The following is a 59947-nucleotide window of genomic DNA, read 5'->3' as shown; positions in this document are numbered from 1 at the left end:
CGGTGGGGGCTGAGGAACAGAGAAAGGAGAGGAGATTCACGGGCCGGCCCGGCACGAAAACCGGCCCATAGGGCTGTGCCTGGGCCAAAGGCCAAGCACGAAGCCCGCATCGGCAGGGCCCAAAAGTGGTCGGGCCGACACAGGCCGACGGACCTTGCCGGGCCGAACTGGGCTGGCCCGTTGGCCATCTATAATTACATCTAGTGGCAATAGCCACCAGCTGATACAGTAGATCTGTCGTTGCCGGCCGGCGACCCCAACCATGCTGCCCCGACCCAACCTGACGTGAGCATCGTGCCGATGTAATGCAGCACACCAACCCCAACCTTCAATGCCAAACCCGCCCAACCGCCCGCTTGATGAGCGGCCGGACCCGCTCTATATCTCTGCCGTGTGCCCGTGTCTCAACGTCGCAAACCGTGTGCGCCACCAGCAGCTAGCGACCCGACGAGCAAAAACCACGCCCGCCTCCGGCCCGCCGCCATGGCCTTCTGCGCGGACGCTCAGTCCCAGCCCGCGTGGGCGCTGGCGCTGGCGGCGCTGGGGCTCCTCGCGTCCGCGCGCGCCGCGGCGCGCCTCGCGCTGTGGCTGTACGCCGCGTTCCTCCGCCCCGCGCGGCCGCTGCGCCGCCGCTACGGCGCGTGGGCCGTCGTCACGGGCGCCACGGACGGCATCGGCCGCGCGCTCGCCTTCCGCCTCGCCGCGGCCGGCCTCGGGGTCGTCCTCGTCGGCCGGAGCCCGGACAAGCTCACCGCCGTCGCGGCCGAGCTCGAGGCCAAGCGCCCGGGGGCCGGGGTCCGCACCTTCGTCGTCGACTTCGCTGCCGACGACCTCGCCGCGAGGGTGGGCGCGCTCGGGGAGTTCCTCCGGGGCCTCGACGTCGGCGTGCTCGTCAACAACGTCGGCGCGTCCTACCCGTACGCGCGCTACTTCCACGAGGTGGACGAGGCGCTGGCGCAGAGGCTGATCCGGCTCAACGTCGAGGCCGTCACGCGGGTCACGCACGCCGTGCTCCCCGGCATGCTGGAGCGCGGGCGGGGAGCCATCATGAACATGGGCTCCGGCGCCTCCGCCATCATGCCGTCCGACCCGCTGTACACCGTCTACGTCGCCACCAAGGCGTGAGTAGTACATGTGCCCTGTCTTCTTCAGTAGCTGCTTCATGAGTTCATTTCTTTAGATACTTGCATACTAAACCGTAGTGGCAAAAACCTTAGCTTAAAACTTGATTGGAACTTCTCGTTCCCTGCTTCTCTACATGTTTATAAGCGAACATAAAAGTGGCACTCTGTTGGCATGTTTCAGTTCTTGTGATATCTCTGTTTTGGTATGAACTGCAGAGCACATAGTGCTGAAACAATAGCATGTCTAAGAATTATTTAAACATTATGTCAGTTGTGCTCAGTGTGTTGATGTTTATGCTCAATACCTAAAGTTAAATCATTCTAGCACATCTAGAGCAGATATTCTGCCACATTTACGAGCTACTCGGCAAGTTGTTACCATTGTACAAATGTTCTATGAGCACAGGTGATACAGCTACTCGTTTTTCTTTTCTTTTTTGCCAGCTATGTCGATCAATTCTCGAGATGCCTGTATGTCGAGTACAAGAGCAAAGGCATCGACGTGCAATGCCAGGTGTGGTCTAGTCCCTTTCCACGATGAATTTCAGTTTACCTAACTGCTAAAGAAGTCATTTTATCCATCGATTCCGTCTAGTTTGCTTTATGCCAAGCAATAACTTTTGCATTTCATTAGCACCCTTACTATGGAATGCGCTTGAGTTAGCATGATCTCCGATATTTACGGCCATTCATTTTTATTAGACGAACTTCAGCTATAATTTTATTATAATACTCTGTTAATAGCTGTAAAATCAAAATCCTTACCAGCTGGTTTTGAGTACCAATTAACAGTATCAATTCTTTGGCACATAAATTTCAAAGAGTGAACTTGGATAATTACAATAAGCGCTACTGCAAAAATGAATGGAGAGTACAAGTTATTGTTCAGAGCATCCATGCCAAAAGTTAGGGAGTAGGGAAGACCTTCATAAGGATACAATCTTCTTCTTTAGAGAAATAAAAAGAATACGATCTTCAATTGGCAAAAAAAGAAAAGAAAAACGTGATACTGGTTGTACGTTCACAATCCGATGAGACACTCTGTTCATGCGGTCCCAATCAGCTCAGGTGTGCATAATGCATACTTATTGCATGGTAGTAAAAACTCTGGCACATCGGTCCCTCTGAAGCATCCAACTGCAGCAAATGGACACAGAACTGTTACCTTCTGCAACATCAACAAGACTTCAAAGCATTCCCAACCACCTTACCATTATAGCTACTCACTCTGTTCGCTGCAACTGTTTTTCTTTCGCACCAAACCATCCAACAGCCAGTCAACAATACTTTTCTCTCGTAACAAATCAGCACCAACAACCAACCATAGCCCAATCTTGAATCAGTTCCTCCGAAGCATTGTAATTTGCAGGGAGACTCTTTTCTCAGTGACGTGCTGTTCTCTCTTGTCAGGTGCCCATTCAGGTGGCGACGAAGCTGGCGTCCATCCGGAAGCCCACCCTCCTGGCGCCGTCGCCGGAGGCGTACGCCCGCGCCGCCGTCCGCAGCATCGGGTACGAGCCGCGGTGCACGCCGTACTGGGTGCACGCGGTGGTGGGGTTCCTCATCTCCCTCGTGCCGGAGCCCATCGCCGACAGGATGTTCCTCAACAGGTCCCTCGGCATCCGCGCCAGGGGCCGCGCCAAGGAGGCCAAGAAGAAGGCGCAGTGATCGGCGAGGGTCCGGGCCTCCGCCGTTGGTCGTCGCTGGATTTGGAATTGCAGACGGTTTAAAGTCCCTAGCGATGGCCATTTTAAACCGTATTTGCATCTAATAACACACGGGCTGATGACTGCTACATACGAGTTGTGTCATGGAACAAATTAAAGTTGAGTTTAGTTTGATGAGCTACAAGACTACGGACTATTTGGTGAAGTAGATGTGTCTGTGTGCCCAATCGCGATGCATCGGCTTGTTTGGTTGGTGCTAGATTTCTAGCACCAATGAATAGTAAATAAGTTTGACCGTTAATTATGGTGTCAAACAAAGTCAGTTTACAAAACCAACTTCAGACCCGTGCTAGTGGCTTTGAAGAATCTAATGAGGCCTTTGACCACGTGATTAGAGGATGGTTACTGTATTATTACTGTAGCAAATCATTGATTAATTACCGTCATTAGATTCGTCGCGAAAAGTTACACCCGTACCTAAAAAAGTTTTACAATTTGGCTTCATTTAGTGCTTCATACATGCCTGATTTTTTTTTCAGAAAATGTGCGTGCTAGAAAACTAGCATTGCCAAACAAGGCCATCATCGTGGATTGGATGCGAGCTGTGGCATGACGAGCATCCATCCATGGAGACATGCAGTAGCGCAGTACGTCCCGCTGCCTCCGGCTAGTGGTTCGGTTAGTTGCCCGTTGATCCTGCATCAAGAGGCCGCGCTACCAGCAAGCTGGGCCGAGCCAGCAGCAGCAGCGAGCCACATGATGACATGAAACACCCACGTTTTAATTTTGTTCTTCCCTTTTTCTCATTTTTCCATTTTTGCTGTGACTTCCCTCCATTTTCTCCCACATATCCCAACGCATAATTCTTTTCTTTTACTTGCGAGTTTGTTTTCCCAGCATTGGTTAGGAGAAGGCTAGAAAATTATGAGTAGATTGAAACTTGGAGTATCGTAATATTATTAATTGGAGGCTTGCTGTAAACATAATGAGACACGTTAGAAAAAAGAAATATGAAAGGAAAAAATCTAAATTACTCCCTTGAACTAACCAAAGTCCAATAACCCCTTAGACTATCGTTAGGTTCATTTTTCTCCCTAAAATATACCTTTTGGTTCAAATTACTCCCTAGTACAATTTGTCTTTTTCATTTCTCCATGCATGGGTGGATTTTGAAGTTGAATTTTTACAAAATGATGATATACAATACATCATATTTTTTATTATTATTTTGATAGGTTAGGATTTTTTATAATAAACTACTCATTAGAGTTCAAACTTATATGAAAAATAATGATGAAAAAATATAACAAAATCTTTTAATATGAATTGTGATGTCCACTACTATCCTACAAAATTTGAAATTAAAATTCAACTTGTGTATGAAGAAACAAAAAAACAAATTGTATTATGGAGTAAAATGAACTAAATTGAATAGTTTAGAGGGTAAATTAAACCAAGTTATAGTTTAGGGGTTATTCATACTTTTGCTATACTTGAAGGGAGTAAATTGAACTTTTGCCAATATAAAAATTCATATAAAATCAGGGACACCTAGATATTAATCTGGTAGACTATAACCATCATTGATAATATTAAGGATTTAGTTAAACAGACGGCAAAGGTATATTGACATTCAATGTAAAATGAAAAAACTCTGAGCAAATTAAAAAGTGCACAAGTACTCCGGCCATCCAGAAATATAAGGCATATTTGGTTTTGTCAGAAAAAAGATATTTAAAAGTGAATGTAATAGTATTGATTTTGTATCCAAAACTTAGCTACTCATGGAGTAATCATCGATCAAAGGCTCGTCCTAGCGAAACAAAATATTTCTTATATTTTTGGACGAAAGGAGTAATTGCTAACTAAAGTTTACCACAACTGGATAAAGACAAGTAATACATATGCATATGAATTTTTGTGTTAGGGCATTTAACAAAGGACGTGGCTAATGTACGGCCGGCCGTAAATTAGGCCGGCCGTACGGCCTCTTTGTTTTTGGAAAGAATCGGATTGCAGCTTTCCTCATCTGGTAAAATAGTTGGCAGACTGACCAAGACTAAATTTTGCACCAAAACCAGTCACAACCGCAAAGACATTTCTACCATCTTGATACCGATAATTGAACTCAACAATTGTAATTAAAAGCAACTTTAGAAATCTCACAACTCAGCACTTGTAACTAAAAGCAACTTTAGAAATCTCATAGGCAAATCTAAGGAAAAATTGTAAGCAAATTAGAGCATATACAAAATCATTGTACCCATCTAAATTCTAAACATCCACAGTTTCGAACCTGCAATCATACATGTCATAATTGCCTCCACAGTCATATGGCTATAGTAGCTGCTACAAAGCTGTGCATGAATCCAATCGACGTTTAGCGCTCCACTTCTGCAGGGCGACTATTTGATTGACCAAAAATTGCTGACAGGATCATGGCGCTGTTGATGCTGCTGTCCATCCTTTTTTATCTTCACCAAGCCACATCGTACTGCAAGCTATTGCCTCAACATAGTGCGCCACCAGGCCCCAACCTCAACTATTTAACAGGGAACAATATATTTGACTAATTTAAAAGTGAAAAATAGAATTATTGAGAAGGTATAACTTCCTTATTGGAACCAGTTATTTATCAAATAAAAAAAAGTAGAAATAGCCTAACTGAAATAGTAGATTAGCCTAAATGGGAACAATATGCTTACCGGATTCAAGAAAGTTTGTGCGCCATAACTAGAAACACTTAGGAAAAGTGCCTAGTTGCTCATATGAACAGAACTGGTGCAAATGGATGAAATCAATTGTCAGAATTCCCTATAAGAAACATGCTTTAAATGTATACACTAAAAGAGTATTTTTGTTGCAAATATGAGTTGTGGCACCAAAGTAAAAATAAATACTCACAGCTTCATAAAGCTTTCTTTAATTATTAACATAATCAACATATGTAGCAAATGATTCTATATCAGGAAATGATACTTTTCATACTAATTAATACTTTGCCGAACTAAAACATTATGTTGCCTAAATAGTAATACTGATTTGCATATCAAAGAATGATACTTTCCTAATTGAGTTTTTTTTCCTAATTCATGAATGTAGGTTGCTTATCAGTAACTAGAAAAAATAGAAGAAAAAACTATATTTGTAATAACCATAGTTTTGAAAATCGTCGATTAGGACACGCCTAGTCGCACCTAGTCACTAGTCTATGGCCTGGCGCTTGGACTAGGGGGGTAGTCGGGCCTCAAGTCGAGCTACAGTGTTGCTGTCTGTCGCTAGTCTATGGCCTGTTGTCCCTTCATGTTTGTGTTTACAAAAGGCTATTATATTGGCTACTGAAATGCTGATAATGGAGGGGAGAAGGCTCAGATAAGTACCTAACTTGCTATTCCCTATTTTTGTATCACTTGTATTGATGCCCAATTGTATCTAAAAGTGATGTACACTTTTCTATTGTTGTTGGAGCATTGCTGCATGAGTAGGAACATCACTTTTGTATCAAACTTCAACTATGGACTAAGGACCAAAGGTATGTCTATCTAAATTATTCATGATTTTTGCTATATATGTATATATTATACTAAATTGGCAAAACGCCTAGAAAAATGCCTAGCATCGCCTAGGCTAGCTTAGGCTGGACTAGTCGCTAGGCTAAGGGTCATCGCCTAGATTTCGCCTAGCGCCTAGCAAAACTTTGGTAATAACTAGAAAAAATAACGGAATAACAAATCCTCCTAGAGCCTGCTCAACCGAGTAATTTCCAGAACAGTTTGCCCCAAATCCACAAGCTCCGAGTTCCGATGCCACCGACCAATTCCGCATTAGGTAAAAGAAAAGCAGCTCACCTTAAAGCTGAAGAGACAAAGCATCCCTGCTGTGCAGTCGGGGACAACCCCATGATGAATGAACAGAACATTTTGCTCAACTATATATTTTGATGATACTTTACTCATACAACAATAAGTATTTTTTATAGAAGTTGTAGGCGTATTATAATGAACTTAGGAGCAACTTAAAACAAGTGGCAGGCAAAAAAATAATTATTCAATGAAGTTGCCTAATGTAATACATGAATTTGCCTTTTGTTGTAACAATTATTGCCTTTCAGATTCAGGAACCACATAATAGCATGATAGGGTAAATGCTTTAGATGTAAAAAAATCATTAAAGTTGCCTAATCTGATGCATGAATTTGCGTCTGCCAAGAAGTATTGTTGCCTAATGAAATACATGAATTTGCCTTCAGCTAAAAAAAACCAACATGAAAATGCATGAACATATTGGGGATGATAGGGGGAACAGATTTGGTTTTCAGGACATACTGTGTTGGATGATGCTAGCTGAGCAGGACATGCTAGCTGGATCACAACCTGATTGCCTCCAACACCTTGTCCTCCCGGTCGTTGCTGTCATCAAAAGATCACCAAATGCAGCCTCTTGACTGCAACAATCACCAACCATAAAACAGGTGGCAACGTCAACAACAAATGCTAGAATCACACGATCCTCATTCATCTCTACAGAAACAGAATCAACCAAATCAAGTGGAGGGTGCGCTTCCCCACATTCTTCCTGCACAGACACCCAAACACCACGGAGCAAACCCATCAAAATTACCAAATAACTCCCCCCAAATTTATCTCCGAGCGCGTGGGTACAAACCAACAAGCAAGAGAGCGAAGCAACACAGCATACCCGAGCCCGAGGGGCGGACGACGGCTGCTGAGGGGGCGTCGGTTGAACGATGACTTGAAGCGGACGTAGCGCAGGTCGTTGTCGTCGTAGAAGTCCTAATCCACGGCCCCGTCCATCTTGGCGAGATACTTCTTGACCTAGCATGTGCCCGAGCCTCGAGTTCCTCTCTGCTTTGGTGATTCGATCACCAAATCATCCACCAGTTGCATTATCAGGCAACATCTGCACAAAAGAATCTCATTGCACAACCTACCAGTATTTTTTCCTCTACAATTTTCATTTCTGCAAAGTAAATATATTGGACTAAAAAATAAGATCAAGCTAAATAACTAGGCAATTATGAACTCATAGGATTACTAAAAGCGCATTAGGTCCCTCCTACTTAGCACTTGATTTTTTCTTTGCTGCACATGAAAAGCAATGCATAGAAAACTAGACCACCATAGTTGAAATAAATAAACTACATGGTGACTCAATATAGAATTTCTCATAGTTTAAATATAGAAATGATTGCCATGCATACACTAAAGTAGACTATCCTAGTTGCATAACCAAAACTGCCTAGTAGCTCATATAAGAATTGCTTCTAAATTAGATGATAAATGCTTGGTAGACATACACTAAATTGCCTAGATTTAGAGAAGGGTTTCAAAATACAATGGCATGCATGAAATTAAAACAAACATATCTAGTTGTGCTTTTTCTGTCCCAATGAGCTAAACTTTACATGCCAATAATGCAGTATATCATTTCATTCTTCCTCACTATGTCTTAGGGAAATCAGTTTTGATAATAATTTTGTAAGGGACAAAGTGAACAAAAGAAGAAGAAAAAACAGTGGCTAGAGATGTCAAGCAGCAACACTTTTCATAGCTATTCAACTACTATGCAAATAATGAGCATGAAAATATTCACTCTGTGTCTTCTATGTCACTATCACACTTGCAATTCAGTACTAGGAAATTCCCTTTTCGCATCATATATAAATATGGCTATTGCACATTTTGATGTAAACATAAAACCAATGCTCAATTGTGCAATTATTAGCATTTTTCTGTCCTAAAACATTTAAAGAACTAAAAATCAATCAAATATTGAAACAAATGTCAGATCAAGAAAGAACAATGTTGACATAATTTCACATACTATGTTCACAATTATATAGGTGATCATTTTTGTGATTAGGAAATTCTACCAGGCTATGACTGTTTTCTTCCTATAAACATCGCAACGTCTATGTGATAGCTGTCAGTTAATTGTTTTTTCCTTGAACTTGTTGTCAAGTCAAAATGAGAAAGTTATACCTCTACTGGAAAGCTATGCGGCAAGGGCAGGTAGTCACCTGTATCAACAAAATAAGTGTCAAACATTTTAGGGGAAATTTCTTGTTGGATTAGTTCAACACTTAATGCAAGGTTGGTTATTCGGACTGGTACTTCTAATGAAAATATGAAGACAAAAGCAAACCAATGTAGATTAGGCATTGTTACTATAACTAGCGTTATTCTTATGCAATGTGCTAGTTTGCAACTGATCCTTTAACTCTAATTTCCCATGTCAATGTCCATCCATACACTCCAATGCCAAATTATTTCATTACCTATTTCATAGAAAACCACACTAGAAGATTAAGCAAAGGGACAGACCTTTCAGCACCTTTGGCACCTCTTGATACACAGGCTCATTTTCAGGCAGCGGGTGCAGCTCATGGCTGCCCATGATCAAGGCCGCCAGGCCGAGGCGCTCAGCCTCAAGGCAGAGGCACTCCTTCACTTCGTGGTCCTTGATGTGGATCATGAAAGGGGATCTGCGCGACGACGAGGGGCTGCGCGAGGTCATGCGCCTTGGTGGAGGTAAAGGCGTTGAAGTCCTCCTCCTGCTTCTTCTTGGCCTCCTCGGGCTCCTCCTCGGAGGCCGCGGCTTGCGCCGCGCCCTCGGCGATGTCGGGGTTGGGGTCTTTGTCGACAAAGACCGGAATGGAGCCCCAATCGGCACCGTAGAGCACGGAGGTGGGGCGGACGTGCAGCAGCATGACGGCATCCCCCGGCAGAGGTAGTTCTAGACGGCCCACTTGATGGCAAAGGCGGACTCGTCGGAGAGGTCGACGGCGATGCTGATGCTGCGGAGTGGAGAGGACTCCGCGGTGGAGGCCGCGGCCAGGGAAGATCCCAGCCACTAGCCCTACCTCGATTCGCACATCGATCGCTCGGATCCCAGCACCGCCGAGGTCTCCATCCACGTCCGCCGCCGCATGAGGTCTCCACCCCGCCCGCCCACCGTGGGGAGCCGCACACTCTCGCGCTAAGCCGCTGCTCCCGCTGGCCTGCGTTGTGCCGGGGATGAGATCCTCCCCATGGAGCTTCGCCTACCATCTTGATCCGCGACGATGCGTACGTCTCGATCCGCCGCCGCAACCCATAAGCCTCTGCCGTCGCGCTCACGGCGGCGCATCGCGTCGTCCGGCGGAGCCCGAGCTGCATCCCTGCATCGTTGCTCTGAATCAGGAAGAGAAGAGTTTTTTTTTTGAACAGGAAACAAAATGGGGAACGAGATAGACGTGGGATAGAATCGGGTTAGGGGAAGAGACGACCACTGAATAGCGTTTGTGGGAGCTGAAGGCAGAATCGCATGTGATGGGTAAGCAATTTGCATTATTACAACTCCTTATTTTTCCTGTGAATTTCTAAATACTTACGTCCCTCATTCCCTCAAAATTGCTAGTCCGTGCAGAGGTATGGATTGAAGAACTAGTGAATACAAACTCTAACTATGTACAATGTTAGTTGAACGTTTGAAGTTACAATCGTACGATTACGTGTTCTCAATATCAGCTATTCTTCCTTATTGGCTTGTTTCCATTCGAATCGTTCATTTCCAACATGTGGAATTGGAGTGGTCAGGGCCTCCCAATGTACTGAATCGTCTTCATCCCCACGCCGCAAGTTTCCAAAATCTCAAATCCTCGCCGATGGTGTTCAGTAGCCAGTGCTACCTTTTGCACATGGACCCAAATCCCTGGTGCGTTTTCAGGGCATCGAAAGAAGGCGCGAAATTTAGTCGTGCACAAGCAATTCCAGGACGCCGCGCCGATGGCAATGCGCATCCTGCCGGCGGCACGCCAACCGCCAACGCACACCGCGCCACCGCCAACGCCAAGCAAGAAAGGAGCAGGCTCCCTCCTGCATGCGCTAGTATATCTTGGCAACAGCCTCCCTCCAACCCCGATCGCACACCGTGCGCGCGTCAGCCGCAGCCGCCCTTCCAATGGCCGCCGGGGCAGCGTGCGCGCACGCGCGTCCCGAGTGGGCACTGGCGGCGCTCGCGGCGTTGGGGCTCCTCCTCGCCGCGCGCGCCGCGGCGCGGCTCGCGCTGTGGCTGTACGCGGCGTTCCTCCGCCCCGCGAGGCAGCTGCGCCGCCGCTACGGAGCGTGGGCCGTCGTCACGGGCGCCACGGACGGCATCGGCCGCGCGCTCGCCTTCCGCCTCGCCGCGGCCGGCCTCGGGCTCGTCCTCGTGGGCCGCAGCCCCGAGAGGCTCGCCGCCGTCTCGGCCGAGGTCGAGGATAGGCACCCGGGCGCCGAGGTCCGCACCTTCGTGCTGGACCTCGCGGCCGACGGCCTCGCCGCCAGGGTGGGCGCGCTCGAGGAGCTCGTCCGGGGGCTCGACGTCGGCGTGCTCGTGAACAACGCCGGCGCGTGCTACCCGTACGCGCGCTACTTCCATGAGGTGGACGAGGCGCTCCTGCGCAACCTGGTGCGGCTCAACGTCGAGGCCGTCACGCGGGTGACGCACGCCGTGCTCCCGGGCATGGTGGAGCGCGGGCGGGGCGCCGTCGTGAACATGGGCTCCGGCGCCTCCGCCATCCTGCCATGCGACCCGCTTTACACCGTCTATGCTGCCACCAAGGCGTGAGTGCTCCTCACTTATTTGTGCCCTTCAACCTGATCAATTACTTGATGACTGCAGATAGTCTGTTTTTCAGATACTTTGTGCGCCCTTCAAAATTACCTAAGGCCATATTTAGTTCTGAAATTTTTTTCTACATTATCCGTCACAATGAATTTTTTTACACATGCATGGAGCATTAAATGTAATTAAAAATAATAACTAGTTACACAGTATAATTGTTTCATATGAGATGAATATTTTAAGCATAATTAGTCCATGATTAAATATTAATTATCAAATAACAATGAAATGTGCTACGGTACCAAAACCCCAAACTTTTTGGCGAACTAAACATGGCCTAAACTGCAAAATATCGGCATCAGGAAACACTATTTTTGATGCACCGCTCTTCCTTCCTCGTGAAAGTGACTGTTGCCAAAATGCATGACACTAGAAAGTACAATCATGGGTTGATCAAATATGCGAGCACTAATTTGTTTAGTTATTTGCAGTAAATTTCACCCGTTTTGTATTAATCGTTAGTCGTTACTTTTACTTCAGTGTTGAATTTAATCGTGAGAGTGCAACAATAAACATAGAAAACTTAGCGGCTTGTTCCAAAAACAGAGTAAGGTAACATGGACAATTGCTTTCAACAGTTGTCGATCTGTCATTCTTTCCGTGGATATTTGCTATAGGGCGTGTTTGTTTCCGCGTATGCGACGCGTTTAAGCCAAAAACGCGAAATAAACCCGCTAAACAGCCGGCGTCCGACGCATGTTCGAGAACCACGCATCGCAGAATAAGCGGCAGTTTCAACATGCGGCCGCAAAATCGATAGAAGCGGGCTTCGAGCCAGTGGCGGAGGACAACCAAAAATTTAGGTGTGGCGGTGCATTTCTAGACTACATTCATATATTGTACGGAAATAAAAGTTCACAACAAGACCATCGTTTAGAAGTACCTTAAATGAAGAAAAACATGTAGATTACACATCAAATCAACAACGGGACCAAAATAAGCTGTTAAACAAAGAGAAAACATAAATTAGTAGTGAAACATTAGAGTTAAAATATTAAATGTAATACGAGATATACAATTACAGTATAGAGTTATACCGATAAATTTATTAGTTGCGTTTAGTCCGGTTGCGTTTAGGATGTTTCGGCAATTTCATATTCCTATCTTTCTTCACTTGAAATGCTTTTTTGATAGATTGAAGATCAATTTCTTTAAATATCTCCCTCTCAATATACACAACCATTAAGTCATTAAGCCAACCATCAGACATCTTGTTCCGCAACTCAGTTTTAATTATCTTCATGGTTGAAAAAGCCATTTCAACCGATGCGGTCGCTACTGGTAGTAGCAATGCCAACTCAATTAGGCGATAAACCAATGGGAACATCATATGTCTGTTGAGCTCAACCATTTTTAGTGCTAGGCTTGCAAAATCTTGACAAACCATGAACTCCTCAATTCTCCTTACATAGATAAGAAAGGTTTGTAATTGATCTTTTATTTTTTTTCGATCATCAAAAGAGAAGTCATCTAAATATATCTCCGTGAGGCGAGCAAGCTTATTCACATCAAACTTAGAAAATGATTCCCATGGATCAAGACATGCAAAGCAAGTAAGCAATTCCGAAGATACCTCATTGAATCGATGATCAAACTCTGTTGTAATAGCATCTATTGTAGCATAGAAGGTATCAACACGGAAGTAATGATCTTGAGTGATATTGTTTCTCCCTCCTTTTCTTGATCGGCCAAATCTTGGTACATTATCTTCCATATTTGGTATTGGGATATCATTCTCACACGGAAGTAATAGCTCTCTACTTGAGTTCACACCACCACCGGCTTGACCTTCAACATCTTCAACTGGCATTGGTACTGCTACAACATCAGTGCTCTCTACTTGAGTTTGCAGCACCACCTCCTCCCTCTCCAATGCCTCAAGACCAACTCCACTTCCATGAGTACTTGGAGTGCTGCTAGACCCTTGGCTAAAGTAGCTCTTCAGATCTGCAAAACAAAATATTGCATTGAAGTAAATTAGCACCTTTACCTCAAGTTCTACATCTATTTGAATTTGAGACTTTGAATACTTCTATTAATCTATTTGGTACCTCTTCCATATCCTATTGCTTTTCTTTTTCCCTTTCTGTTGCTGCCGCTGCCGGAGTCCATTGAGGATTGAGGGAGGCGGCGAGCCGGCGAGCCACCGAGTGACCGAGGGCCGAGGCCGAGGTGCGGGGTCGACAGTCCTGGCCTTCTGGGGGTCGACGAGGGGCCGGCCGGCCGCAGGCGCACCGGCGCAGCCTGCGCGCGGGGTCGCCGACGCGGCAACGCCGAGGCCCAAGGCGGCAAGGTCGACGAGGGGGCGCCGGCCGCCGGGGCGAGGTCGACGAGAGTCGAGAGGGCGCCGGGGCCAGGGAGGAGTGGCGGAGGCAGACGACGGGCGCGGGCATGCGGCTAGGGTTCGGAGGGGACAGGGGAGCTCGGGGCAGTCCTGGCTCGCGGAGTCGCTAGGACGCCAGCCGCTGGCTTCTTGGCCTCTTGGATACATGGGCTGGGCTGAAAAATGCGGGGGTCTGAAATTTTTTTTGGCTTTAGGTATGGCGCGTGCCATACCGGGCCATAACCGGCCCTCCGACCCTGCTAGTTCAAGCCGCATTCTTCTTATACGCAGCGCGCTTACGCTGGCCACGGTCCCAAATAGGGCCATAGGAAACTCCTCGCCACTGACCAAACCGCCACTGACCTTTTTTCTTTTAAGCTAAAAAGTGCAACTAAGTATATTCCTTCCTAATTTGGAATAGCAGACAACTTGAATATCTTTGAGAAAAATAGCAACATATATAGAGTATACACTATGTAGCATTGATGCGAATTTTCTATGTTGATTGTTGTATCTCATGATTATAAGGGGAGAAAAAACTAGTCTTTTAGCTACCTATATAACTAATACAAGCTTAAAGTGGTAGTAACTAATAATAAGCTACATCGAATTAACGTTTTCTGACAAAAGGTGATGAGACTACCTTTTCGCTTTGGTTTACCAGCTATATTGATCAATTTTCGAGATGCCTCTATGTCGAGTACAGGAGCAAAAGCATTGACGTCCAATGCCAGGTATGAACTATTATCTTTTGACTATAAAATTATTCACCAAATTGTTCATATTGTTTAAACTGTGTATGTACAATATTCTGAGATCTTTTATTTTTCCCCCCATTGAATCCTTTCAGCTTGTTCCATGTGAAGTAGAACATTTGCATTTCAAGTTTTATACCTAGCAGGAAAAATATCAGCTAATTAATTGAGTGCATCAGGGAAGCCCTTGGTAGTGACATGATTTTCTCATGCTGTACACCATGCTCCTAGTACTGGAGACAATCTGTAGTACGAAGTTACCTGTCTCCTCGGTATAACCATCAGCATGCCTGCCCCCTCCCGTCCCCCCCCCCCCCCCCCCCCCATTCCACAATCTGTTGTATGATGCTAGCTGATGGTTCTGATGGAATTTTAGGCCCATGAACAATTTTAGAAATTCCAAATAAATTTCAAAGGGCCATGGAGCATGAAGGAAATGAGCTAGGGTGCAAACCTTTAATCCCACATTGCTAGGAGAAGTTGAGGAGGTCCTATGGATCTCCTATATATCTAACTCATAGGCTACCATCAGAGTACACATCAACTCAAGCTAAAGTTACAAAACCGAGCTAGGGTTACAAACCAAGAGTTTTGCCTCTTTCTCGGTGCTGCGCCGCCATCATAGTCTAATCCATTCCGAACGACGGCGTGCACCGGCGAACGGGAGAGCAGGTCTCCGGAACCGCTCGCTCTTGTGATCCTGCACCGGGAGAGGGCGAATAAGGTTTTTGGGAAGCGCTAAGCGCGACTGCTCATCTTCTTCGCCACGGCTCGTCCTCCGTCCAAGTCAGGAGCTGCGGCGTACCGTCGTCTGCAACGCCGGTTGCTGCGCTCCGTTCGAAGGACCGTCTTCGTCTCGTCTGCGTCTTTCGTCTTCCCGGTGGCTCCCGCACAGTACGTATTTTGTGATCAGATCTGTTTCATAATCATGTTTTCTGAGATTATGTTTATGATATACGTATTGTCTAGTATGTTAGAGTCATGCATGCTAGGTTTAATTCTCGTCATGATAAATCTAGTTCGGAATTTAAACTTACAGTTGTCTATTTCTCCAACAATCGAAAAACCTTATTATAGGCAATCTGTTGATTTAACAATGGCTGGTTTCGCTGAGTCACTGAGGCCAGAAAAGTTTACTGGCGTGAACTTTAAGATCTGGAAGTCCAAGGTTCGCCTCTGGTTTACTGCTATGCACATCTGGGACATGAGATTTGGCAAGCCTGAGGGCGTACTTACTGCTGAAGAGCAGAAGAAGTACGATGAGGCCAATAATCTCTTTGTCGGATGTATCATTAGCAATCTGTCAGACGGATTAGTCCGTGTGTACATTGATAAGACAGAGACGAAGACGCTGTGGGATGCTCTGGTTTCAAAGTATGATGCAACAGATGCGGGCAATGAACTGTACCTCATGGAGAGCTTCCATGACTACAGGATGGTGAATAACCATTCTGTGGTGGAACAGGCGCATGAGGTGCAGTGCATTGTCAAGGATCTCGATCTCCTTAAGTGTCCTACTCCCGACAAGTTTGTGGCTGAATGTATTATTGCAAAGTTGCCTTTCCAGTGGAGGAACTTCGCCACAACTCTGAAACACAAGAGATAGGAGATATCAGTTGAAAATCTAATAGCGACTCTTGATGTTGAGGAGAAGGCTCAGAAGAAGGACGTGCCTGAGAAAGAAGATCAAGGTCAGTCCAGCGCCAACCTGGTCCAGAAGTTCCCACGTGGCAAGAACAAAGGGAACAACAAGCCTAACAAGACCACTACCTTCAAGAAGAAGAAGAATAAGGCTTTGAAAAAGTGCTATGCATGTGGTAAGCTTGGACACTTCTCCAAGGAGTGCCCAGATCGGGCAGACCGCAGGGCCAAGAAAGCAAATGAGTCCAAGGATGTCAACATGGTGACCATGAGCAACACTGGAGATGGGTACGGTAATTTACCTACAATTCTTTCAGTTTTTCAATCCACGAGTTGGTGGCTTGATACGGGTGCTAATGTTCATGTGTATGTTGACATCTCTATATTTTCTTCTTACCAGACCGTCTGGGACTTCTCCGTGCTGATGGGGAATGGCTCACATGCTTCTGTTCATGGTGTTGGCACGGTAGATCTGAAGTTTACTTCGAGGAAGATCGTGCAGCTGAGGAACGTGCAGCATGTGCCCACTATCAACAAGAATCTGGTTAGCGGGTCAGTCCTATGCAAGGACGGGTTTAAGGTAGTGTTAGAGTCCAATAAGTTTGTCGTGTCGAAACATGGACAATTCGTTGGTAAAGGCTATGATTGCGGAGGCTTGTTCCGCTTTTCTCGTGCTGATTTTTGTAATAAGTCAGCGAACCATATTTGTGGCAACGTTAGCGATGATGCGAGTCTTTGGCATTCACATTTGTGTCATGTTAATTTTGGTTTGATGTCTTGGCTTTCCAGCATGTGTTTAATTCCGAAATTCTCCATCGCCAAAGGTTCTAAGTGCCATAGTTGTGTGCAATCAAAGCAACCTCGGAAGCCTCACAAGGCTGCTGAGGAGAGACACTTGGCACCTCTAGAACTCATACATTCTGATCTATATGAGATGAATGGTGTGTTGACAAAAGGTGGGAAAAGATATTTCATGACGTTAATTGACGATGCGACTAGATTTTGCTATGTCTATTTGTTGCGAACTAAGGACGAAGCGTTAGACTACTTTAAAATCTATAAAACTGAAGTTGAGAATCAACTAGAGAGAAAGATCAAGCCTCTAAGGTCAGATCGTGGTGGCGAATATTTTCTCAAAATATTTGATGAATTCTGTGAGGAGCATGGAATTATTCATGAGAGGACGCCTCGCTATTCTCCCGAATCAAACGGGATTGCCGAGAGGAAAAATTGCACGGTGACTGACTTGGTTAACTCCATGTTAGACACAGCTGGTAAGGCATGGTGGGGGGAGGCTGTATTGACTTCGTGTCATGTCTTGAATAAACTTCCAAACAAGAATCAAGATCAAACTCCATATGAAATGTGGAATGGGAGAAAACCATCACTTTCTTATCTGCGCACGTGGGGGTGCTTAGCGAAAGTTAATGTGCCTATTCCAAAGAAGCGTAAGTTGGGACCTAAGACAGTGGATTGTGTCTTTCTAGGATATGCTCAGAGGAGCATTGATTATAGATTCTTAGTGGTTAAATCTGAGATACCAGATGTGCATGATGATACTATTATGGAATCTCGTGATGCAACATTTTTTGAGAATATTTTTCCTATGAAAGATATGCATAGCAATTCTAGATTTTCGACAGAGATAACTCCTCAACCTGCAGCACCTATCGAGTCTTCTGAACAATCCGATGAACATGAGCATGTCCTAGAGATGGATGACAGTGAAGCTCCTAGAAGGAGCAAGAGACAAAGAATTGTAAAATCCTTTGGTGACGATTTCACTGTGTACCTTGTGGACAATACTCCCACGTCCATTGCAGAGGCATATGCATCTTCAGATGCAGATGATTGGAAAGAAGCAGTCCAAAGTGAGACGGACTCAATTCTTTCTAATGGGACATGGGAGCTCACTGAACAACCCTATGGTTGCAAGCCAATAGGATGTAAGTGGATATTCAAGAAAAGCTTAAGCCTGACGGTACTATTGACAAGTACAAGGCTCGGCTTGTTGCTAAAGGGTACACACAAAAGGAAGGCGAAGACTTCTTTGATACTATTCACTTGTCGATAGATTGACCACTATTCGAGCATTAATTTCCTTGGCTGCCTCATATGGTCTTATCATTCATCAGATGAATGTTAAGACAGCTTTCCTAAATGGAGAGTTGGATGAGGAGATCTACATGGATCAGAATAATGGATTTGTAGTGAAAGGTCAAGAAAACAAGGTGTGTAAGCTCTTGAAGTCTTTGTATGGGTTGAAACAAGCACCTAAGCAATGTCATGAGAAGTTCGATAGAACTTTAACTTCTTGAAGCGTCCCCTCATAAGAGAAGACTTAAAAGTGATACAATATCAGTCCTAGGAGGCTGATAACACTTTTATTACATCAGATGGTACATCACCGTACAACTCTACGCGGAAGTGGGCAGTGAAGCGCCACTATCGCGAGGATAACAACTAACACCCACACAATGATATTAACTACGAAGAGGGGGTCATCAGAGTCTTGCGCCATGCGGGACTTCCTGCGGGTGACCCTATCCACAGGCAAGGTTGGGTGCAGGACGGAACCTCTACTCAACGTCTTCGGGAATGAAGTCTGGATCTTCCTCTATAAAAATTAAGAATGGGGTGAGTACAAACATACTCAGCAAGTCCAACCACACCCATGGAGGGGGTACAAACAGAATATAATGCATAGGGTAAATCAAGGATAAGGCTAAGGTTTTATTTGCGGAAAGCTAATTTTTATGCAGGGGTTCATTTGAAAGAAAAGATTTTCAAAGCAAGTTTTCTTGTACCAAGTAACACGTAGTGTTGATCCACACAGGATCCAAGTTTTAAGTTTCTACCGGACTCCTTATCCGCCGTAGCACATGGCACAACTGCCGGACACCTTTCCAAAACAACTCACGCCAACACATCCATTCCCAGAAGAAACACTAGTTATGTGACCACACCGTAACTCGCCCAGTACCGTGGGCACGGCTATTCGAATAGATTCTTAACTCTGCAGAGGTGTGCAACTTTACCCACAAGCGGGGTACCGCAACTCGATCACCTTAGTGTCGGCGTAGATCCCAACAAAGCCATTACCCACCTTAGCTAGACCTGACTAGCCATCACGGGATCCACCAAGGGGTCATTGACCTATCACAGAGGTTTTAACTGGGGCATAAGTCACACAGAGCTAATCCCTTCGCCTTGATCACCCGTTGCTCTCAGCTCTCCTGATGGCTATCAGACCAACTAGTGGGGTTTATGCTAAGCCGTTGCCCATTCAACGGTCGAGTGGTTTGCACGATAGTGGAGTTAGGTGAGATGACACACCAACTCGGTCCTTAGTTGTGACAAGATGGATATCTCCCTTCCTTGCTCTACCACACAGGCACGAGCACACCGTTCGGCAGTTCACACAGAAGTGCCATCCATCTCGTCTAAACTCATCTTTCGAAAATTTCCACATTTTCCCTTCCCACATGCACACACCTTTTTTTCTTTTATAAAACAAGTTGTACCGGGTTTAAGGTCCTAAGCGTTCTAGCAGCGACTAACATCCAAACAGAATAAATCATATTCAGATATTAATCTAGGTGGTCAAGGAATGGTTATAACAAATCAAGGGGTGGCTATCCAACCAATGTTTTCAGCAGGCAAAACATATGCAGTTTTGTAAAACAGGCCAATAGGTTGTGTTTATAAAAACTAGGACAAAACATGCATCAAAGGATGAGATTGAACTTGCCGTCTTTGAAGCCTTCGGGGAGGTCCTGGTCGAAGCACTGTCCTTCGGGCTCGGGGTCGCAGAACTGGTCCTCGTTCGCTGGCTCGCAGTACTGCTCGTCGACGGGTTCTCCTTCGTTCACACCGTGATCTACGACGCATACAAACATACACACAATCAAGAAACAGAAATAAAAGTTTTATCGTTGAGCTCGAATCAGGAATAGTTAAGATATGGAGTTCGGAGTAATATTTTTGGGTAGTTTCCGAATGGCATGGACAAAACTATGTTATGAGAGGCGTGATGAAGTTTTAGGTCGATCCGAGGTCGTTTGACGCATGAAATGATAGGTTACAGGAAGGTTTAGGGGTTAAATAAGGGTCCAGGGACTTGTTTGTAATTATATTCGAGAAGGCAGGGGCTTGGTTTGTATTTTAGAAACTATTTGGGTCATTCTAAAAAGGGTCAGGGGTTTATTTATAAATATGTTGCATAGTGGAAGGGTTTTGTTTGTGAATATCATAAAGGGCAGGGATGCTTTTGCATAAAAGCCAAAGGGTGGAGGGGTTCTTAATGAAATAGAGTAGAGGGGAGGGGGTTTTGGGCATTAATGCCCTTCTCTTCTTCCTCCCGACTGGGAAACAGAGGAGGGGTGTGTGAGGGGCGGTGGCGGCCCGATTCGGGCGCTCTGGCCGATGGCGTCGGCCGGAAGGGGAGGGGAAAGAGAAAGGAGGAGGAGGAGGAGGTGGTTTGATCCATGGCCTCACCACGGGCCGGGGTGGAGTGAGGCGGCGGGACGACGCGAGCGGGCGGCAACCGGCCATGGCGGCGGTGGCGGCGGCGCTGCAGCTAGGGAGAGGAGGCGCGCGGGATTTGGTGAGGTCGGGGTGGTGGTTGTGGAGCTCGGGGGTCTCTTTATAGCTGAGGGAAGGCAGTGGAGCGGTGGGGTGCCGGTGGTGGCCGGCCGGCGGCCATTAATGGCGCCTGGTGCCGCGGCGGGGCGATTCGCGGTGGTACAGGGTTGACGAGACGCTACGGGCAGCAGCTGGAGGCGCGCAGGGCACTGTAGGCACGTGGAGGGGCCCCCGGGGCGCTGTGCGTCGCTGCGCGCGGCCTGTGCGGCTCGGCCAGCGACGGGCGGCGCGGCGATCGCACGTGGGCGCGTGTAGGCAGAGCAGGGCCGGGCAGAGCACCAGCGGCGTGTGGCGTGGCCACGCGGGGCACGCGGTGTCGCGGCCCGGGGTGTGCGCGCGGCGAGCGGGTGCGGGCGTGCGCGCGTCGCGGCATGGGCGTGAACAGAGGGAGGCCGCGGTGTTGCGGCGTGCACGTGCGCGCGAGCGGAGGAGGTAGCGACGGTGCGCGCGCGTGCGTGCAGGGGCGGGGAGGTGGCACCGAGCAGAGCGGGCGGCGCCGAGTGCGGCAAGCGCAGCCTCGGCTCGCGCAGCGTGGGCAGAGGGGGGCCGAGGTGTGCCTGGCGCGGTGGAGTGCGTGGGCCAGGGGTGCGTGCGGAGCAGGGGCAGGCCGGGGAGCGTGGCCGGCGCGCGCGCGGTGGCTAGCTGCCCAGCAGCGCGCGCGGGGAGCAGAGAAAGGCGGCGCGCCGAGCGGAGCGGCGGAGCGGGCACGTGCGGGCAGGAGGCGAGGGGGTCGGGCTAAGCGAGCGCGGCAGAGGAGAAAGGAAGGAGAGAGGGGAGAGAAAAAAAAGAAAAGGAAAAATGGAAAAAGGGAAAGAAGAAAAGGAGAAAAAGAAAAGAAAAAGAGGGAAGAGAGAGATAGGGAGTATGCGCCGGCGATAATCACGGCGGCTGCTGCGGCTCGGTCAGCCACGCGTGTCGTGACGTCCGGTCGGACAATGCACGCGGAGCGAGGGAAAAAAAGGAGACGGGACAGCGGTCGGATTCGGGTGTCGGGTCAGGAAAAGGATTCGGGGGGAAAATGGCTCAGGGGTTTAGAAGGGTTTGAGCTCAACGAAGAAAAACTTTTGAAACAATTTTATCGCGTGATTTATTTCAGTGGATTTTGGGATGTTACACTTCTGCGGGTTTTGTTATTAATGAGGCTGATAGATGTTAGTACTATCGCTATGGTGGAGGTGGAGGAGTGATATTATGCTTGTATGTGGACGACATACTGATCTTTGGCACAAACATTGATGTAATCAATGAGGTCAAATCCTTTCTATCAAAGAGCTTTGATACGAAGGATCTGGAAGAAGCTGATGTTATCCTTAACATCAAGCTTATTAAAGTTGAGAATGGAATTACTCTTTCACAATCCCATTATGTGGAAAAGGTCTTGAGCCGTTTTGACTATATCGACAACAAACCTTCTCCAACACCTTATGACCCCAGTGTGATGTTGAGAAAGAACAGAAACATTGCCAAAGATTAACTGAGATATTCGCAGATTATTGGTTCACTCATGTACTTAGCTAGCGCAACGAGACCCGACATATCTTTTACTGTGAGCAAATTGAGCTGGTTCATGTCAAACCCGTGTACTGATCATTGGCATGCACTTGAAAGGGTTATGCGCTATCTAGCAGGTACTATGAGTTATGAGATTCACTATTCTGGGCACTATGCTGTGCTTGAGGGATATAGTGATTCAAACTGGATATCTGACGCTGATGAGCTATATGCCACGAGTGGGTATGTGTTTACTCTTGGAGGTGGTGTGATATCATGGAGGTCTTGCAAACAGACCATTTTGACGCGGTCAACCATGGAAGCAGAACCTACTGCTTTGGATACAGCCACTGTTGAGGCAGAGTGGCTGCGTGAGCGCTTGATGGAATTGCCTGTGGTTGAGAAACCAGTGCCGGCCATCCTTATGAACTGTGAGAATCAAACGGTGATAGTCAAAGTGAACAGTGCTAAGGATAATGCAAAGTCATCAAAACATGTTAAAAGACGACTGAAGTCTGTCAGGAAGTTGAGAAACTTCGGAGTGATAAGTGTGACTTATATTCAAACAGACAAAAACCTGGCAGATCCCTTTACAAAAGGATTATCACGGAATGTGATAGATAGTGCATCAAGGGAGATGGGTATGAGATCCGCATAAGTTGCCACAGTGGTAACCCAACCTATGTGATCGGAGATCCCGTGAATTAGGACTTGGGGAGAACAAGCTGATGGTGAACTGAGGAGAGTAATGGTTAAACCCTCTCTAAAAAAAGATGCAATACTCTCAGTTGCTGTAAGGCAGGTTGGCTATTTGCATTAATGTGTTTCTGTTGGCTCTAATGAGCAAAGGTGCTGTCCTACAGAGAATTCTTGAAAGAACACACATATATGAGTCTGACTGTCTAATGTCGCAGTCTGTGAGATTTAGGTGATCTCTAGTAAACTCATGAGGAGACCAGAGAGTACGACGTATATGCTCCAATCGCGGAGCAGACTACTGGTTGTCGTGTACTGGTTCGGGCTTTGAGTGAATCTTGTTCGCACAAAACTTGCAATTCAAGGCTTAGTTCATTGTTCAAGTTGTGAATGAGTGTAGCTTGAAGCTCTAAGCGAGAGTTCAACTTAATAGTCCTCGCTGAAAAAATGGTATATAAACAGTAGTGAGAGACAGGCGAAATCTCTGATGGGTATTTGAGATCTGGTGGGGGATTGATGGAATTTGGGCTAGGCCCATGAACAATTTCAGAAATTCCAAATAAATCTCAAAGGCCTATGATGCATGAAGAAAGTGAGCTAGGGTGTAAACCTTTAATCCCACATTGCTAGAGGAAGTTGAGGAGGTCCTATGGATCTCCTATATATCTAACTCATAGGCTACCATCAGAGTACACATCAACTCAAGTTAAAGTTACAAAACTGAGCTAGGGTTACAAACCTAGAGTTTTGCCTCTTTCTCGCTGCTGCGCCGCCATCATAGTCTAATCTATCCCGAACGACGGCGTGCACCGGCGAACGGGAGAGCAGGTCTCCGGAACCGCTCGCTCTTATGATCCTGCACCAGAAGAGGGCGAATAAGGTTTTTGGGAAGCGCTAAGCACGACTGCTCATTTTCTTCGCCACGGCTCGTCCTCCGTCCAAGTCGGGAGCTGCGGCGTACCGTCGTCTGCAACGCCGGTTGCTGCGCTCCGTTCGAAGGACCGTCTTCGTTTCGTCTGCGCCTTTCGTCTTCCCGGCGGCTCCCGTACAGTACGTATTTTGTGATCAGATTTGTTTCATAATCATGTTTTCTGAGATCATGTTTATGATATATGTATTGTCTAGTATGTTAGAATCATGCATGCTAGGTTTAATTCTCGTCATGATAAATCTAGTTCGGAATTTAAATTTACAGTTGTCTATTTCTCCAACAGGTTCAACCAGAAACTACCATTCATGTTTATTTGCTGGAAATCAAACCCTTCTAAAGTCTAAACACTTGTCCTCTGAATCTCCCAACTGCACCAAATTAAAGAAATTAAACACAGTCGTCATCACACATGAAATGAAAACCAATGAAAAGATCAAAAACATGTGAAACAAACGGGGTATAATTTCTGTACAGTACAGAGAGTTGCGTGCAATGCATGACTCCTGCATGTCAAGATAACTCAAGCCTTAACTCTTTCGTCATCATGCACCGGTTAATTACTACTGAGCTGAGCAGCATGCACATGCATGCTGTCTTAATACTAATCAGATGCTGTCCCTGATCTCTCTACGGACGCACACGGGTGTGCAGGTACCATTGTTAGTGGCCACGAAGATGGCGTCCATCAGGAACCCCTCCTTCACGCCGTCGCCGGAGACGTACGCCCGCGCTGCCGTCCGGCGCATCGGGTACGAGCCGCGGTGCACGCCGTACTGGCCGCACGCGCTGCTGTGGCTCCTCATCTCGATCGTGCCGGAGCCCATCGCCGACAGATGATCCTCAACGTGGCCCTCGACGTCGGCGCCAAGGGGCGGCCCAAAGACGCCAGGAAGAAGGCGTAGTGGTGATGAGGGTCTCGTCAGGACTTACCAAACAATTGGTGCTGTCCCTGGAGATAATAATTAATATCTTCAAAATATGTACTAGATTTTTTTTTCTTTCATATTTATACTCCCTCGCTCTATCCTGTAATATAAGGCATTCTAGTAATTTTAGCACACATTAAATGAGAGAACAAAAGACACATGTACCCTTCAAGAGCTCTAAGTTTACCAAAAGTTGTTCCTAAGATTAAGGTGCGAGGGAGAGGAATAAAAAAGTATGCAGCTAAGAGCCATGGAGAATTAAATGATTTTATTTAATACTTATCCAAAACTCTTGGAATGTCTTAGGGCAATTACATTGGTGTCGTCTTAAGGCGATCTCATGCGGTGATACTTAATCTTGAGACAACCTACTAGACAAACTTCTACAATGATTTATCTTTTTAGTTGTCTCATAGTTATACCACATCTCTTGATTTGTGGATGAAATAAAGAAATATTTTGAGTTGCATGGCAACAACAACTCATACAATGGTGGGAAGTAGTTTCATACTTCTAAATTTTAGTCTATGAGGCAGTTGTTTCGCGAGACAACCACTTCTATCTCTCACCTTGCTCTCTTTTCACCACATCACCGAAAATCCTATGTGGCATTGCATGAGACGACTTATGAGACGGTTGACGTGTAGTAATGTACCTGCCCTTATATTCGGGTATAAATTTTGAACTATTCAATGCTTTACATTTCAGAATGGAGGCTACTATGCGTTGTATGTTGAGAATAATGTTGTTAGCATGCGTCATAATACGGGCTTTGTAATAAAGCTTGTGGCAGCTCGTCGTGCGAGCTAGCTGTGCTCGATCGTAGTCCCGTAAGGTAATAGTAATAAGCATGCAATAATATGGTTGAAAGTCTGCCATCTTACGTTCAGCTACAATCACCGGGAACGTGGTACGGTGCCACACGTTTCTCGATCCATCGGTCCAGGAACTTCTGTGACTGTGCGTTCAGCTTATTAGCTCGTTCTCAATCTCAGGCACTCTGCTGCAACTGCCGTTTAATAATGGGATAACTCCATTTCGGTAAAGAAAGATGTTAAATGTCTATGCACACGGTTAATACATTTCTACACAGTCGCTCGCTAGCTTTAGAACCAACAAATTGACAGTCGACCAAAACGGATCCAGCGATCCTGCTGGCACTGGTGGCGCCTCTGTGCGTGCAACCTGTTCAAGTAGGACTCACAAGACACTGACGCAAAGAAGGGAGTACATCTCCTCTGTCCTCTCCCTCCGCAACGTGCATCTCCTCCTACCTGCACCGTGAGCTTGCCGCCTCCTCTGTCCTCTCCCTCCACAATGTGCATCTCCTCCTTGTGGCCGGCATGCATCGCTTGGTCAACATCGTCGACCCCGGGAGGGCGCCGCTCGCGAAGCCATGGAGTCGGCCGTTGCCAGCGGTGTAGAGCAGCCAGGGAGGGAGCTCGCCGTGCCATGTGCGTCAGGGAGGGAGCCACCGCCGGGGGAGCACGCCCTCACCCGGGTGGAGTGTGCACCGGCCTTGTGCCGCTAGGATGTGGATCCACACGCAGGTCGGGTTGCCTTGTCAGGTCCGTGTCGGAGAGGGAGCGCACTGCCGCCGACCTCCGGATCTGCATGGAGCCGAGCTAGGGGAGGGAGAGGGAGGCGGCAACACTGTGGGGAGGGAGAGGAAGGTAGGGGAAGAGAGGTGGAGAGAGCGAAAGAGAGGTGATGTGGCAAAAAAAAATATAGTGACATGTGGGATCTACATGTGCTACATCAGCAAAGTCGCTTGACAAACCGCTCTGGAAGGTCAAGTGACGTAGTTTGTTTGGTTTTGAGAGATGAGAGTGTATAATATCTAGTTTTGGAGTTGGTGGTTGTGAGCAGGGGCGGATCTAGGGGGCTAAGGGGGCTCCAGCCCCCTTTACATCCATGAAACTACATTGGAGCAAGAGGGGAATGGAAGAGAAGTAGGGAGGAGGAGGAAGAAGAAGAAGAAGAAGAAGAAGAAGATAGGAAAATGAAATGAAGATGGAGGTGGAAGGGGGAAGAGAGCCCCCCTAGCAGCCTGTGTTGCATCCGCCACCGGTTGTGGGGGTGGGAGTGAGGGTCAAACTCGGTCACAAGTTTAAGGGGGTCGAATGGACTTTTCTCTTTAATTTAATCTAGACATGTATCACCAGTGGGCGGTGGCGGTTGGGCGTAGGTGGAGGAGGGTCATGCTCACAAAGTTCACATCAACACTTGTAAGTTTACTGGTATATATTCAGGTTTCTCCTGACTAGTTCTGGATGGTGGCTTCAACAGGGACTGAAGAGCCGTCTCGCCCTCTAGTCGTCGAAGCCGGGACTTATGCTTAGATTAGTCCCTGGGCCAACTGTGGCCACGGGGAGAGGCGGCATATGTGTGTGAGTGTGGGGTGGGGGGGAGGGGAAGAGGAGAGGAGGGTTTGCTTTGTAATACAGGTCGGTTCAAACCCGCAATGATAGGTTATTTACAATGTCGTGTAAACAGTGCAACTCCACAACTTTCAACTGGCAACTGCCAGCTTGATCAGCAGCCAGCCACCTCCTCCCGCTATATATGTGCGGCCATCCTCCCCGATCGCATGCAAACCGTGCACCCCCAGCAGCAGCGTTGCCCCCGCGCAACCCACGCGCATCGCGCGCGCGGTGATCACTGCTCAGCCCGTGTCGACCTCCATGGCCGTGGCCTGCGCGCATGCCCAGCCCGCGTGGGCGCTGGCGCTCGCGGCGCTCGGGCTCCTCGTGTCCGCGCGCGCCGCGGCGCGCCTCGCGCTGTGGCTGTACGCGGCGTTCCTCCGCCCGGCGAAGCCTCTGCGCCGCCGCTACGGCGCGTGGGCGGTCGTCACGGGCGCCACGGACGGGATCGGCCGCGCGCTGGCCTCCCGCCTGGCCGCGGCCGGGCTCGGGCTCGTCCTCGTTGGCCGCAGCCCCGACAGGCTCGCCGCCGCCTCGACCGACATCAGAGCCAGGCACCCCGGCGCCCAGGTCCGCACCTTCGTCCTGGACTTCGCCGCCGACGGGCTCGCCGGGAAGGTGGACGCGCTCGGAGAGTTCGTCCGGGACCTCGACGTCGGCGTGCTCGTGAACAACGCCGGTGCGTGCTACCCGTACGCGCGCTACTTCCACGAGTTGGACGAGGCGCTGGCGCGGGGCATGGTGCGGCTCAACGTGGAGGCCACCACGCGGGTGACGCACGCCGTGCTCCCGGGCATGGTGGAGCGCGGGCGGGGCGCCGTCGTGAACATCGGCTCCGGCGGCGCCTCCATCATGCCGTCCTGCCCACTTCACACCGTCTACGCCGCCACCAAGGCGTGAGTGCTCACGACCAATCTAAGCTTTTTCATTTTTTCAAGAATAGCCAGGATATAGAATATAATGGTGATGCATATTTTTCACCAGGTACGTCGATCAGTTCTCGAGATCCCTCTATGTGGAGTACAAGAGCAAAGGTATTGACGTGCAGTGCCAGGTAATAACTAATCTGCATCGATGCATGACCAGTGATTTTCACATGATTGCTTCGTTTTCTCTAACTTAAGCACATATTTTTGGATCCTCTTTTTGTAGCTTCCCATGCCTCCATATACATTAAATTCACTTATTTCCTTCCAAAAGAAATACCTCTGTACTAGAATATATAGCTATTTTTTATTTTTCCAAGTCAAACCTTTTAAACTTTAACTATAAATATTAAAAATACCATAAAGATTGACAACGTGAAATCTTACTATTACTAATTGGAGGCTCCTTTTGAAGCCTCACCTAGGGTCTGTTTAGATGAAACGCAAAAACTTTTTGCGTTGGAATCTTGCTAATTTGAAGTACTAAATGAAGTCTATTTACAAAACTTTTTGCACAGATGGGTTGTAAATCGCGAGACGATCTAATGATGCTAATTAATCCATGATTGATCAATAATTAGTGTATGGTTACTGTAGCACCACTGTTGCAAACATGGATTAAGTAGGCTCATTAGATTCGTCTCGAGATTTACAGCCCATCTATGCAAAAAGTTTTGTAAATAGACTTCATTTAGTACTCCATGTATGTGTCGAAACATTCGATGTGACGGTTTTTTTGCGTTTACGGGGTTTATGGGATGGGAACTAAACAGGGCCCTAGGATCCTAGGTGGACAGTCTAAAAAAAATAGAGAACTCTTACAAATACTCAGAAACATCAGAAACATCTGAGACAACTCTAATCATAAATTCATAATAGCCATTGGATCTGTTATTTTTTTCTAATAAATTACTCACCTTTGCTATTATAAAAATAGACTAAAGTAACCCCCTACACATGCATCTAAATTACCCACCTTTGTCATTATAAAAAAATAATCTAAAGTAACCCCCTAATCTTCATCTAAATTACCCACTTATGCCATTATAAAATAATATTAAATAACCCCCTAAATTTTTCAAATATATTATCTAATGATATCATAATAAAAAATTAAAATAAACCCCAAATTTGAATCAAAACTATATTATTATAATAAAATCTTAAAGCGCATCAATATAAAATTCTAAATTACTATTTCTATTATTATTAATATATTATTTATGTTATTATTTATATAAAAAATGCTAACCATAATGTGTGTGTCACCATATATTTGTGTATAAGAGAAGAGACAAGAATACCAATTTTTATGTTATTCACATAGCTCAAACAAAGTGTTCAATTAAATACATATCACATATATATGGAGGTATGATGCAAAGTGAGAAAAATTGTTAGTAACTAAATCTATCACATTTATTACAATTATATAATAATAAATATGTATATTTATAGTACTGGATTAGAATATTTAATTGATTAAAGAGAGCGTGAGATAGATAATTATTCGGTATCTCTAACTAGCCCGTGTAGGAGCACGGGTTGATAGACTAGTGATATTAATTGATTCAGAATGAAACCAATTATCATAACATGTACTCCCTCCATTACAAAATATATGCCGTTTTGACTTTTTTAGATTCATATATTTTGCTATGTACTTAGACATATGTTATATCTAAGTGCATAGCAAATATTATAAATTTAAAAAAGCCAAAACAACCTATATTTTGGAACGGAGGAGTAACTTTTTTATTTTAAAAAAATATTTTTGGAGATGTTATTAGTCAAAGATGGAAATGATTGACTTTGACCAGATCTAAAGTTGCTATATTTTGAAATAAAGGTAGTAGTTCTTAGAGATGTAATCATTGTAATTTGCGCTATGTTGATACCACATTTATTTTGGAATGTTCTGATGCATACTACCAGGCATCCATATCAAACACGATTTTGTCATGCCATCTCTTTGTTAGGTCCGCTGTAATTTGTAAGCCGTACCCATAAGAAACTTAGCATTCACCAGAAACTAAATCTCGTGCATCATATCGATCATTCGAGATCCCCCAGCCGCATTCCACTACTATAAAAACAATTTGTAGCAACACCTCGTTTTTTAGAGGTGGATTAAAAAATCACATGTTTCTACAAATGAGGAGTAGGTACTGTAGAACTAAGCCGCTCCTTAAAAATAAAATTTGTAGGGGTGACTCACCCCTCGGCTGCCCCTAAAAATGGGTGCGATTTGTAGGGACGGGTGGCCCATGAATTCAGAAGTATGTGTACGAGCTGTGGCATCAATTGCATCGATCTGTGTATGTTTTATTTACATCCCTTTAATGTATAGTTTTTTGTGCGCATGGTCATCAGGTACCCATGTATGTGGCGACGAAGATGGCGTCCATCAGGAACCCGAGCTTCTTCGCGCCGTCGCCGGAGGCGTACGCCCGTGCCGCCATCCGCTACATCGGGTACGAGCCTCAGTGCACGCCGTACTGGCCCTGGCCGCACGCTCTGTGGAAGCTCGTCTCACTTCTGCCCGGCCCTGTTGCCGACAGGGTGATCCACAACATGGCCCTCGACGGCCGCACCAAGGGGAGGGCCAAGGACGCCAGGAAGAAGGCGCAGTGATACTGTTACTGGCATTCTTCCACATCTGTGCATGTAATCTTAATATCTTATACTTTCTCCATCCATAAAAAAATATAATTATAAGATCAGTGCCGATCAAACTAGTTCAAATTTGACCAAATTTATAGTAAATAGTATTAGCGCTTATGTCTTCAAATGAATTTATTATAAAATATACTATAACTAATATAATGGTACTTAATTTGTACCATAAGTGGTGTTATTACTTGTTATATAATTTTAATCAAAATTTAATCTGTTTGGCTTATCGAAAAGTAAGAATTGCATTCTTTTGTGGATGGAGAAAGTAATAGGTTGGTATACATTGTTTGTCTCTTCTTTTGCTACTGCCGCCCGCTCATGTAAAATGTGACGGTACCTTTTTTTTTGGAGGAAGAAGTGTGGTGGACATAAAAGTATTTGTGCCATATTGGTCGTACTAGCGCCGGGGTTCAGTCGTCACCCCAAACCCGGCTGATGCAAATGATTCTTCAATCAGATGCTCCTTCATCTAGAATGCTGTAGTCCGAAAGCACTTTCCAGCACCAGGAGATGGCTCTGTGCATCCAAAAGTCTCGTTTGTTGAAAAAAAACAGGTTTTATGTTTGTAGACTTCTTGCAACAAACTTGAAAGATAAACTCTGTTACTTGCCCAAAAGATTGAACGAAATGCATACACATCAATTGAATTCATTTGTGGCTCACCAAATCGTTAGGTTAGCACAAAATTGCTCCAAAAATGTAATTTGTGTACTCACTATACCTCTTAGTTCTAAACGGGACTACAAGGTCGCACTTTAAGACTAGAGTAAAATCTAAGGAGCTGATTGTAAAACAGCCCGGAATCGCCCCGACAAACTTGATTTACTTATTATATACAAACCGAATTCGAATTTAAAATTAATGCGATTTGGAATTTGAAGGGCGGCTTCCCGAAAATACGCCTTCGTTTGACCTAAGGGCAAGGGCAATGTATCTTGACTGAGTAGGTAATAAGCAGCAGGTCTAGATAGTAGGTCTTTGTGAGGCCGGACACATGACAAATAGAAAAATACTTTCTTCCCTTCAACTTGTGCATGCGTCAGTAGCAATTGCTTGTGCTGGAGAGAGTGAAACGGAGGAGTGAGCAACATTTAATCATTTTCTATTTTTACTACCAGGGCATAAGCTTACGACCGGGTAGTTGTTACTGACTGCTTTCACAATGGTTACTACCTAGTCATAGGGCTGTATTTATTGCCTATTGCTTGCTTTTTTTACCCCCATTGCGGGTGCCTAAGGCGCATTTCCTTAAAAAAAACCCTCGCCGATTACTCTGTCCCACTGTAGCCCTGCCCCCACCCCCCCCTCCACCCCCACCCCCGCCCTCACGAACCAGTGGCGGCTGCCCCCCCCCCCCCACCCACCCCCGCGGCCGCCGAGGGCGCACAGCAACGGCAGAGATGCCCCGATCTCCATCTTCCTCGAAACCTGTCACACCCTGAAATTTTTGAATTTCAGGATGTGATTAAAATTAAAAATAAAACAACAATTTTCTCATAGATTTTAAAATTTTCCAACATTTAATTTCTTTACAGGGAATTTAGTACAAGAAAATAAATATTGGTGGTTCTTCCAAATTAAATAGGGTCTTTTTGTTTGTGTTGCATCCATGCTGCAGTGCATTGTCTATTTGTTTGGGTTTCAATTTGAATTTGAATTCCTTGAATTCGAATTTTAATTGAATGTGTTTGTTTCTTCTCAAGAAATTGCCAAACTTTTTCTCCCCCTAACCCGTTTTCAGCCCAGCCCAGCCCATCTTCCTCTCTCCTTCTTTTTCCTTTCTCCCGCGGCCCAAAACTCCTCTGGCCCTCCTTCCTCTCCCGCGAAGCCCAGCCCGACGCCCCCTCCCTTTCCTCTCTCTGCCGCCGACAAGCGGGCCCCGCCTGTCGGGGTCGTCTCCCTCGCGTGAGCGATACAGACTCAAGGAGTCCGGCCGCCGCACGTCACGCGCCGTCCGAGCCCTGCGGTCTTGGCCCGCACGCCAAGGAGCCCTGCTCCACCCCTATTTAAGGCGCCGCACCCCCTGAACCCTATCGAATCGAGCCGCCGCCTTCTAAACCTCGCACAACCCTAGCCGCGGCCGCCGCCATTGTTGGACTCGCTTGGAACTCCGTGACGCCGCCGTTTCCGTCGCCTTCCGTTCACTTCGAGCCGTCCAGAACCTTCGCGTTGAGGTGGAGGTGCTCACCGACCCCTTCTCTCCCTCCCTCTCGCTCTGCTCTGCCCGGATTTCGCGTCGCGCAGATCCCGCCATCGGGTTCGCCGCATCGCGCGCGTGCACCCCGTCCCAATCCCGAGCCGAGCCGAGCCCCGGAAGGCCGTTCCCGGACCTCTCCGGCGAAGCACCGCCGCCGAACTTTGCCGCCGGCGCTCTGCGCCGCCGCCCGCACCGTCCGAGCCGACCCTAGCTGCTAGATCTCCATCCAACGGTTCATATTAGGTTCAATCAAGTCAATCCAACCCAAATACCGGTCAACCAGGGCTCTTTTTCACTTAAGTCCCTCAGTTTATAGGAAATCAACCCGCAGTCCATCAGCGTTTTAAAAATAATTATGTATAGGTCCTTCCTTTTACGTTTTAAACCCTGAGCTTTTCCAAAATAGAACCCGCCGTCCATAGTGTATAGTTTTTCAAGCTAACCCCTGTAGTTTAGGTTTAATCTCATTTAAGTCCCTGGTTTCTTTAGAGCTAGCCCCTGGAAGTTTAAATCTATCGCAAATAAGTCCCTAGAACCTTGTTTTAGCCATATCTTTCACGTTTTAACTAATTTTTCATCGATTCTCGCGCTCACATGATCCTTGTGATGTGTGCAATAGCTTTATAACCTTTTTATCCTCTGTGAGCACACTTTGTTGTGTCTTACAAATCTTTTCTGTTAGTCCTTAACCTTTTAGTTAATCGTGACTAGATCCCTGAAGCACCGTTTAGTCTATAGAATCGTCGTTTTAGCTCCGTTTTCCGTATTTCTTGCGCTCTCATAACCATAGCAGCGAGCCCTATCCTTTAGTGCGTTCTTTTTAAGCCTTTCTTTTGTTTTGGTGTATTGTTCTTAGATGTATCTTCTTGTTTGTTTGTATGTTTGCTCCATGATTGGTCCGAGTAGAAGGATCGCCATTCGAAGATTAAAGATCAAGTTTTCCAAGTGAGCAAGAGCTGAAGAGCAGTAAGAGTAGATTTTCGTTGGAGAAAGGCAAGTGACACTAACCATCTTTCTGTCTATGCTTATTTATAAGAGTATTATGATGATTTAATTAGAACATGGAGAACCACCCAAGAAAACAGTACAACCACAATACTATATGGCTCTGGTCTTGACTGATTAATTAGAGACTCTAGCTTGTGACAATCTTACCGAAAGGGCAAGAGGGGATGCATCGACGGGGTATAGCTCAGTTCTCTTGGGGCAATTGGTATTGTTTAATGGTCCTTTGGCAAGGTACCACCTCACTAGAACAGTGTTATGACCGCTTTGACTTGAAACATTAGCGGATTGTCATAAGTTAGGGAATCTTTGTAAAAGCCTCGTAGCGTCCCTATGCAATCACACCTCGGAAGTGTGATATTGTGCCTAGCTAGCACATTGCGTGGTTGGGTTCAAAGTTCTTTGGAACTTTTACGCGAATTATGGTGAAAGTGTACAACCTCTGCAGAGTTAAAACTAACCGGTTAGCCGTGCTCACGGTCAAGAGCGGATTGAACCCTCACATGATTAATAAACTTAAAATGGATATAAATCACATTCTGATTATTTCTTATGCCATTGCTGAGTACCAACCATAAGTGTACTCACCCTTACTTACTGCTGCTCAGAAGGAGAAAGTTGTGGTGAAGTCTTTTGAAGATGTTGCTGAGTTCTAGGCGTACGCAACCCCCAGTCGATTGCCTGTGAAGTTTGGAGCCTTCGTTTCCAGGATAAGCTGTATAACTCTGATAATCTTCTATTTGTTGTAATTCTCTTTTACGTGATACTGTTACTGATTATTCATTTATGACGTCTCTACATGTATGAAACTTGATTCTGATGTACCTATGCATTGGGTTTTGTCACCGTACAAAACCGACCTCGGCACCCGGCTCGCGCTGCTCGTCGCCCCCGACACCACCATCCGTGGCCTGAAGTGTACGGCCTCTGCCGCCTCTTCTCCCCCTCTCTGTTCGTACCGCGGGCGCATGTCGGAACTGATCCTTGTGTTCTTGGTCTCTGCGCAGCGCTGGTGAACGCGGAGCACGCCGCCTCCTTCCCCGACTTTGGCCCCGTCGCAGTCAAGTATTTACAGGTGCTGTTCCGTGGCTCTGAAGTCTGATCGATTTTCATTTTTTTTGGGTTAAGTTTTGTGATTGCAATGTGTTCATCAAACTCACATAGGTACAATTTAGTTTGGGGGGCAGACTTCGTTTTTTTTGTGTGTCTGTCAAGAGAGGGTTTCTGAAGTTTTGTCGAGAGCTTCGGTTGGTGATGGTGACAAGGGAGTTTTGGTCTGTGGGGATTGTAGAAATGCTACGGAGGTTGGTTACTGCATTTGTCAAATGCACATGAAGTGTGTGTAGTCCGGTCAGATGTCAGATTCACCTCTCTTATGGCTGTTTGAACTTTTGGGGGAGATTTGTTGGGTTTTTTTGGTGTTCGATTAACATTCAAGCATGGGTGGGTTTTCCATGTAGTCTGCACCCCCTGCGCGCACACCAAAATTGTGTGAATATTGAAATGCGCATGTACAATATGGTGGAATTGGTATCCATTGTACGACATGTGTGCAAGCTTGTTGTCGTTTATGTACTGCATGCTAAGTCAGCCGGTGTAACTCTGTAAATTTGTAATAGAGAAAATTAGCTGCTGGACACTGAAAAAATGTGGCTTTTGCCACAAACCACTAAAAAAAATGTCTTTGCCACAGCACACTACAAATCAGTGGTAATTAGGTACAGGACACTACACCCAGTATTATATTCATTTTTAATCAGCAACCACGCGAAATGACGATTGTGCCCTTGACTCTATCTCCTTTCCTCCCCGGCCCAAATCGCATAGACTCGCGAGCTCCAGCCTCCGGCTCCTGGTGCACCCCGGGGTCCGCCCCTACTCCGGCAAGGCAGCAATCCATCCCCGGCCATCAAATGGCTAGGCGAAGTGACGAACTAAATATGAAATCCACCCATTCACGTGCACAGATGCGCACATACCTGTGACACCCCGGCCCAGAACTTAATAGGATTAATAGGATACTCATACAAACAAGTTGCAACTTCTTTTTCGGAAGCCGGTCTCCAAAGAACTCCGAGGTTAAGCGTGTTTGGCCCGGAGAAATTTGGGAATGGGTGACCGACCGGAAAGTTCTTCCCGGGTGCGCACGAGTGAGGACAAAGTGTGCAGAAAAGACTAGTGTTGGTATGTGAGGACAGTCTATGTCCTAGAAAGCAGCCAGATGTAAGCGGACCCGGCCTCGGAGAGGCAGGACGTTACAGAATGGTATCAGAGCTGACTCTCGCGGTTTCACGGGCACGTACGGGCATAAGTGCGGAGGCATGAGCACGGGTGCGTGGGGGCGCAGATGCCACCGGCATATGCACGGACGCGTGACGGGTCAGTGCGCGGGCATCTGGGATGCGCCGTTGGCACTGGACGCACGGACGTGGCACAGGGACCATTGGCACTGGACGCACGGACGTGGCACATAGGCTGCTGGCACTGGACGTACGGGACGTGGCCAAGAGAGGACGTTCCTGGCTTGGGATTGACCGACGAGGACGTCGGTCTCTTAAGGGGTGAGCATGTGACATCCCGGCCCAGGGCTTAATAGGATTAATAGGATACTTATACAAATAAGTTGCAACTTCTTTTCCGGAAGCCGGTCTACAAAGAACTCCGAGGTTAAGCGTGCTTGGCCCGGGGAAATTTAGGGATGGGTGACCGATCGGGAAGTTCTTCCCGGGTGCGCACGAGTGAGGACAAAGTATGCAGAAAAGACTGGTGTTGGTCTGTGAGGACAGTCTATGTCCTAAAAAGCATCTAGATGTAAGCGGGTCCGGCCTCGGGGAGGCAGGACGTTACAATACCTCATCGTAGAACTCGGGCGGCATCCCCTCCAGCTCGGCCTCCTCGGCAGCTGGTAGCCTCCTTGGTCTTCTCCACAGCTGCAGCAGACCTCGGTTAGTCACCAACCAGGCAAGGCCCCCGACGCAAGCCAAGTACAGAGAGGAAGAAGGGCCTCGCGGGGCGGAGACCGGAGAGGACGCGCCGACAACGCCCTTCGAACCATATGCTCCTCCGTGGCCTGCTGTCTCGCCGCCGTCGCTTGCTTGCTGCGCCTCGAGGTCCGGCTCGGACATCGCCTCCTCGTTAGGGGTCGGAGAGGATCAGGCTGCGCCATGGCTGGCTGCCGACTGCGCGGGCTCCCTCGGGCAGCGCGGCAAGGTCGACCTCGGCCGGAGCGGTGAGGTCAGCTAGTTGATGGGCACACCCGACGGCTCGGCGCCGAGGTCCTCGCTGTGTAGTTCAGGCCCCGTCCCCGGCCGCAGGGAAGCATGCCGGCGTCGCGGACCAGCGAGACGCGGCCACCTCCAGCAAGACCGACGCGTGGACCAGCGGGCAGTGGCGTTGCGCCGGTCGACGGCGTGGCCCCCGAGCCTGCCTTCTTCTCCGGTGTGGTGGCGCGGTGGCGACGATGAAGAGCACAGCACGAACGGGCGCTGCAACGGGCAGAACATTGGTGGCCAGGGAGGAAAGGAGATAGAGAGGAGGTAAGGGCACAATCGTCATTTCACGTGGCTGCTGATTAAAAATGAGTATAATACTGAGCATAGTGTCCTACACCTAATTACTACTAAATTGTAGTGTGCTGTGGCAAAGACATTTTTTTTAGTGGTTTGTGGCAAAAGCCACATTTTTTCCGTGTCCAGCAGCCAATTTAATAACTAAGTCAAATGAGTGGTGAACTGGTGATCTTATTGTGGTTTTACAATGTGGCTCAGCTGTGCATGCTAATTTTGGATTTTGGAAAGTCATGTTATGGTGCTCACAATTCTTGAAATTCATGCAATATCTCTCTTTCTGTGAACCAAAGGCATGAGGTTTAAGTGTCAGTTATGGATGATTAAGGAAGTAACTAGGAATTTAGCATTTGTATCAAATCATATTGAAATCGTGCAAAGGGGCATACTAGATTTTATAAGGGTTTGCTATTCATCAGGTCCGGCGGAAGGGTGTACTGTATCACCTATCTGATTCAATGACAGTGACAAGTTCCTTCACCAAAATCAAAGGTGGGTGCTTTCTTTATGTCAAGATGGCAGAGGCAGCAGCAGCCACACTCTGCCACGATGGAAGGAGATCGAGTGGCAGTCATCTTGGAATTCCTGTAAGGAAGCGTGTTCAGGAGCTGCCTGCAATGGCATCAGAAATTGCTTGTGATGCACTTCCTCAAAGACTAGAAGGTACAACCTAAGAATTAACTCTGGCATATTAAACATATCAAGTTAACATTCCTGCTGCTTCCTAATTCATGTGTTGTTGATATGCTTGGTTAACTTCAGTTGAATTGGACATTCAAATTTGTGTATTTCCAAAGCGAATCTTAGTTACATGTCTCTTGCAACTAGATCGCTTCAAAGGTGTTTCTCACCCATAGGAAGCTAAATTCCATATGCATGCTATGCAAATGTGGTGTTGTCTCCATGTTTAAACATCTGTTCTATGCATGTGCAACTCTCTGTCTATCTTTTTTTCTTTTGTAGAAAATAACATGTGTTTAGTAGTCGTCTTGATTCTTCTTGACCCTTGAGCCGTGAGGTTGAAGTTGCTATTTTACTGTAGTGCTTGTCCTTTACTTCTAGTTATTATAATGGAAGTTATCTCTTCTCTTGAAGGTGGTGATGCTGCTGCAGCTTTGAATGATGTTCAAGCACATGATGCATTACCATCCTCATCACAGCTAAATACTGAAATAAAGAAGAAAGAAGCAAAGAGTCGCAGTAGCCAGATAAAATATGCTAATAAAACTGAAGGTGCTTATATTAGTTCCACGCCAATATCAAATGTTGGTAAACCTTCAAATCAGAGCAATGTGTCACATGCTGGTGCCGGAGATTTGACTAAATCGAGTAGAACTCCACTGGAAGCAGGCATAAATACTTCTTCTCGGCAAGAAGTTCAGGACACTTTACATGAGGAGTCCACTCAAAATCCAAGCACTGTTGAAAAGACTAGGAGGAGGAAGAAGAGAAATCGTCAATTGACTCCTTCCGTAGCTGCTGATCAAAAAACAAGCGTACCATCAGCTGTGGTTAAGGAATTATCTATATCCACAGGTGAAGTTTCTGCCTCATAACAGTCAAGGGCTACATGGCAATAATATCATCTATTATAGTATTCCCTCCGTCCCAAAATACAAGTTATCTTAGAAATTTTAGGACAGATTAACAAGAAGGTAAAATGACCATATTTGCCCATATTTATTACCCATATTTAGCAACAATTGATTCTTACATGCACATGCACTTTCTAAATATGGTAAAGTGACTTGCTTTTTGGGACAAATTTTGAATCCTAGAGTGACTTGTTTTTTGGGACAAATTTTGAATCCTAGGGTGACTTAATTTTTTTTGGGACAGAGGGAGTACGATATTATGCTATTACCTTCTGAAAATTGTTTGGAGGCTATCATTACATACTATACACCATATGCCATTCTTTGTGTTTGAATTCAATATTTCAATCACATATATCTTTATCGTATGCTTGATAAAATCATATCTTGGTGTCAATGGTTTAGCTTTGATACTTGAGCTGAACAACTAATGTAAAATCGGTCTGTACACGTCTTTTTCACTGTCTTCAAACTCCCATGCTCTATCGTTGCCTTTGGTATTGGAGAGCTATAAACCCACCTTCCCACTTCTCTTGTTAATCATGTTTGGAGTCTTTTCATTTTTTTTAATGTAGATATACTAATTTCCTGTTTTCCCTCTATCATTCAGGTGATGCATCTAATGTTGAATTGTCAGGCAGAGATGAAACTGCAGTCAAAGCATCTGGTTTGCCTCTTTCATCATCAGGACTCAATGATGGAAACAAGGGGGGCAAACATGTTCTGTTTATGAGCAATGCTCAGGCATCTACTGATCTAATCTCTGAACAAGGTGAAGTTGTAGCTAGTGAAGAAAAAACTTCAAAAGGAAGCATCACCCCATGGGATGGAGATGAGAAGCATGAACAAATAAAACAACATGATGAGGGAGGTCATGATAAAGGTGTAGCTGAAATAAGCAACACGGTGAAACATGGGAAAAGTACGGATGCCTTGGAGAAGAGGCGGACAAAGGATAATACTTCTCCATTGGAGAAGCGCAAGAGAGCAAGTAAGGCTAGTTCTGCTGACTTGGGTTCCATGAATACTACTCATGAGAAGGAGATGCATGGGTATCAAGAGAATGCAGCCAGATCAGATGCAGTTTCTACTGAAAGGGTGATTCTCCATGACCCTTCTACGCAACAGATCTCAAACAATGTGCATCAAGGGGATTCAAATATAATAGAGAATTCAAATGGTGATCAGAAGGAAAAGAAAACAAGACGACAGCACTCAGAATCGTCTAAGGTTGTTGATCCTAGTCAAGATCTGAAAGCATCATCTGCATTTGTTACGAATGAAAGCTCGATGCAAGTTGTAGCTAGTGAAGAAAAAACCTCAAAAGGAAGCATCACCCCATGGGATGGAGATGAGACGCATGAACAAACAAAACAACATGATGAGGGAGGTCATGATAAAGGTGTAGCTGAAATAAGCAACAAGGTGAAACATGGGAAAAGTACAGATGCCTTGGAGAAGAGGCGGACAAATGATAATACTTCTCCATTGAAGAAGCGCAAGAGAGCAAGTAAGGCTACTTCTGCTGACTTGGGTTCCATGAATACTACTCATGAGAAGGAGATGCATGGGTATCAAGAGAATGCAACCAGATCAGGTGCAGATTCTACTGAAAAGGTGATTCTCCATGACCCTTCTACGCAACAGATCTCAAACAATGTGCATCAAGGGAATACAAATATAATAGAAAAATCAAATGGTGATGGGAAGAAAAAGAAAACAAGACGACAGCACTCAGAATCTTCAAAGAGAGTTGGTCCTAGTCAAGATCTGACAAAATCATCTGCATTTGTTACAAATGAAAGCTCGATGCAAGTCACAGCTGTTGCTCCCCTGGATACAATACAAACAACCCCATGCAGTATAGAAGGAGCAACAGTTATTGACCACAAGAAGCTTGGTGAAAACCTTGATATAGCAGCAAAAAATGTGATTGATGAGGTTTTGGCAGATCTGAGATCTAAAGACAGCTTAAGTATGGATTTGGATGGAGATATGTTGACAGGAAAAACTCACCTAGGTGGCAATAATAATGCACTTGAATATCCTGAATCCACAGCGGATGAAGTTGGTGTCAGTACTGCATTACCTCTGAAATATCCTGCAGCAGTTCACTCTGATGTTCCTGCCAGCTCACCGAGACTTAAGAAGTCTAAGAGGGAAAATTTGAAAGTGCTATCAACAATGATTGACTCATCTCATCATTCAAGCAGTGCACCTGAAGAAGATGCTAATAAAAAATTAAATGAGTCTGATTCTTTGAGGTTTTCTGACTAAACAAGTGATCCTAAGGATATTTTGATTGGAGATGTCATTGCACAAGCTGGTGAGAAACCCAAAGCCACTAAGCGCGGGGAAAAGAAGCTTTCCTTAAAGCAGGTATCTGCAGATAGTGGTAAAATTTTGGATGAGCGAGTCAGTCAGGTTGATACGCTAGACTTGAAGGGAATGAATGCTACACGAGCAAATTTGGTTCAAGGAGGTTCTGTAGTTGAAACTCCTTTGAGTACTACTGATGAAAAAGTAGAGCAGAAAGGCAGAAGGTCGTCCAAGACTCACACTGCTAAAATACAAGAAACTAATTCTCCTATCCCTGGGCTGGATAGTCAGTTAGCTAAGGACACCCAGGTTGAGTATGTAACCCATGTCATTGGGACCTATGATAATGAAAATGCAGCAATAACTCCGAAAGAAACACCTGTAGTTCAGAAAGATGAGGCTTTTAAGTCTTCCGTCCCTAATGCTCAAAAAGCAAGGAAAAAATCTTTGAACTCTAAACTTCAAAGTTCCAGGTGATGAGCCTAACGCTTACGAGAGAAGCACTGGCCCTGCTTCAAACTTTAGCCTCTATCCACCTGATGATGCAGTGCGAGTTCCAGGTGAGCCCCCCCTAGATGGTGGGCTCTTTTCTCTCTCTATTTTTCCAAAGAAGCATACTCCATTGCTAGATGGTGGGCTTTAGAAGAGTTGTAGCTGAACCTCTCTTAATCTATCTTGTAAACCGCGCTCCCAGCTGCGTGACCTGCTGATCGCATTTTTGTTGGTCATAGCCATAGGCTACACGCGGTTGTTCATAGCCCCACCAGTCCATTTCTTTTGTCGGGCCTTTACACTGGCTAAACTGTGTTGCTGCCCAAGGATTGAGACAATGTTGTTAATGCTACAACTTACCAGTTTTATCTAAAGACAACGATGCCTATTCTCAACTTCTCATCCATGATCATGAGCGATGAATCCTTCCTATTTGTGGTCGTAATATTCACCTGAGTCCTAATCAGATCCAGTCCCAGACTCGCAGGGGTCCAGAGTAACAGCAAGTTTACCTTAAGGCAACCACAATATGGAACATTTGATTGCATATATGATACGTACAGTGCACAAAATGTGCAAATCAGTCAGGAGAACAGTTCGAATCAGCTCAAAGCTGCAGCAACTACTCATTTGTACAAAGCTTTGCTACACATTACACCATGCACGCATCGTTGAACTACAAACTATAAGGGAGTGCGAGACGAGCTTGTTATTTGTGCTTCTGGGTCTTCGTCCCTGATGTTGGCTGTCTTGCCCAAGGATTTTTGGCTCAGCATCCGGGCCACCGAGTTCCGCAACCTCTGTGCCTGGGAGCCATTGGTAGACAGGCTGCCGCCCATTGTCCTCTCGAGCTCCGACAGGAGCGCCTTCACAAGGACGTCGAAGCGGCGCTTTGCTGTAGGATATCTTGATATTGATTTGGTGATTCCTTGCAACCTTGCAACAGTAGAGTGAAAGGATAGATTAGTAACTAGCTAAAAGCCTTCGCAGCTATCAAACCGAAGGCTGAAGTAGGGGGTGGTACCTGCGGGCAAATGCGTCTATCTCCGCCTTTTTACGCTCATTCAAGGATGGCACCTCAGGAAGAGCGCCCTTCAGGCGATTGGGGTCACCAGCCAACAGTACTCGCATTTTCAGATATTCTTCCTCTTCTTCAGTGAAATTTTGAGCTTTAATTTGCTCTTTGATAACCATAAGCGGGTCAAAGAACCAATCAAACAGATTATGTCTGGGTCTATTGTCAGATGTAATCTCAGAGCCATCGCCTGCATATTTACCAAAGCAGGTCAAACCAAGGTCATAAATCATAAGTCATAGCATCCATTCTGATTGAATAGATCATTTCCTCTAGTGTACTTACTCAAAATTAGACCGTCAGAATTAGCTTTTCCGGACCTAAGGAGCGCATTGAGGATAACATATGCTGGCAGACCAACGTTAAGAACACCACTGCCAACTTTGCCTGACTTCGTTTCCTCAATGTCTTTCATTGTTATCACTCCTTTGTTAACCAACTCCTCCCCCTGGTGCCTGCACTCCGCAAAAAGGTGGTCCAACAACTGCACAATTGTCTCATTCAGTAATTCAGTTACTGTCCCCTGATACATGAGCTTACATATTACTAATAGTAGCAAATTTGTTCATTGAAAATTATGCATAGACCTATTCTTAGAATGCAGTATACTTATATCTATTGGATTATAAAGAAAGTGAAGCATTGCCACCAATAAGCAATGGCATTGGAAGTTAATAATGTGATCGGCTAACTATTTAGGAGGAAACAATCACCTTGAATGGGTTGAACTCATCTATGCTGTTCTTAAATGAAGTAACACGAGATGGGGGTCTTTTCCCTTCTTGCTTCTCTTTGTTGAATGAGGATGGCCTAGATATTGGAGCATTGTGCCCATGTGAAGACTCATCCTTGCTCTTTCGATATTTAAATCTGGAGATTTGAAATGTCAGCACCAGAAAATTTAAATTGTTAGAACCAAAGACATGCGTTACAATTTACCTTGGAAAGCAAGAACCTTGTGCCATGTCAAGAACATCATTCGTGTATTCATCAAAGATAGACACTGATGAAGCAACATAGGCAAGACCCATGATAAAGGAAGATTCCTGGCACATCAACAATGTTAAGCTCAATGAATTGAACAAGCAACAGACTACATCAGCTGATAAGAAAAAGTAGCAATGCTTACTTTTTCCAACAAATTATACCAATAAAGTATGAACTGCCTGTCATCGTAATACTGAAGGAAAGGGAATTTTGATGGTACCTGATAAGCCACAACTGCACCATAAGCACCTAAAGGAATACTGGAGAGGATGGATGCCAGAACAGCTCCTACTACGGCAAATGGCCAAAGAAGAATAGCAAGACCAGCAAATGGCACACACGCTGTCTCCAGGAAAGGTCCTTCTCTCCCAATCATATCCTGGATCAGCCGTTTCCATCCTTTGAAAAGCATCACAGGGCACTTGTAGAAGGCAATTAATGTGAACATTATTCCATCAAGTAAGAGCCCACAAGCAGCTGCTATTAACGCCCCCGGGATATCAAACAATCTGGGAAAATGAATGTTGTGCGTGTCAGTTTATTAGCCATTGTTCCTCAAAAAGGAAAATTAAGTCTCATCTAAATGTACTGCATCTGTGGATTATATTACTAAAAAAGGAATGTCTAAATGCATGATTTTATTTTGCAAGTGTTATGTCAAGTCAAGCATAAAGAGTGGTACTTGCACATTAAGCTGAATGGCGTATGCTAAAAGGAAACAAGGGGAAAGGGAACAAACTTCTAGCCTTGAGGTGCAAAGTTAAAAGATTCTAACAGGGATGAGAAGCAGACCTTATCTCGTATGGTTTCCCCTCAGGAGGTTTCTGTAGGCGCAGGTCATCCATAATTGAAAAATAGGAGTGGAAAAGCATGTCTTTCACATCCCTGACTACTGTACAACTTCCAGTGATGGTACTCCATGTTCCATCCTGTAGTTGGGAATAGCAAGCAACGTCCATGAGAACTGCTAAAATCCAACGCAGAGATGAACATAAAAAAATAAAACTGATTATTAAAATAATAAACCTACCACAAAACAATGAACAAATGGCTTTTCTTTCCCTTCTCCAACTGCTCCAAATGTTGCCATTATAGGTGCAAGAAAACCATATACTAGTCCAGCAAATACACTTCCCGGGATGCCAATTATGAGCCATACGATCAAGATTGCAGTAGCAGCAATAAGAAGCAGAAACTTTACTACAGGTCCCACCAGCTTAGTTCTGACTTAAGAAAAGGACGGCGGAAAATGGTGAGCACTTTTGGCTAGCAATCTAATCAAGTTGCCAAAAATAGAACTGCAGAACATGCACACTGTACCTGATAATGCAGTAGTACGTCCAGATCAAATGCATAGGCCATAAACCTAGAATCAGTGCAGATAGGCCAATTGCCATAATCAGACATGCCGAAGGGCACAGCAAAACACCTGGCAGACCAAATAATGTGAAATGAGGATTGCATATCATATCAGTCTTAAAAGAACTAAAACAGCAAAATGGGGATTGCATATCTTTTTTTGAACATAAAGGATTGCATATCATATCAGAGTTTGAAGATAGAAGAACAATAACAGCAGAATGAGAATGACATATCATAGGCAGAGCATTGCATTTTTAGATATATCAATATTCTGTATCATCCCGTCAATCATCTGCAAAATTACATTAATTTTATCGACCACGGATACTTGCATTTCAGGTTATAATAACAGAATTTTAAGCAGTCAAGGGCCCAAAGACATTGAACTTCAACCTAAGCTTGAGAAATTCGACAAATTCTTATACAGAAGAGGAAAGGGATATTTTCAGAGATTAGCCTCCAACAGATGGTAGTTCTAACCAAAGGCGGTCCCAGAACTTCCAAGTCAGAAGTAGGCATTAAATCGACACAGTAATTACTTCCGTCTTTCCTATTGCGAGTGATGATTCAAGTCAAAGCAAAGCAAAGCCTAACTAAAATTACGACAGCACACCAAATATTTATACTGGTCCGAAGTCCTAAACAGCTAAACTAAACTAATCCCTCCCAACTCCTAAGAAAAAAACGGAAATTCTGAATCAAGCGGCCATGTTAGAGCAGGGTTGGACTCATAGCCCTCCCATTTCATCAGATGAGGAAAGGCAGAAAAGCAGCATGGCACCTTTGATGAAGCCCAGGATGAGGAGGCCGCAGAAGTACGGCAGGAACTTGAGGAAGCTCAAGAGGGAGGGCCTGAACCCACTCGGCGGCTCCATTGGCGGCAACTTCCTCGGCCTCCTTCAAGCCAAACAAGAGGCCACGACTCAATTTTTCCTCCAAAGCTCTCCCCAATTCTGAACCACCAGCGAGCTGCTGGACCAACCACCAAAATCCTCCCAAGCAACAATTTTTCCTCCAATCCAGCCCTGGCAGCGTTCCCAATTCCGCCCAGCTCGCAAGCAAGAACCCAGAACAGAACCCGAACCCAGGAACGGCTAGAACACCTTTTGCTGCGAGGAGAAAGAGAAACTGCGTGCTTTTTCTCAAGAAGAACCGGCAATCACCGCGCACGCCTGCCTCCACCCAAAGTCAGGAACCCGCAGAACTGTGAACTCTGGAGATTGGGGAACGGGGCCGCCAGCAGCGTGAGCAAGAAGACAGGGTGAGTGGGGCCGCCCCGGTGACACACAGGCTGGGCCGCCGGCAGCTGGCAGGAGGTCGGAGGCGACAGGCGCCCCGGACCTGGAGTCGAGTCGAGGGTGAAAATTGGCGAGAAGATGGTGGTGGGCGTGGGTGGTAGGGCAGTTAGCTCCACCGTCCGGGAAAACTGCAGCTGGGATGAATCCACTGCCTGGTGGTGGGGGAGGAAAGGCGAAGGCGAAGTGGAGTCGATTGGCTGGCTCCGGGAGAAATAATGACGGGCGACGCGGTGGTCACCCGGATTAGAAACCGCAACAGGAGGGTTTAGTAGGGAGAATCTGATGCTGGCGGGCTGCGATGCGATGATGAGCTGACGACGCAGCCGGATTCGTTGCCGCTGGGCGAGGGGAGGGGAGAGTCGTTGGCGCCGCGCGCCGGGCAGCCGGGCAGCAGTGGGGTGGAGTGGAGGTGGAAGGAGGATGCCGTCGCCGTGCCGTTCGAGAGCGAGCGCCTCTTTGGACGGAGGCGTTCGCACGGCGCGGGAGGGAAGGAACAGCACCAACGAAATTCTGGCAAGATTTGGCAGCGATCGCAGCTGCCGAAAATCCGTGCCCATCAACTATTCTACACGTTTTCACAGAAAATCCGTGTCCGAAGTCCGAACGAAAGACGAAGCGATGTTCTCAAAAAAAAAACGAAAGACGAAGCGATATGATTTTTAGACCCACCCCACCCCCGGGTGGCTGGAGTCAGTCTTGGGCTGCATGCCTGCATCGCATAGGTGTCAACACTGAAGTACCAGAAGGAAAGTCATCGCTGAAGGATGGAATGCATCGCAAAGGTGGTCCGTTTCGTTCAAGTAGGACTCACAAGCTAATTGGTTGGACAAGAATCTCCTCCTTTTCTGCGACTACACTATTGTAGAACCCCTCGCAAAAGAAAAAAAAAAGATTAGAGTGCAGCCTTATCGGCTTTAAAATTATAACATGGCCATTAAACTCTTTCTAGAGTTTATGGACCTAGACAAAAAATTGTTAGAAGTTTGAGAAATGAGGACATCAACAGCATTGTACTAATAAAAAAGGCTTGGCTGGGATAATTTAATATGTTACCTGGTAGATATGTGCGGACTATTTTTTAAAAAAAAACAGTTAACAACTACTAGTATTTCTCTGGTTTTTGTAGCAGTTTATAAATACAAGAGTGTATTTCAAATCTCAATTTCAAAATTATGATTTGTTATTTCGTCGCTTTTCGCATGCCATGCATCTATCGGAGGCAGCTGAGCAACTTGGATAGATGCTTGTTCAGAGACGTACTGCATGCTACTCCTCTTGCTGCTTTCACAGAAATCTGTATACAGAGAACCCATGTTGCTGCTTTCACTTTGTTTTTTTCCCAAAAAGAAAAAAAGAAAGCTCATCTTCCACTTCATTCCATTGTTGTTCAGTCGTGGCGACCGTAGGTTGGACTACCGGTGTGCCTTTTAGCGACCCGCTGCCAAGCACCTTTCAGCGACCCGCTGCCAGGCACCAGCATGGCTCAGCCGGATTCTCTTCCTCTCTCTTTTTTAGATCTCGTCTCCGTGTGCAACCACATGCCAACAGGGGCGGATCCAGCTTTGGGGCAGGGGGGCTGGAGCCCCCCTACCCCATGCATCACATAGAGCACCCCCTCCCCACCCAACATTTTTTGGCCATGGATGAGGTATAGGAAGAAGAAAAGGAGGAAAAAGAAGAAGAAAAATAGAGGAAGGAGGAAGGAGGAAGAAGGAGAAATAAGCTCCCCCATGGTCAATTTTTGGATCCGCCACTGCATGCTAACGCGTACGCACTACAGTGCAGCCGCGACGCGGTGAAGTTTTGCTTTGTGGGTGGGCGACCGCAGCTGCGGAAAATCCTTTGCCCATCTACTATTTTAGACATCTGACAGTATACTACTCCCTCCATCTGCTGAAGAATGTTAATTCTCACGGCCAGTCCGTCCAATCGTCATTGTTAATTCTCACGGCCAGTCCGTCCAATCGCCCGCTGCCTCCATCATAGGCGTTGTCGGAGCTTTTCCCGTGCACGGTGCGCGTGCGGTGTCCCCGTGTGATTGGGCGCTGATGGATCACCGTCGCTTTCGCATGCCAACGCGTACGCGCACAAGTGAAGCCCCCGACGCTGTGAAGTTTTGCTTTGTGGGTGGGGGATGTCGCGGCACTGACGACGATGGGAATGATCAGGGTTGGCTCCCGTGTCCACCGGTCTGCGAGCGAGGGAGAGCAAAACGGGACACGCTGGCTGCCGCTAATCGTACGCGTGCACTGCGCCCGGGAGGCCCGCCCGTGCGGGAGCGACTTTTTTTTTTCTTCGGGAGACGACTGGAACCCGACACGCGGGGGCTCCGTGCGCACCGTCGTCGTGTCGGTCGCGTCCATCCTCCCGGCGCGGCGCACGTACGCGCCCTCGCTCGGCAAAGCCGCCGGCCCGGCTGGCCTGTCTGTACTGGACGACCAGAGGCCCAAAAGGGCACGGCCGGAGCTCGCCGCCGTTGGCGTCGGCGTCGGCGTCGGCGTCTTCATCCCGGCCCATTCCCATTCCCATTCCCATTTCCACGGCTGCTACGAGTGTCCTTGCGGCGCGCGAGTGGAGGGTGAGCTAGCTAGCTAGCTAAGCTATCACGGCCGTTCTTTCTGCCGTGGGGGCCGGGAGCAGGTAGGCCAACTTCCCGCAGCATGGCGAAACGAATGATGGGACGGCACCTAGGCCGGCGCCATGAGCTCAGGCGCCGACCAAGACCGCGACCGGGAGAGAGAGGAGGCATCGTGGCCATGGCGCCTTTTGCTTTGGACAATCGATGATGATGCAACACCTTCTGGCCGTTGGTCGTTAGCTGGAGCACTGTTCATCCGTCAAGATTGGCAAAAGCAAAAGCGGCCAAATTGAAAAACTTCACCTATATATACTATAGAAGTTTGAGGTGGCCGAACTCTGACCCGTCCTGTCTCGAGATTGTTCCTCGGGCATGCCAAGTTTGGTGCATACTAGCACTCGATGTCGTCAGATGTGGGAACCTTTTTTTTTTGTTTGAAAAGCTAGATGTGGGAACATTCGTTTCACTTTGCCTCATCTTGCGTCAGGGCTTGCAACGCCTGCGAAACCAACGCGCCGAACTGAAAGGATCCCGTCGCCGGTGTCACTGTGTCAACACACGCATCCATCCCCGACAACCTTGGCTGACGCGGAGGTGGTTGCTTCGTTGCACCGGCCGCCGGACACAGGGGGTCGTCGCGGTCGCCCCCACGACCACGCCATGGGCTAGACCGCCGGATCACTAACGTCGGCGACGGATTGTACATCCAGGGGACCTGGCGCGCAGACGCCGGAACAGAATAGAGGATTGGTCCGATTCTCCGAACTCGGAAGCAGAGGATTCATCATTCATGCGGCCCCCGCCACCGCCGCCGCCGGCTGCCTAGCCAGTTTGCCATTCAATGCCATGGCTCTCCGGCCGGAGCACGCACCGCGCGGCGAACCGTGGAGAGGAACGGAAAGTGATCGAGCAACGCTTCCTACGAAGATGGAAAGGGTCTCCGATCCAATCCTCGCCGTTGACCACCCCAAGGGTACGGCGGCACCTCCCGTGTCAATGCCAATCTGGCCGCACTCGGGGAACAATGTGAAGCGCTCGCTCCTCGGCATGCTCCTGTCCGGTGGCCTCGCGGCGGATGAAGCCGGGCGCCGCGCCGCCGTCGGTGAAGCCGACGCCCCTACGCGCACAAGATGAGGAACGGGAGCCCCTCCGTCGTGGTCCTTCACGGCCCACCACCCAGCACCGGCGAGACCATGCTCGCCGCGGCCGCCTTTCCGCCGCACCTCGATACGCGCGCGAACGGCGGCGAGCTTGTGCGCGCGCAATCGAAGTCATCAGGCGCGGTCACTCTTGCTTGCCATTGAGGAGCTGCCTTCTAGGGTCGCGCGCGCCGCGGCTCACCGTCCAGCGGGACGGCGTTGGGGGAGGAAGACGGGTCGATCTCAGCCACACAAGTGCGATCCAACGACCGCGAGAGACCCAGGGGGTGGACGGTATTTCATTTACCGTCCACCCGGGCACGCGGGGTCGTTACTCGAAACACCGTCCACCCCCTAGCTCCGCGCGCACCGTCCGCTCGCCGCCGTCCTCGACGACGAGCAGCGCCGTCCGGCGTCCTGACGTCCGCCGGGAGGTCATGCTGCTGCGGCTGGGCAACCCCCGAGCTTTGCACTTCGCCTCTGTGTGAACGTGCCGCGCCGGCCGCCCCCCAGCGCCGATCTCCTCCTCCCCGGCATGACCGTGCTCGCCACGCCATCTGTGTCTTCCCTCTCGATGCTGCCCGCCGCCGCGTTTTCGAGGACGCCGGTTGCTCCCACTCAATCCAGGCGGCCATCATCTTGCCTGCTCGAGTCCGTTCTGCCTGTACCAGCCTCCTGCTCCTCTCCCGTCTCCGGCAAGGGACGCGACTGTTCACGAACCGCGTCCGCAACGCCGGTGCCGGGAACGACGACGGACACCGCGGCTTCTAGCAGCGCCCGGTGTACGCCGTTTCTATTCCTTCCTTCACTCCGTCTCCTCGGTGTGCGCCGGAGACTAGCTATGGTCTGACGATTGAGTGACGCGTGGGATCGGAGCCGGCCGCCGGCGTCGCGGCAGAGCTTCCGTGCGCGCGCGCCACCGACCGGTAACCCGTTGGTCCCTTAGCCTGGCGGCTGGCTAGATGCGAAGGGGCATGTCTCCGAGTGCGAGGTGTCCATGGAGGCGGAGGGGATGCAAGCCAGGGAGGCCTCCTCTCCACCACGCCATGCATCTATAATCTGACAATCTGTATACAGTTATCTTTCAAAAAAAAAACAATCTGTATACAGAGAACTCATGTTGCTGCTTTCACTTTGTTTTTTCCGAAAAAAAAGAAAGCTCATCTTCCACTTCCTTCCATCGTTGTTCAGTCGTGGCGACCGTAGGACTACCGGTGGTGCCTTTCAGTGACCCGCTGCCAAGCACCAGCATCTCTCTCTTTTTCAGGTCTCGTTTCCGACCGCAACCACATGCCAACGCGTACGCACTGGTGCAGCCGCGACGTGATGGAGTTTTTCTTTGTGGGTCGGCGCTGACGAGTGACGACGATGCCGGCCGGCCGCCAGCCACGCCATCAGGAAACGACTGTGACTCGACACGCGCTCCGTCGTACGTGTGCTGCGAAGTGAGAACGCTCCTTCTCTGACGGAGATGTGGTGGCTCCGTGCGGGGAGCACGCCGTGTCTGCTCTCCGTCCCGGTAGGCCCCTGCTCCGGTCTTCCGTATCCATTGGCAGCTGAAGAAACATGGTCAGGCAGTGAGGCGGGCTCGGGCGTCCGGTTCACAGGCATCACCATCGCGTCGGCGTCGATCTTACCCAGGGCAGGTGGGTACGAGGAAAGAACGATGTCAACAAGCACATCCAAGGACGGACACGCTGCAACGACGGTGATGCAGACCGACCACGCGACGCGGGGGTCGCCGGATCGGAGGTGCCCATGGCGAAGGCGAAGGCGACCAGGATGGAGATGTAGACCACCACCGCCTTGATGACGGAGCTGCTCCCGGTCGCCGGCGACTTGGCAAGCAGGACCGGCGCTGCCGCGAACGTGACCGTGTTGAGCAGGAGCAGGCAGGACCCGCAGCCAGCCAGCCCCCATGCCCGCCGGCGGGCGAGCATCGCTGCCCGGAACGCGCGTCCACGCGGAGCAGGGGCGGAGACTGGCTATGGTCCGATGATTGAGTGACGCGGAGGGATCGGAGCCGACCGCCGGCGTCGCGGCAGAGCTTCGTGCGCGCCAACAACCCGTTGGTCCCTTAGCCTGGCAGCTGCCTAGATGCAAATGGGCATGGCTACGAGTCCGAGGTGTCCACGGCGGAGGGGATGCAAGCTAGGGAGGCCTCCGCCGTGGTCCTTGACGGCCCATCACCACTCAGCACCGGCGAGACCATGCTCGCCGCGGCCGCCTCCACCGCACCTCGATACGCGCGCGAACGGCGGCGAGCCTGTGGGCGCGCAATCGATGTGATCAGGCGCGGACACTTTGCTTGAGAAGCTGCCGTTTTGGCTCGTGCCGCGACTCACCGTCGAAGCGGAACGGCGGTGGCCGGTGGGGAAGAAACGGAGAGTGTACGCAAGCAAAGCTATCTGAACATACGCGTCGATCTCAGCCGCACAAGTGTGATCCAACGGCTGCACAAGACCCAGGGGATGGACGGTGTTTCATTTACCGTCCACCCGGGGTAGGTACTCGAAACACCGTCCACCCCCTACCTCTGCGCGCACCGTCCGCACGCCGGCGTCCTCGACGACGAGCAGCGCCGTCCCGCGTCCTGACGTCCGCCGGGAGGCCCTGCAGCTGCGGCTGGGCAACCCCGAGCTTTGCACGTCGCCTCCGCGTGAAGGTGCCGCGCCGGCCGGCCCCAGCGCCGCTCTGCTCCCCGGCATGACCATGCTCGCGCCACGCCGTTTGTCTTCCCCGTCGAGGCTGCCCACCGCCGCGTTTTCGAGGACGCCGGTTGCTCCCACTCAATCCAGGCGGCTATCATCTTATCTGCTCGAGTCCGTGCTGGCTAGACCGGCCTCCTGCTCCTCTCCAGTCTCCGGCAAGGGACACAACTGTTCACGAACCGCGTCTGCGACGCCGGTGCCGGGAACGACGACGGACACACGGCTTCTAGCAGCGCCCGGGGTGTACGCCGGATCTATTCCTTCCTTCACTCCTTCTCCCCGAATACGGCGGAGACTAGCTATGGTCTGACGATTGGGCTAGGGAGGCCTGCGCCGCTCCGGCGAGCCGCGGCGTGGAGACGCGCGGCCGTCTCTTTGGACCCCAAGGGTGGACGGTATTCGAAGTACCGTCCACCCCCTGGGCACCTATCGGCCGTCAGATCGGTATCGCGCGGCCCAGATCAGCGCGTTGCGAGAGCATCTCTTCCTCGCCTGGCGCGCGCCGGCCCAAAAGACTAGCGCCCTTTCGCCTGCCGGCGACGATGGCTATGCTGTGGCGCGAGCGCGATCACACGTCCGGTGCGGCGCACTGGCGCTCCTCCTCAGACGACGAGCGCTGGAACTCCGCGGCGCGGGCTGCTCCTGCGGCATCAGCAGCAGGCGGAGGCCGAAGGCCGTGCATGGTGGGCCGCCGTCACATAAGAGGGTGAGGGTTGGATGCATGGTCTCGGCTCTGCACACTTCGCCGTCGAAGAGCGCCCCGCTGCTGCTCGCAGTGAATCGTGATCCATGATCGATCTGCACAAGTGGGCTGGACCTGAGCTGGTGACTGGAATAGTGTGAGAGAAAGATATTGTTGGTTGGCTGGTGCTGGAGTGGTTTGAGAGGAAAATATTGTTGGGCTGAAGCTGGCTGCCGAACGGAGTGCATGAATGCATACATGTGCACTCACCTGTGACTTGGACAGGGTGCCATCCGATATCAGAGAATTGAAAAGCGGTGAGCAGGCTTCCGGCAGACCGACAAACAAAAGAGCACCCAAAAAACACATGAAAAAAAAGATGATATCAAAGCCAGGTTTCGATCCTGGGACCTGTGGGTTATGGGCCCACCACGCTTCCGCTGCGCCACTTTGATGTACGTTGCCTCTTGCGAAACGACCGTTATAGGACCTCTTCTTTTCCGACAGAGATGCGGAGGTCACGCCGTTCCGGTAGGCGGCCTCCGTATCCATTGGCAGCTGAACAAACAACTTGAGGTCAGGTCAGGCAGGCTTGGGCGTCTGGTTCGCAGGCAACACCGTCGCGTCGGTCGTGCCCCGGGCAGGTGGGTACGAGGAAAAGACAGTGACAGCTTCACAAAAGGATCGCAAGGCCCGCGTGCGCGAGTCGTGACGAATGAGGGGGGTAGCCTTGGAGGTGAGAATTCGCGGTGGTGACGACAACCGAGACCCGAATCGGAACGAAGTAAAGCCGGCGGTGGGGCGGTGCGCTCCGGCCGGCGCGCGCCGCGTGCCGACGGGGGACGGGTTCCCTCGCCACGAGAAATTAAAGCGGCCGGGGGCTGACACGATTCGATCGAGAGCGCCGAGACCGCACGCGTCGCCCCGGCAAAAAGAGGGAGGGGAGGAGCGGCGGGTCCATCCAACCGGCACGGCGCACGCACGTACGCGCTCTCGCTTGGCTCGTCGGCAAAGCAGCCGGGGCGGCCGGCCTGCCGAGTGGATCGAAAGCCCAAGAGGGGACGGACGGACAGAGCTCGCCGCCGTCGACGTCAACCCACCTCATTCCATTCCATGCCCATCGGCATCGCATCCCGCCGCCGCCGCTACGAGTGTCGTGTCGCTTTGCTTCGCTTCTTCCTGGCCTTTGCGCGCGAGTGGGGCGCGGGGCGGGAGCAGGTAGGCCAACTCCTGCAGCGGGACGGAAGAGCGACGGGACGGCACCTAGGCGTGGCGAGCTCGATCAGGCGGCGACCGCGACCGCAAGAGGTGAGGCAGCATGCATGCTGGCGCCTTTTGCTTTGGCCACGCTTTGATGATGCAAACTTCTGGCTGCCTTAGCTAGCTAGCTAGCTTGTTGGTCGTTAGCTGGAGCACTGTTAACTAGTAGTCAACATCAGCAAAAGCGGCAAAAAGAAACTTTAGCTATAAAAGGCGTGGCCAAACTCTGTCCCGTGCTGTCTCGAGATTGTTCATCGATCGGGCATGCCAAGTTTGGTGTGCCCGCATAAGATGTGGGAACATTCGTTTCAAGCTTTTGTCGGCGAGTAGATGGCGTTGTTGACTTGTTGTTGATGATGATGATCTCCCATTCTGCCTGCACGTTGGAGGAGCTGTTCGAGTATCGTTCTTCAGTCGCTCAGTCCAAACTCCAAACGTCCGAGTTGCGCGCCTCTGTTGTCTTGGTGCACGGCTGCACAGAGCACACAGAAATAAAACTCACTGACGCTGAGGCGCGCGCGCGTCCATCCGCCTCATCATCTGGGCTGCCGATGTCCGTTCAACGGGGAACAGCAGCCAGTTCGTTCCCACTCGTCTCCCACTACCACTCTCTTCTTGCGTGAGGGCCTTCGATGTTTTCGAGCGCACCACTAGATTCACCATCATTGCAGCGTCAGCGTCGCAGCAGCTGGCTTGCGCCCTGGTGTTCACGCCGCACTGGCAGTTCCCCTTGCCGCGCATGTGAGCTCTTCACAGCTACAGATCTTTTTTCTTTTGAAGGGAACAGATCCTAGCCAGATCTTGCATGGTGTGATCCTCGATTCAACAACAGTACAATCCTCCCAACACCAGAAAATAAGGATATTTTTGTGACAGGAACACGAAGTGGTCCTACGAGTCATGATAACAACATGGTATAATGCTCTGAGTTCTGAAACAATGATGTCCAAGCTCCACCGTTCAAGTGGCAGGCACAATCTAAAATCTCGGCATGTAAGCTACACTGACACAAGCACACCCATGTACCCAACTAAATATTGCTGCCAGCATTACTCTTGTCTCTCACATGAAAAGGACACTTAGTTAGACTCTCCATGAGGTGTTACTTAGCAATTAGTAGTAGTGGGATTTGGAGTGGAGCACATTGCTAGCTACATGCCTATATGCATGATCAAGTTGCTAACAAGGGAAAAAAATAATTAGCAAGTTAAAGTATATGTTCATAGCGCATAATTAAGTATCAAAAACATAGCATTTATCAAAGCATAGCTTGAAATTGTTCGAAACGGAGATAATAGATGTACTAAATGATCAACATATCCAAGTTGCGACATGTAAAATAAATAAAGGATAAAACAACAAAATGATAAGAAAGCTTACAAATTTCAACCTACAGTTTAACTTTTCGATCCTTAATGGCTTGAAAATAAGAGATGACGTTCTGTACCTAAAAATTGCAATCAATTGAGTCACTACAATACTCTACAATTGTCACAAATTAACAAGTTCATCAATGCTCTATTCCATGTCCACCATGCTCATCTTTGTTTTTTTTTTCAGAAACCAGAACATGTCCTGCTGACTGCTGTGCTCGGCTGCTCCTGTGGCCTGTGCTCCTGCCCGCAGCCCAGCAGCCAGCAGCCAGCAGCCGCAGCCCGCCTCGCGCCCTCGTGCTAGGCTGCCGCTGCCTTCTGCCCGTTGCTCAGGCACGAGCAGCTAGGCCGCCGCCAGCGCCGCGCCAAGCGCCGCCGCAGGCACTAGCCCCTACCTGGCCGCTGAGCCGGTGCGCGCTAGGCCGCCCGCCGCCGGCGTGCCAGCACGCGCTAGCCGTTAGGCCGCCGCCGCCCCTGTCGGCTACCGGAGTGCCGGTGCCACGCCGCCGCTTGCTACTCGCTGGACGGGGGATCGCTGGATCGGGGGCTAGTGCGGTTGGCAGAACGGATTTATAGAAACTAGAACATTCACCGCGCGATGCTAGCCCTACCATTTTAACAATCGAACGTCAGTAACTATAAAACGATAAAAAGTGATAATTAAACTGTATGCATAGTAATACATGCATGGTAATACGAAGTCACATCTAGTAGCAACCATTCATCAACATGTTAACATGTTAATATAGATGTCTATTTGACATTTGAATCATAAATATTACAGCACATCCGAGCACGAAGCTATCCTAGCCATCAGATGCCTGTCCGGCATATCAATCATGAACATCACAATCAAGGTTTTAAATAACCGGCTATAGCTGCCGCTATAGGCGGATTTAGTCTTTTGGGAGCATAAACGCTAGGAGAAGGTCTATTTGGCGCTAAGCAGGATAGCCCGCTAATAACCCGCTATAGCCAGCTAAATCAGCTAAATTACCATCTCTTAGCCCGCTAAATATCAACTTCATATTTATGCTTTCAGTTTGTTTGTGTGAAACTGTGAACTCATTTCTTCGTCGGTCTGTCGTTTGTGTTAGACTTATGGTTGTTGCATCATCTGAACTTTGTGTTAGATTTGTGAAAGCATAAAGTTGAAGTCCTATGTTGTTTCTCTATATGATGAATTGATGACGTACTGAATATTCTGAAACTGTGAACTTGATTTGCAAAACAGCTAAATGAGTTAGCTAAGGCTATAGCCGGATATAGCCTTTTCTTAGCCTTTGAAAAGGTAACCGCTAAGGACCTTAGCAGAATATTTAAAACCTTGATCACACTACATCCATCACCATGGTTACATCCGAGCTCCAGTTTATCCGAACTGGAACGTGTGATAGTTCTATACTTAATTCAACACTGAGGTTGTGGGTATATACACTAATAATTATCATATCAACTCCTGTGAGCGGGGTAAATCCAACATACATAGATAGGTCGAGATCAACTCAACTTGTGCAGCCACACACAATCCTTCATGAGTTTGTGTAACGTCCCGCCTCCCCGAGGCCGGGCCCGCTTACATCTGACTGCTTTCTAGGACATATACTATCCCCACAGACCAACCCCAGTCTTTTCTGCATACTTTGTCCTCACTCGTGCGCATCCGGGAAGAACTTTCCGGTCGGTCACCCATCCCCAAATTTCTCTGGGCCAAGCACGTTTAACCTCGGAGTTCTTTGGAGACCGGCTTCCGAAAAAGAAGTTGCAACTTATTGGTATGAGTATCCTATTAATCCTATTAAGTCCTGGGCCGGAATGTCACATGCTCACCCCCTTAAGAGACCGACGTCCTCGTCGGTCAATCCCAAGCCAGGAACGTCCTCTCTTGGCCACGTCCCGTACGTCCAGTGCTAGCAGCCCATGTGACACGTCCGTGCGTCCAGTGACAACGGTCCCTGTGCCACGTCCGTGCGTCCAGTGCCAACGGTGCATCCCAGATGCCCGTGCACTGACCCGCCACGCGCCCGTGCACATGCCGGTGGCATCTGCGCCCCCACGCACTCGTGTTCATGCCTCCGCACTTACGCCCGTACGTGCCCGTGAAACCGCGAGAGTCGGCTCTAATACCATTCTGTAACGTCCCGCCTCCCCGAGGCTGGGCTCGCTTACATCTGACTGCTTTCTAGGACATAGACTGTCCCCACAGACCAACCCCAGTCTTTTCTACACACTTTGTCCTCACTCGTGCACACCCGGGAAGAACTTCCCGGTCGGTCACCCATCCCCAAATTTCTCTGGGCCAAGCACGCTTAACCTCGGAGTTCTTTGGAGACCGGCTTCCAAAAAGAAGTTACAACTTATTGGTATGAGTATCCTATTAATCCTATTAAACCCTGTGCCGGGTGTCACAGTTTGCTGCCTTCAGAACATGTGTGATTGCCAATGGGCATAATGAATGAATATTTGCTACAAAGAATAGAGTAATATAAGAGTAATTCAAGTGTCACTTAGTTATACATATTCAGAAGGTTAGTTTGCTTCTATGTATGTAATAAGAAAAATTCTTATCATAATCCAACAAGCATACTGAAAATATTTACTTTTTTGTCGTGCCTAGTTAAAAGCTAAGTAGATCTCAGCGCAGGTGAATTTAAGAGCACGCAAAGCTAAATTTGCTGCCTATTTCTCTGAAACGGTTGCAGGCAAGGACTTCGTTAACATCCTAAAACATGAGTAGTCTGAATCACAATTCATCTAAGCAGTGTATATATGAGTGTACAAGCTTAAATCTATTTTATTAGAGTAATGCTCTCTGATCAGAAAAGGTTCAGACTGCTTCTCTGTAGCATAAGAGCATGCTGGAAATCAGAGTCTTTAAATGCTATCTCCTTCTTAAGGAGAAGAAAAACTATAATTAATCTTTGACCACTGAATCATGAAACAGTCTAATTCTATTTCTATTCATGGAATAAGAAAGCTTTGACTGGCATAATTAATCTAGGCAGTTGGGTATTCTATCTTGTCATGAATGGGTATTCTCAGCAGTTGGCACTATTTTGAAACAAACAACAAAAATCAAATTCAGTAAGAACTCATGAAGTTGATGTGTAACATCCCGAAAACTCACCAAAAGTAGATTATGCGCTAAAGTTGTTTTTGTCGTTGAGCTCGACTCAAACCCTGAACCCTAATCCCCAGAGCCTCTCCCGAACAACCCGACACCCGACTTCAATCCACGTCCCATCTCCTTCAATGCGACGCGTCGTGACCGGCCGCCGCGAATCCCGCCCCTTTTTCCCCTCTCTCCTTTTCCCTCTTCCCCTCCGACCGCGTACCCCACCTCCCGCGGCCGCACGCCACGCGTGGCCGACCGCGGCCGCGGTCGCCGCTGGCGCGCACCGCCCCTCCCCCTCCTTTT

At 48.1% G+C, this 59947-nt stretch overlaps 4 protein-coding genes, 1 long non-coding RNA gene, 1 other non-coding gene and 2 pseudogenes across 9 annotated transcripts; 4 read left to right on the top strand and 4 right to left on the bottom strand.

The window, feature by feature from the left end:
- The first annotated feature begins 403 nt into the window (after positions 1–403).
- Positions 404–3092, top strand: LOC120641294 (very-long-chain 3-oxoacyl-CoA reductase 1-like). The gene is made up of 3 exons (XM_039917343.1): positions 404–1121; positions 1569–1638; positions 2535–3092. The coding sequence occupies exons 1-3, from the start codon at positions 484–486 to the stop codon at positions 2790–2792; spliced, it is 966 nt and encodes a 321-aa protein (XP_039773277.1). The 5' UTR covers positions 404–483; the 3' UTR covers positions 2793–3092.
- A 1812-nt stretch (positions 3093–4904) lies between these two features.
- LOC120640206 lies at positions 4905–9969 on the bottom strand (annotated as a pseudogene).
- A 774-nt stretch (positions 9970–10743) lies between these two features.
- On the top strand, positions 10744–24884 carry LOC120641293 (annotated as a pseudogene).
- Positions 24885–27438: 2554 nt separating this feature from the next.
- Positions 27439–31391, top strand: LOC120643069 (very-long-chain 3-oxoacyl-CoA reductase 1-like). 2 transcript variants are annotated; one of them, XM_039919601.1, is made up of 4 exons: positions 27439–28184; positions 28273–28342; positions 30588–30688; positions 30776–31391. In XM_039919601.1, exons 1-4 carry the CDS (start codon positions 27550–27552, stop codon positions 30846–30848), a joined length of 879 nt encoding a protein of 292 aa, XP_039775535.1. In that variant the 5' UTR covers positions 27439–27549; the 3' UTR covers positions 30849–31391. The 2 variants fall into 2 exon arrangements, with proteins under 2 accessions (XP_039775535.1, XP_039775534.1); XM_039919600.1 differs by having other exon boundaries at positions 30588–31391.
- Positions 31392–32260: 869 nt separating this feature from the next.
- Positions 32261–42036, top strand: LOC120641291. The gene is made up of 6 exons (XM_039917342.1): positions 32261–32314; positions 34945–35010; positions 35100–35167; positions 38078–38321; positions 38754–39194; positions 39864–42036. Exons 4-6 carry the CDS (start codon positions 38117–38119, stop codon positions 41528–41530), a joined length of 2313 nt encoding a protein of 770 aa, XP_039773276.1. The 5' UTR covers positions 32261–32314; positions 34945–35010; positions 35100–35167; positions 38078–38116; the 3' UTR covers positions 41531–42036.
- Positions 35937–37572, bottom strand: LOC120641292. The gene is made up of 3 exons (XR_005662215.1): positions 37113–37572; positions 36945–37022; positions 35937–36071 (listed from the first exon to the last, which is right to left on the bottom strand). It is a non-coding gene; the product is annotated as an uncharacterized LOC120641292 (long non-coding RNA).
- Positions 42037–42571: 535 nt separating the features above from the next.
- On the bottom strand, positions 42572–47252 carry LOC120641290 (uncharacterized membrane protein At3g27390-like). 3 transcript variants are annotated; one of them, XM_039917339.1, is made up of 10 exons: positions 46270–47252; positions 45447–45555; positions 45157–45349; positions 44919–45055; positions 44347–44635; positions 44079–44185; positions 43853–44009; positions 43425–43623; positions 43089–43329; positions 42572–43000 (listed from the first exon to the last, which is right to left on the bottom strand). In XM_039917339.1, the coding sequence occupies exons 1-10, from the start codon at positions 46361–46363 to the stop codon at positions 42748–42750; spliced, it is 1779 nt and encodes a 592-aa protein (XP_039773273.1). In that variant the 5' UTR covers positions 46364–47252; the 3' UTR covers positions 42572–42747. The 3 variants fall into 3 exon arrangements, with proteins under 3 accessions (XP_039773273.1, XP_039773272.1, XP_039773274.1); XM_039917338.1 differs by having other exon boundaries at positions 43425–43662; positions 46270–47002; XM_039917340.1 differs by lacking the exon at positions 46270–47252 and having other exon boundaries at positions 43425–43662; positions 45157–45353.
- A 7027-nt stretch (positions 47253–54279) lies between these two features.
- TRNAM-CAU lies at positions 54280–54351 on the bottom strand. The gene has a single exon. It is a non-coding gene; the product is annotated as a tRNA-Met (tRNA).
- Between the last annotated feature and the right edge of the window lie 5596 nt (positions 54352–59947).

The sequence above is a fragment of the Panicum virgatum genome, chromosome 7K, assembly GCF_016808335.1.
Source record: "Panicum virgatum strain AP13 chromosome 7K, P.virgatum_v5, whole genome shotgun sequence".
Lineage (NCBI taxonomy): Eukaryota > Viridiplantae > Streptophyta > Magnoliopsida > Poales > Poaceae > Panicum > Panicum virgatum.
Note: the sequence above shows the minus strand (reverse complement) of the source record. Positions and strands in the feature narration are given on the sequence as shown.

What these genes read in the sequence shown, in the direction of transcription:
- LOC120641294 (XM_039917343.1), top strand. Translation starts at nt 484, where the DNA reads ATGGCCTTCTGCGCGGACGCTCAGTCCCAGCCCGCGTGGGCGCTGGCG. An exon ending in GTCTACGTCGCCACCAAGGC is followed by an intron (nt 1,122 to 1,568) that starts GTGAGTAGTACA and finishes CTTTTTTGCCAG; the next exon opens with CTATGTCGATCAATTCTCGA. An exon ending in GCATCGACGTGCAATGCCAG is followed by an intron (nt 1,639 to 2,534) that starts GTGTGGTCTAGT and finishes CTCTCTTGTCAG; the next exon opens with GTGCCCATTCAGGTGGCGAC.
- LOC120643069 (XM_039919600.1), top strand. Translation starts at nt 27,550, where the DNA reads ATGGCCGTGGCCTGCGCGCATGCCCAGCCCGCGTGGGCGCTGGCGCTC. An exon ending in GTCTACGCCGCCACCAAGGC is followed by an intron (nt 28,185 to 28,272) that starts GTGAGTGCTCAC and finishes ATTTTTCACCAG; the next exon opens with GTACGTCGATCAGTTCTCGA. An exon ending in GTATTGACGTGCAGTGCCAG is followed by an intron (nt 28,343 to 30,587) that starts GTAATAACTAAT and finishes CATGGTCATCAG; the next exon opens with GTACCCATGTATGTGGCGAC.
- LOC120641291 (XM_039917342.1), top strand. Translation starts at nt 38,117, where the DNA reads ATGACAGTGACAAGTTCCTTCACCAAAATCAAAGGTGGGTGCTTTCTT. An exon ending in ACTTCCTCAAAGACTAGAAG is followed by an intron (nt 38,322 to 38,753) that starts GTACAACCTAAG and finishes CTTCTCTTGAAG; the next exon opens with GTGGTGATGCTGCTGCAGCT. An exon ending in GGAATTATCTATATCCACAG is followed by an intron (nt 39,195 to 39,863) that starts GTGAAGTTTCTG and finishes TCTATCATTCAG; the next exon opens with GTGATGCATCTAATGTTGAA.
- LOC120641290 (XM_039917338.1), bottom strand. Translation starts at nt 46,363, where the DNA reads ATGGAGCCGCCGAGTGGGTTCAGGCCCTCCCTCTTGAGCTTCCTCAAG. An exon ending in CATTTGTTCATTGTTTTGTG is followed by an intron (nt 45,056 to 45,156) that starts GTAGGTTTATTA and finishes TCCCAACTACAG; the next exon opens with GATGGAACATGGAGTACCAT. An exon ending in GGGAAACCATACGAGATAAG is followed by an intron (nt 44,636 to 44,918) that starts GTCTGCTTCTCA and finishes TCATTTTCCCAG; the next exon opens with ATTGTTTGATATCCCGGGGG.